The sequence below is a fragment of the Vipera berus genome (assembly GCF_964194415.1).
Source record: "Vipera berus genome assembly, chromosome: 4".
NCBI classification, from domain to species: Eukaryota; Metazoa; Chordata; class Lepidosauria; order Squamata; family Viperidae; genus Vipera; species Vipera berus.
In genome coordinates, this window is record NC_138206.1 from 80,503,033 (window position 1) to 80,575,121 (window position 72,089).

A 72,089-nucleotide genomic window follows, 5' to 3' on the forward strand; every position below is an offset into this window, starting at 1 on the left:
TTAAAAGGAAAATCTTAACAGATTCCACTGATTTAAAACTTATCAAAATTAAGTCTTATATTCATTTCATTCCAGTATATTTCTGTCCCCCCTGAAAAGTTTAATTTGCTGCTTCCATCTGTAGGAAGGTGGGACAAAGATCCCCCCTTCTCACTGTCAAAGACTTTTGCTTCTTGGGGTTTTTCTTTTTTTCTTTTTTTTCCAGGAAATCAATTTTCAAGTAGAAGAGAGAAAATCATTGTTCTTACCCAGTTCCAAACATGTTGTTTACAGTCAGCTTAAAGTAGTGCTTTTGGACTTCAGCTGCTTGTAGGTTGGCCTATACTCTGAAGTTAAGCTAGCCTTTCTCCTGCTGGTTTCTGGAGGGCTTTTGCCAAACATATTGGATCGACTGCCATGTCTCCACAATCAGCAGGACTTCCTTCTTTATTGCCTCTATGGGGCAACTTCAGGCCCATTTAGGGTCCCCTAGCAGGCAGAAATCAGCCGTAGGGTGTGGAGCCCCACAATCCCTCAGCTGCTGCGCTACTGTGCAAAACCGGAAGCCCTCATTGAACAAGTCTTGAATATAACATTGGAAACAGAATTAGTCACTCCTGAATATATTGACACTCAGAAAGTTAAGATAAGAGACCGAGGACAGCATATTTTAATTCTATCATAACATTTAGGGACCAGGCTACTTTGATAGCATGAGACTTATTTACAAGTAGATTATAGATTAGCCCTGTAACCATTTGTAATTTAGAACTTCTATTGTCTATATTCAATTTTACATAGTCATTATTCTATTATGCTGAAATGTAGGTTTCAAACACTATGACACTTGGCATAATGATCCAAAGATGTTTCTGCAAATACATAGCTGTGTGATTCCTACATCCTCTCTCTTCAGAAGTCTGGTTCACTCCATTTTTGAGATTAAAATGACTGCTGTTTTGCCAATTGCAGATGTTACACTGAAGTGGTAGAAAAGAGGTCATGTAATATAGATAGAATAGATTACAAGGGTAAAGAGGTTTTTCAGCAGAATCTTATTAAAAAGGCTTTTGTTGATTTTTATTCTAAGCTGTATGTTAGGGACAAGATTCAAGATGTAGATATAGATAGATATTTATGAGAAGTTAATATCCCTGTTCTTACACAAGAGCAAAGGGAAGGGATGAATCAATTGATAAATGTTGAAGAAATTATTTTAGCAATTAAGCAATTAAAGGTGGAGAAAGCACCAGGAACAGAAGGTTTGACTGCCATTTATTATAAAGATTTACACTTAGAAATGGTGGAACCTTTAAGAGAACTATTTAGAACAAATCAATTGGGAGGAGAAGTGCCTCCATCGTGGAAAAGAGCCTTTATATCGTTGATTCCGAAGGAAGATCAAGATATTACCCAAGCTAAAAACTATAGGCCAATATCGCTTTTAAACACTGATTATAAGATATTTGCAAAAATTTTAGCAAATAGATTAATGAAGGTAATGCAGCAAATGATTAATAATGACCAAACTGGATTTATAAGTGGTAGACAAATGAAGAATAATGTGAGACATATTGTAAATTTACTGGAATTTTTGGAAAGAAATAATCAGGTTTCTGCAGCGCTGATCTTTTTGGATGCTGAAAAAGCTTTTGATCAATTGGACTGGCAATTTTTATTTAAGGCATTGGAGAAAATGGAGTTTGGGGATAATTTTTTACAACCTATTAAGGCAATATATCAGAAGCAAACAGCTCAAATAATAATTAATGGTAGTTTGACAGAAATATGTAATATTGCAAAGGGTACAAGACAGGGGTGTCCGTTGTCATCTTTGTTGTTTGTTTTAACATTGGAAATATTATTGATTAAAATACGAGATTCAAATAAAATTAAGAGAATTAAAATAAGAGATCAAGATTATAGATTGAGAGCGTTTGCGGATGACCTGGTTATTACAGTAAGTCAACCGACTTACTCAGTTGTAGAATTGATGGAGATAATAACGTCATATGGAAAAGTTTCTGGATTTAAGATAAACACGCAAAAAACTAAAATATTGTCTAAAAATATGACTACAGAACAAAAGGTTGTTTTAGAAGAGTTAATGGGATTTATGGTCAAAAATACAAAAAGAGTTGGATAGTTGGAAAAAAATTACAATTATCTTTATTGGGAAGAATTGCAGCAGTAAAAATGAATGTTTTGTCAAAATTTTTATTTTTGTTTCAAATGATACCTATAGTTTAAAAAGATTCAAATTTGGAGGAATGGCAGAAAGGTATTAATAAATTTTGTTTGGGCAGGAAAAAGACCAAGAGTTAAATTTAAGATAATGCAAGACATACGTGAAAGAGGGGATCTTAAAATGCCCAATTTTAAATTATATTATGAGGCTGCTGCTTTATCATCAATTAGTGATTGGTTTAATTTAACACAAGGGAGATTATTGAATATTGAGGATTATGATTTTTTATTTGGTTGGCATGTATATTTATTGTATGATAAGAAGGTGGATAATGTGTTTAAGATACATATATTAAGGTATGCTCTGTTGCGAGTATGGAAAAAATATCGACATAAGTGAAATTATAAAATACCAATTTGGGCAATACCTAAACATGAAATAGAAAATATAAATGTGGGATTTAAACATGATGTGATTACATACAAAGAAATTTTAAGGATAGAAAGGAATGTATGGCAATTTAAGCCATATAATATTTTAAAAGAAGAAAAGATTGTACAAACTTGGTTCCTGTATGGGCAGTTACAAGCAAGATGGAAAGAAGATCAGAAAATTGGCATTTCGACAATAGATGAAAATTTGGTAAAGCAAATTAGAGATCAAGGTCAAGCACATATAAGAAGGATATATAATGCAATGATAGAAATTGATTCAGAAACGGAACTTGTTAAAGATTGTATGATAAAGTGGGCCCAGAACTTTCAGGAGGTTATAACAATGGATACTTGGGAAAAGATTTGGGTCAGAAATGTAAAATTTACACAGGCTCAAAATTTAAGAGAGAATTTTTATAAAATGTTTTATAGATGGCATTTAAACCCTAAAAAATTAGCAAGTGTGTATCCGAACTGCCAGCACAAATGTTGGAGGTGTGGTTGTGAGGATGCAACGTATTATCATATATGGTGGACTTGTAAAAAAGTCAAAGCTTTTTGGATTAAAATATGGTGGAACATGCAGAAGATATTTAAGAAAAAGATAAGGTTTTCTCCACAGTTATTTCTGTTGGGTATCATTACAGATTGTACTGTCATAGATACTAAACTGATGTTGAATTTAATTATGGCAGCAAGACTTTTAGTAGCACAATATTGGAAGAAGGAGGAACTGCCTACTATAGAAGAGTGGACTTTGAAAGTTTCAAACCTGGCGGAAATGGCAAAGATTTCAACATATTTGAAAGAACAATTGCAACAGAGATATATTGTGGAATGGAAAAGATGGATTGAATATATTCAGAATAAGTATGGGACTAAAAACTTTCATTTAGCATTTGAATAAGTATTAGTTTTACTGTCAGGACCCACCTCAATCCACATCTTAGGAAATAAGAACTCTTGGATGCAAGTTTAGTCCAAAAGGGAAAATGTTTACTAGGATGGAATCGATTGTGGGAATACAAGATGGAATCTAACAAAGTTACATTTCAATCCTATATAAAACATTCCCATTTCAGCCCCTCCCCTCATCCATTTGGTCAGGCTCTCATCAGTTGCTAGGTGTCAGGTCCTTCCATGGGAAAGGGAACTCTCCTTGGTTTTATGGTTATTGCTTTCCTTTTCAGTTGTAAATGAAGATACAATCCAGACCTGTCTGTCCCCCTCCCTCCCCCAGTTAAAACATCCCCTGTTGTTTGAAAATCGCTTTAGTAACCATCCTCTCCCCCCCCCTCGGAGAGATGGCAGAATCCCCAGAAATAGCACGTTGTTCTACCTATACAATTATGAAATGTGATATAAATGGATTCTGACATTCGGCTCTCCTTTCAGAAAAAAGATGAGTCCATCTGTGGGGAAAGAAAACATATAAATGTTAGCCTGGTTTGTTTGGATATTCTGTATGAAACCTCTTAAGCAACTTAGGTGCTTTAACATGGAGTTTGTTAACCCACTCATTTTCTGAGGAGGGGAGGTGTTTCCATGCCACTAAATATTGTATCGTTCCATGGTGTTTTCTGGAATCTAAGATTTCTTTCACTTCAAAATGTTGTTCTCCTTCCACCATGATGGGGTGGTGGTGGTGGGATTTTTGCTCGTAGTGGTGATTGTTGTTCTCTCTTTAATAGACTGCAGTGGAAGGTTGGGTGTATTCGTCTAAGATTTTTGGGTAGTTCTAATTCAACTGTTACTGGGTTTATGATTCTTTTAATTGGAAAGGGTCCAATATATTTTGGTCCTAGTTTTTTACAGGCTTGGAGTGATTTCAGGTATTTTGTGGATAGATATACCATCTCTCCTACCCTAAATGGTGTGGGATCGGTTCTTTTTTTGTCTGCCTGTGTCTTGTATGCTTTTCTGGCATCTTCCAACGCTTTCCTAACGATTGGCCATGTATTTTGTAATTGAGCAATCCATTCCTTCAGATCAGGGATAACCGGTTCTTTTGGGGTTAGTTCTGGTATTGGGTTGAAACTCTGGCCTGTAGCTACTTGAAAAGGAGTGTAACCTGTGCTTGAGTGGACTGCATTATTATATGCTACTTCTGCAAAAGGCAGTAGGTCCGTCCAGTCGGACTGCTGAAAATTAATATAGCATCTCAGATATTGTTCAAGTATATTATTAAGTCTTTCAGAAGCTCCGTCTGTCTGAGGATGGTGACTAGATGACAGTCCTTGGGTGGTTCCTAAGAGGGATAAAAATTCTTTCCAAAATGCCAACGTAAATTGCACCCCTCTGTCAGATATGATGCGTTGTGGTACCCCCGTGCAATCTGTAAATATGCTGTACAAAAAGTTTTGCTAATGCTTTTGCAGTCGGGATTTTTTGGCAAGGTATGAAATGTACTTGCTTAGAGAACAGATCTGTGACAGTCCAGACTACGGTGTTTCCATTACTTTCTGGCAGTTCTACGATAAAATCCATGGCTATTTCTTTCCATGGGGCTGAGGGGTTTGCCACCGGTTGTAACAGACCTGGCGGTTTCCCTTGCAGTCTTTTGGCCATCACGCAAATTTGACAGCTACCCACATAGCTTTCGATGTCCTTTTTCATAGATGGCCACCAAAATTGCCTTTTAGTTAAGTGTAAGGTTTTTACAAAGCCAAAGTGTCCTGCTGATTTTGTATCATGGCACAGTTGCATGAAATTGATTCTCTGTGTGGCAGGTATATATAGCTTCTCCCCCACCCACGGCAGTCCATCTTTAATTGTGCACACATGTTTATTTTTCTGGAACCATTCATCACTTTCCAAAGACTTCCTGAATTCTATTCCAGTTTGGCTATCTACCTTTGGCTTCATTTTTTCTTGTGCCCTGGTGGTGACTGGTGCTGCCAGTTGTTGTTCTAGTACAAGTGGTTTAAAGTCAGTAACTCTTGTGCTGTTATATTGGGGCATGTGGGATAATGCATCTGCCAGGAAGTTCTTTCCCCCCGGTAAGTGTTTGAGAGTGAAATTGAATCGGTGAAAATGTTGGGACCAGCGGGCTTGCTTAGGAGTGAGCTTCCTGGGCGTTTTTAGTGCTTCCAAATTTTTGTGGTCTGTCCAGACCTGGAAAGGTATTTTATTTCCTTCTAAAAATTGGCGCCATGTTAGTAATGCCCACCTCAACGAGAATGCCTCTTTTTCCCATATTGGCCAGCGTTGTTCTGTTTCTGTGAGTTTTCTGGATGTGTATGCGCATGGTTGCAATGTCCCCCCATCATTTTCTTGTAATAGTACGGCTCCTACCGCTACATCACTCGCATCTGCCTGTATTACAAAAGGTTTGTCGGGATCTGGGTGTTTTAGGACAGGTTCAGCAGAAAAAAGTCTCTTTAGCCTCTCAAATGCTGCTTGACATTCCATTGACCATTTCAGAGGCTGGCTGGGTTTCACGGGTGACCCCCCCTTCATTTTCAACAAATTTGTGAGGGGCATGGCTATTTGGCCAAAGGCGGGGATGAATTGGCGGTAGAAGTTTGCAAACCCCAGGAAACTTTGCAATTGCTTCCGTGTGCGGTGGGGGTGCCCACTCTAGTACTGCCCTGACCTTCTCAGGGTCCATTTCGATGCCCTCTGGAGATATGCGATATCACAGGTAGTCGATTTTTTCCTGATGGAATTCACACTTCGATAATTTAGCATATAAGTGGGCAGCTCGCAACTTCTTAAGGACTGCTCTGACTAGTTTGATATGTTCCTCTTTGGTTTCTGTGAAGATAAGGATGTCATCGAGGTAAACCAGGACCCCCTTATATAGGTGCTCTCTCAGCACGTCATTGATTAATTGCATAAAGACTGCGGGGGCCCCTTGCAGTCCGAATGGCAATACTTTGAATTGATAGCACCCCATTGGGCAGTTGAATGCAGTCTTCCATTCGTCTCCTTCCTTAATCCTAATACGGTAGTATGCTTCCCTCAGGTCTAGTTTGGTAAAAATCTTTCCTTTTGATAGGTGGGATAACATATCCTTCATTAGGGGAAGGGGGTACAAATTACATTCACTAATTGTGTTCAAATTTCTATAATCCACAACCAAGCGAAAATACCCATCCTTCTTCTCCCTGAACAGAACCGGGGCGGCCACTTTGGGTTTGGCAGGCTCAATAAATCCTCTTTCTAAGTTTTTCTTTATGAATCTCTCCATTTCTGCCATTTCCCTTGGGCTCATGGCATACATCCTGGGTTTGGGGAATTTTGCCCCAGGTTTGAATTCTATGGTGCAGTCTGTGGGGCGGTGGGGGGGAAGCTCATCTGCTCTTTCCTCACTGAAAACCTCAGCCAGGTCCCTGTATTCCTCCGGTATCTCTGGTAATCCCTTCTCTTTCCCCACTGCTGCTGTCTCCTCCCTCTGGGTTGGGGGGGTGCTTTTGGGGTCTAAGTTCTTCTGCCCCCCCTTTGGGAAATTGAGTTCTGCTGTCCTCCAGTTTATCCCGGGGTTCCATTTCTTCAGCCATTCCAGTCCTAGGATCATTGGGCATTCCATGCCTGGGGCCACTATAAACGTTATGTCCTCCTCATGGGGCCCCAGTGATAGGTGGATTGGTAAAGTGGCTAGGGTGGCTGGTCCTCCCCCTGCTATTGTCCCATCTAATTGACTAAAAGAGATTGGTGGTTTTAGCCTCCTCACTGGGATGCTCAATCTCTCCACCAGCGTTGGGCTGATAAGGCAGCGGATGCACCCAGAGTCTATCAGAGCTTTTATTTTGGCTGCTTCAGGCATAGGGGAAGCTAATATAGTCACTGTCTTAAGTATGGGTGGAAGGGGTCCACTTACCAATGGTTCTCCCTCTGAGCTGTCTTCCGAGTTGTCCACCATCCCTGCGGTGCAGGCCGGAGTCCAGTCCCAGTTCCTGGCAGGAATTGTGGACTCTACAGCCTCTGTCCCCTACATGGAAGATTCTTTTGTGTTGCCTTGGGGCTTCCCCGGCTTCTTGGAGGATGATGCCTCTGGTTTTCGTGGGGGGGCTTTTGAACGACATTCTGCAGCACGGTGGCCCTCTCTCCCGCAGTTGAAGCAACCTGTTGATTTTTTGGCTGTGGCTGGTGGTTTTTCCCCCTCGCGTGTTTGCTCGGGTGGCAGGCGGCCCCATGGTTTTCCTCTGCGGTGTCTCTTCAGTAGGTCTATTTCCACTTCCTCCGCCAGGATGTACCAGTCGTCGAGGTGGGGTGGGTCTCCTCGAGGCAGGCAAGCGTCATACAGGTCGTAGTTCAGACCGTCTTTGAAGTGGCTAAGGAGGATGTCTTCTGGCCAGTTCAGCTTGCTGGCAATGGCTCGGAATTCTTGGGTATAATCAGCCACTGCTCGCCTGCCCTGCCTCACCGTTTTGATTCTCTCCCGGGCCTTACGGTCAGCCAAAGGATCCTCGAACCGCCGCCTCAAAGATGACATGAATCAGTTGAAGTCGTTGAGTTCTGGGGCATTGGAGTCATGCAAGTTCACCACCCAGTCTGCAGCCGTCCCGTCCAAGGCAGATTGCACAATTCGGATGCGTGTTTTGTCACTGGGGATGTCCCGTCCGTACTCTTCCATGTAGCTGAGGACTTGGCTTAGGAAAAATCCCAGTCGTGATGGCTCCCCCTTGAATTTGACTTCCAGGGGCGGGAGTCTTTGGCTGGAGCGTTGTCTGCGCCGTGGCCGGTATCGCTCCTCATCCTGGTCCCCATCTGTGGTTCTGGGGGGGTGGGTACTGCTGAGGCAGCAATTCCTGTTCCATTGGACGGCCCCGGGGTTTCAGGTGTTGGATCCCTTCCGTTACCTTTCCAGTTGCATCCCCAGGCGCTGCCTCGGTTGCGATTCTCAGCTCTCTCCTCCCTCAGTGAACTCAGGGTTGCTTTCATCAGATCAATGGCCTTTTCCAGGATCCGCTCCTCCTCGCTGGCGTGCAGGGAACTCTCCATCTCTTGCCTCCATTCCGGTTGGTGGTTACTATGCCTCAGGGTTGTTTCTCCCGAAGCCTTTTCCCACTCACTTTTCCTTCCAACGCCCATCGACCACCGGGGTTTTCGGTCGTACTGCTCCACCGCTTCTTCCCCGGGGGAATATGCTGCTTCAGCTTCCCATCGTCTCTGGGATTCCATTTGGGGGGAAGACTCCCCCTCCATGGGGCTTCCCTCCTCTCTTGCTTCGTCGCCAGACATTGTATTTGTTGCAAAGTCCCCCGGTAAGGTTTTCCCTTCCAGGTTGACTCTTAAAGCAGATTCCGTCTACTGTCAGGACCCACCTCAATCCACATCTTAGGAAATAAGAACTCTTGGATGCAAGTTTAGTCCAAAAGGGAAAATGTTTACTAGGATGGAATCGATTGTGGGAATACAAGATGGAATCTAACAAAGTTACATTTCAATCCTATATAAAACATTCCCATTTCAGCCCCTCCCCTCATCCATTTGGTCAGGCTCTCATCAGTTGCTAGGTGTCAGGTCCTTCCATGGGAAAGGGAACTCTCCTTGGTTTTATGGTTATTGCTTTCCTTTTCAGTTGTAAATGAAGATACAATCCAGACCTGTCTGTCCCCCTCCCTCCCCCAGTTAAAACATCCCCTGTTGTTTGAAAATCGCTTTAGTAACCATCCTCTCCCCCCCCTCGGAGAGATGGCAGAATCCCCAGAAATAGCACGTTGTTCTACCTATACAATTATGAAATGTGATATAAATGGATTCTGACAGTTTTATATGATGTATTATTAGTTATTCATTATTTGTTAGCAACTTAGTTATGTTTAAGGGGAGTTAAACTGCGATAGATGTGTGTGTGTGTGTGTGTGTGTTTTAGTTAGTTAGCATATTTTAGGTTAAGTTTGGAAAGTTTATACCCTGTATTCAGCTCTGGGAAGTCGGGGGGAAGGGTAAGGGAGGGTAAGGGGGACAGGAGGGGGAGGGAGGGAGTTTATGTTTTTAAAAATGTATTGTAAAACTTTTCAATAAAAAAATGAAGTGGTAGAAAAGAGCTATTCATTGTTCACACACTCCTCCCCCACCTTCCTATATTTCATCAGAATGAGAAACAATTTTTCAAGCAGAGAGATACATGAGTTTCAGATTTCTGTAACTCACTATGGGGATTTCCTGCTTCTGGCATTATACAGGAAGCAGGAAAATAGGAAGTGCTGCAACCATCTTCTTTATTATCCTCCATTTTTTAAAAATAATGTTTTATTATTTTCTAATTTTACATTTAAGTATTTTGAAAGCAACATGGTGGCTTGGTTAATCAATAGTTCAATAATATACATAAATATTTAGTACAAATCTCAAGTTACAACATCAAATATTTCTTCTCTTTTTCCCTTAATATCTACTATCTCATATTAGGCTAATACAGTTCTTATTACAGTATATCCACTAAGTAAATCGTTATAGACAATCAATGTCCTGTTATTGGTTTTCCCCCAATCTTTAATTTCTCATCAATATTCAAATTAATATTTGATATTTATAATTTCCAAGCTTTAGGTAACCAAAGTTTCCTTATCTCAATTCATAACAAAATCTAACATTCAAAATACACATCTTATCCATTTGAATATAGTCTTGTTCTATTTTCTAAAAGTTATCTATTTTCTACAATATTAAATTATCTAATTAATAATACAGTATCCCCTTCAATAAATCAAAACCATTATATATATTGTCTGGGTTAACCAATAAGTCAAACATAATATATTTTTTTTATTTGAGTCTAATTTTTAAATATTAAACAAATAGAATCCTTATTTTCAGCTGATTTCCAAATATTTTAAATTAAATGACCAAAATTCCCCTTATCTCAACTTCCCCCTTTTTCCCTTTTGATACCAAAGTCTAATAGATTTGTTATACATCTTACCTATTCAATTATAATGATACTTTATTTTCTAAACTTTTCCTATTTTACACCATATTCAACCCTCTGATTAGTAATATGAAATCCCCTCTAATAAATCAAAACTCTAATTTTCTTCAGCCTTACTCTCGCTTTCTTTCTTTGCCAACTGGCCTTCCATGTCAATGCTTTTAAATCATCAAATAGATCTCTCTCTATTATTATATATTATTTGAAATAAGAGAGACCATTTAGCTGCCATTTTTTTGGAAGGACTAGCCCATTTGTGTTCATTAGATCGCCTCCCTATTACTCCAATTTTCCATGATTGTTCTGATATGTTTATCTTCCATTCAATCTGTTCTTCTTCCTTCTCAATTTTCTTCTGATTTATATAGAAAGTCTTTTCCATTTTCAGTGTTGTCACTCCTTTTTCTGGATTTTCAATTGGCTGGATTTGCAGGTCAATTGAGTCCTCAGCCTTAGTATCTGATTGTTCCACTTCTCCTATTATTTTCTGCGTTGTTAGTTCTTTGGTTGAAGTCAAGATCTGGGTTTAAATATCCAAGCTGGCATCTTGTTCCTTTATGTTGCATCTTATTTTGTCACAAGCTGAAAGAATGGTTTTGCATACTGTATTAATTTCAACATGGAAAGGATCTTTTCCTGATCTTCATTCGTATTCTCTTAAAAGTATGTTAACTTGAAGTCTTTAAAATCTGACATTAAAAATATTTTTTATAACTTGTTAAGGGACCTCTATTTCACTTATTACAGGTGGGCTTTATAGTGGAAGATATTTGTCAAATAAAAATTTATAGTCCAAGGTATTCCACCATCTTGTGTAATAACAAATGTTTCTCATATAAAGAAATAGGAAAGCAATTCCCCACATATAGCTCTAAAAGTCAGTAAAGGTTTACATTCATAGTTCAAGCAGGCCAATTATGCCACCCAGAAATTCTCTTTAAAGCTGAGTTTCTCACAGGTGCTATCAAGGTCAAAAGAGTTTTGGGGCTTCAAGCCAAGTATCTTTTAGGCAATAACAAGTGGTAATACCATACTTTGCCACAAGATGTCACCGATGCCATTTAAAAAATTTTAAGTCCAAATTTTTTATAATCCTTTCTCCAGTTTAGTTTCTATTTTTTAGATAAAAAAAAGTTTCCAGTAAGAATAAGAAAACTTTTGGTCCTCAAATTTCAGAAATATATAGATCCAATTAGATTAAAATTGTTCTTATAGTGCTTTAACTCCCCTGGGTAGTCAGTCGCCACTGTTAGAGGGTGGGGTAGAAATTCCTTTCCCTCTCTCCTCACAGGGGAAAAAAATACTTAAGGTCTTAAAGAGAAGATCAGATCTTGCCCAGTTTCATCCGCATTGCTTTAAAGGTGCTTAATGGTAAGTCTGACTTCGGCTGTCAACAATTTAGTGATGAGCCATATTCTATGGCTGGTCTTTCGTCCGCTGGTTTGGAGGGCTGCCCTGGATCAAGCAGAAGGGCTGCCACCTTCCCATGATCAAGCGGGGATCCCCTCCTTGCTCGTCGCCCCTACAGGATAACTTTTGACCCTTTCCAGGGTCCCCTAATGGAGCGAAATCAAATGTGGAAGATGGAGCTCGTCTTCCAGCATTTGCAGGGGCTGCGATGGCAAACTGGAAGTCTATTATCCTCCTTTTTTTTTAGAATGTAGAATGCAGAATGCAATCCTTGGCACCTGTGGGCCCTTGGAAATAATGACTGCTATTAAGTTATTGTCCTATGAAAAACTGTCCCCTAATGCATAAAATATTTTCACCTGTTTTTCAAGATTATATTGGTCTTTGAGTGTGTGTATGCATGTACACCCACATTTAGGACATGGAAATAAGGTCTGTGGATTTCCTACAAGAATTTTTAAGTATTTGCTGTGATCCAAAAGAAGCAAAAGTAAAATACCAGTGATATGAACATCATAATTCTAAGGGTTTATTGTTAGATTTAGAATATATTATATATTACATAAAATATGTGCTCTGATTTTTAGCTGATCATGTTGTAACACAGGTGAGGAAATGTAATTAAAATAAAAATGACACACTAACTGGTATTTCTGAAGTCAGTTTTTATGGAATTTAAATGGCGACCTCAGTGGAAGCCATAAATATAAAATTCATATATGTTTTGCTTTCTGAATATGATTACCTATCACGAGGTTTGTAGTCTAAATGAAATTCTTTATGAAGCAAAAAATGATAAAATAGCATAAAGTGGCTTACTGCCTTACAGGATACATCAAAGAAAGATATTTTTTCTAATTTTAAATTAGTGTCATGTAGAGCATATTTGATGTGGTAATCATATCAGGACATTTGTTTTTATTAAATTTTCTTCATTGAATGCTTCCTACTACTGCTGCATGGAAAAAGTCACAGAGTTCCATATGAACTCAATAGATATGTGAATAATCACTACAATCTTCCATAATTTTCCTTTTCATTTCATTCTTTGGCAATGAAATCCCTAAGTTGGCAAGAAGCCTGTGTAAACAAGGCCTGTGAGGTCAGGTATGAGAGGCTGCCACAAAGATGAGGGTGGTCAACTTATTTTCTAAAGCCCCAGAAGGCAAGACAAGAAACAATGAATGGAAACTAATCAAGGAGAGAAGCAACCTGGAATTAAGGAGAAACTTTCTAACAATAAGAACAATTAACCAGTGGAAAGCTTATCTTCAAAAGTTGTGGGTGCTTCATCACTGAAGGTCTTTAAGAAGAGCCTGGACAGCCACTTGTCTGAAATGGTGTAGGACACAGGTGTCAAACTCAATCATGTCACATGATGTATTGTGATGTATTGCAACATGTTTTGCCTTTGCAGAGCTGGGGCGGGCATGGCCTGCTTGTGACACATCTGGCCCGCAGGCAACCAGTTTGACACCCCTGGTGTAGGCTCTCCTGCTTGAGCAGGGGGTTGAACTAGAAAACCTCCAAGATCCCTTCTATCTCTATTCTGATTGAAATGGAATTGATGTAATAATTCTAAGAAATCTACTTCTCTCAGAAGTTTCGTACTGCTACTGCTCTGTACACCTCAGCTAGTTTCAATACAGCTTGCCAAGATTTCTTGTAAAAGGAATTTGATAGAAGTCTCCTCTTCCTGTTGATACTCGTCTTCCCTCATAAGGCTACAAGTTCAAAAGAGTTCTCTAACTTTCTTGAGGTTGGCCTATTTTGTTCCTTAAGGCAGACAAATAAATTGGACCTTCATTCAGCCAAACTGAAGATGGTTACCAAGTTAGGGTAATGAAACGTCTGCAAGAAAGCAAGCAAGCTCAGAGAGCACCAAGGACCCCTCAAATATATTTACTATAAATAAGATGAGCAAACTGGAGCATTGTCAGGTAAATCAACACAGCAGAAACATCTTGAGGTAAATCATAGAGAGCACACAGAGAAAAAAGGTAGGAAACAAGGAAACTCCCCCTTTACTCTCACAGCAACCAATTACAGCTCAGATTCCATCATGTAGTGGCCATCTCTCTTTAACTATGTGTTCTTACTCATTGTCCAATCCTTCACTGTTCTAGCTATTTTAAATATCTTAACAACATAGTTTCTCTCTCTCTCTCCCTCCCTCTCTTATTATTGCTATTTTATATTAATATTATATTACTGAAATGACCAAGGAAAAAGTTATCTCCTAAGTTGTAAGGCTATAAGTTTGCAATTTCGCTTTCCCCTTTTTTGCCAAGCAAATTACTTTCTAATATACATAAAATATGTATGTATTTTATTAAGATACAGTAAATGAGAATAAGTAAAGGTTCCGCTGTTGTTTCAGATCTTGGTTTCTTTTTATCCCATTCTTTAAATGAATCTCAGTTCTCTGAGTAGGAATTCTAGTTTGTTTAAAATTCTTTGCCCCATAATTGCTTTTCCCTTAATGCATAATTTAAAATTCCTGTAAGAAAAGATATTCTACATTTTTCTTGAATGAAGTGTTTTTGAGTATCTAAATATTGTTGTCCTATTTTTACGTAATTTCATTTCCCTCTTCAAACAGGATATAAGTTGGCAGGGCATTTTTTCTCATAGAACAGTGAGAATGGCATTCCGGCACCTTTTTTTGCAAAAAAAAAAACAACTCCCTCTGAAAGCCTATTGCAGGGCTAGACAATCTTGGTCCTTTTTTATGATTCGTGGACTTCAACTCCAAGAAATCCTGAGCCAGCCATGCTGAGGGGAAAGGGAGAGGTTTCCAAGCTGAGCCATGCTGGCTCAGGAATTCTGGGAGTTGAAGTCCTTGAGTCATAAAAGAGCCTGCACTAGAGGAGGACATTAAAATTATTTACAAGGTTACTTCTTTAGGAACTAAACTTTTAGAATCTAAAACAGCTAATTCAAAAAAGCCAACAGGAAAAAACCTCACATTTTTCATCTGCTTCTGTCTTTTGGAAGGTAAAATTAGATAACAAAATAATCTATTTCCTATGTTAATATCTCTGCAATGAAATCAATAAAGGTAACAAGAAAGAAATGAGAAACATTTTTCTCAATGTAATATGTCTAATTTAGCTGTTGCTAGAAAAAAATAGTATCTTTTGTACATACTCGTGAAAATTATTTTGAATCTATAACCATCTATTACAACTAAACCACTTTAAATTAAACAATTCTTAAGAATGAAATATTCTTAATTTGGACTTTACTTTTATTGTTTGGACTGTTCTGTGTTTTGAAAAATAGATTATTTAGAATCTAGTTATGTTGCACTTCAGTCTTTAAACAATTAACCTAGTATATACATAACAATATACAATGTTTTCCATGGTGAGCTTAACATCAATAACAACATTTATTAAAAAGGCTAAAATAATTTCTGGTGGTATTATCTGTACATTAAAATTTTGTTTAGTCACAATCTTTCACTTTTCACATTCTGGGCAAGCAGTGGTCATGTATCCTAGCAAAAGATGTTACATATGTGCATAAGCGTAGTCAGTAGCATATGCCTTTTTAAAAATATCAAACATGCAAAGAAACAAAAATAAGTCCAAAATATCTGTATTACATCCAGAAATGCCAACTTTGTAACCAATATTTCTCATCCATAACTATGGCACCCTAAGGATACCTGCATACATGCAAATGCTTCTCTGGGATCAGTAATGCAGCAGGGATTGCTTTTTCCTTCCAGTAACAGATTGCTGGGAAATACCAAACATGGCCTTAAGAATTCCAATGTTTGCTACAAATTTTTCTGGATGTGGTTGGAAAGAGGCCTAGAAATGCCAGCACAAGTACATCACACTTGCTGAACGTGCACATGCAAATAATTATAATCTTCAATTATATGTGATATATCCAGGGTTTTTTTTCCCCATAGAATGCTCAGAACGGTGTTCCAGCACCTTTTTTTGCACAAAAAAAAAGCTGAAGGAAACTGTTCTGGACAGCCAAATTCTCCTCAGGCAGCCAGGTTGCAGAGCAGCAGAATGCATCGCAGTGACAGGTCTTCAAATGGCTCAAATCAAAGGAAATGCGATCCGTACAGGCTAATTTAAAAGTGGGAGGGTAAGAAGGGCCGAGTGTGAACAGGTTGCTTAGCAACCTGCTTAAACAGTCTCTGTAACTTTCAGCTCCTGCTGCCTTGCCTTTTTTAAGCTGAGAAGTTGAAAAAAAGGCTAAAAAGAAGGCAATAGAATGTTATCAAGGAAAATGTATAGATATAGCCAGCAGACATTTAGGGAACCTTTATTTTTCATACACTGTTCGAATTTTGTTTTAATGCCATGGTGATACACAATCAAATGTAGTCAGTCTTTTTTTTTTTAATCCCAAAGCATCTATTCGTTAAATAAAGTATAACAAAGTTTTGGATGATGGAATTATTTTTTAACTAAGGATAACTAATGATAACAGCTCTTAAATCTATTATTTTGTTTTATTTTTGCACAAGAAATTGTATAAATCGCATTTGCATTCATTTACAAATAGAATATGTTGTTAAAATGTATTGGTGTTGAAATAATTAGTGCACACATATACCTAAAACCAGTTTATTGCATTTGGCAATTGTACCAAAAAAAAATCTCATTGTCAACCAATGTAATTCATTTAATTTGAAATCAAGTGAAATTATTTTATTTACTCATTTCTTTATTTTAAATTATTTATTTATTTATATTATTAAAACAAATTAATGGCAATTCTTTTATAAGAAGTTCCCTCAAAAAAAATGAGTTTGATATGCCTGCTCTAGATAGTTGAATGCTCCAAAATAAATTCTAGACCAGGCCTGTACACACATCCTACCAAGCACCCTTGGAGAGAGCACAGACTTTTTTTTAAACGTAATAAAATCACCACCACTGCCCTGAAAGTGATGTTGCCTAGTGCCTCCATGGCTTACCATGACCATGAGCTCCAACACTGTAGATGCTCCTCTAGTCACCAAATCATTGATTAGCCCACCAGCATTCCTTTGCAGACCACAAAGATTTTTAATTTATCAGTGTGGGCCTTTCCCTTCTACAAGTTGCACAGACCTCTTCAAGGTTTTCCTCTTGCCTTTCCGAGTTAACTCCTTGGTCTGTCATTGAGCAAGAATTGACTTTGTAGGAATGCATATTATCATTTGATGTATATTTAACATATGTTCTACCCTTATTTACCGATTATATAATATTTGTATGCAATCCACATGGTGAAGTTTGGGGCAACTTACAATATTTTTAAAATCATAAGATTAAAACATAAAAGCAGGGCTTTTTTTCTCATAGAACGCTCAGAATGGCGTTCCGGCACCCTTTTTTGCACACACACACACACACAAAAGCTTTTGCACAAACTATGCTACTCCCTCTATTGGCTTTCAAAAGCCTACGGGCTTTCAAATGCCAATAGGAATTCCTGCTGAGCGTGCCAAAAGACCTGGCCAACAAACATTGCACCGGCAAGTTGTCTGCAGCAAAGGCGAGTTGGCAGGAACTTTGCATCCCTCCCTGATGGCCAACTACACCATCTCAATAAGGTAAGTAAGAGAGGACAAGGAGTGGGAAGTGGGTTCCAGGCTGTCAGCCAGGCTGGTGGCCTATCTGGTGCTGGACCTGTGCCACCATTGCCTCGCCCTGCGTCCTGTCAAGTTTCCAATGTATGGGCTTTTCAAGTGACTCTGAGGCATTGTTTACCTTAAAAGTCCTTTAATAGCCTAATACACCGGCAAATGCTTGCTTGAAGGAAGCTGGAATCTGAAATTTCCACCCCTTGCACAATATATTAAAACACAATTCTCCACCTTAATAATTTTGTCATTAATCATATTCTCCAATTAATTTAAAGAATCAGTTTCCCTTCTGTTAGAAGACCCGCCAAAGTCTTATCTTCTTAGAAGGGCTTTTTTTCTCATAGAATGCTCAGAACAGAGTTCCGGCACCTTTTTTGGATGGAACATTGTAGGGTAGGCAAGGCAGGTTGTATGACATGTGTGAGTTCCGGCACCTTTTTCTTTTACAAAAAAGCACTGCTTCTTAGTGAGAGAAATGGCCTTGAAGGTGCATTCCTACTGATCCCCTATCCTAACCTTAAACTAAAGCAATACACTAGTCTTAAAGCAATACACAAGTTTAACATATGAAACAGCTACTTCTTCATCTCTTGTCAAGCAATAACATTCGATGTTAGCAGCATTGACATCTGGTCCCCCTTAGAAAAAGGACAGATCCTGTAACGTAAACAAAATATAAGTTAGAAACTGGCTTTTGGTTTGTTGGGGTGTTTCTCATAAAACCTCTTGATAGGTCTGTCAGCTTTCACATCAGTAGATTTCACCCAAATGGCTTAAAACAATGGGTATCCCTTCCATTGTACTAGGTATTGCAATTTTCCGTTAAAGATTCTAGAGTCAAGAATACATTTCACTTCATAATGGGTCTGACCTGCTACCACGAGGGGTCCAGGTGCTTTCTTAGGGGGAGGTCTTAAGGTGGAGGTTCAAAAAGGTTTCAGCAAGCTACAATGGAACACTGGGTGAATTTTCCCCAAAACTCTGGGTAGTTTCAATTTTACTGTGAACGGGTTGATGATTTTCACAATGGGGAAAGGCCCCAAGAATTTCGGTCCCAATTTCTTATTGGGTAGTTTAAGGCATAAGAATTTGGCCGACAAAGTAAGTATTTGGCTTGCTTTTTGTAGGTCTCAAAAGTCTTTTTCAAGGCCACCTTTGTATTTTTTCAATCTTCTTCCCAACCCCTCACCCAATGATCAAGAGTCTGGGAAGTGGAGGGTAACTGAGGGTATTCCGGTATGGGATTGAATTCTTTCCCTGTGGCTACACGGAAAGGACTGTAGCCGGTGCTGCTATGTACTGAATTATTGTAAGCCACCTCTGCAAAAGGGAGGAGGTCGGTCCAGTTTGTTTGTTGGTAAGAGACGTAGCATCTAAGGTATTGTTCCACCATTTGGTTGGCGGATTCTGCAGCTCCGTTAGTAGCTGGGTGAAAAACAGTTGATAGGCCTTGAGATGATCCAATTAATTTAAGAAAGTTTCTCCAAAATTTCACTGTGAACTGCACCCCTCTGTCCGAAATTATTCACTTAGGGGCGCCATGTAGTCGATAGATATGTTTTATGAACAACTTAGTCAGGCATTGAGCCGATGGAAGTCCTTTGCAGGCTATAAAGTGAGCCTGTTTTAAAAATAGGTCTATAACAGTCCAAATGACAGTATTTCCTCTACTGTCGGGTAGGTCTACTATAAAGTTCATAGCTATTTCTTCCCATGGTTGAGAAAAGTCAGCCACCATTTGCAGTAACCCAGGGGTCTTTCCTGGGATTGTTTTCATGGTGGCACATACAGTACAGCTCTTGACATAGTTTGCTACGTCTCATTTTAGTCCCGGCCATCAAAATTGCCGGCGAGTGAGATGTAGAGTTTTTAGATATCTGAAATGTCCAGCCTGTTTGACATCATGGCTGTGTTTGAGGGCATTAAGACGAAGAGCTTCAGGCAAGTACAATTTTCCTCTCTTGTAAGCCAGACCATCCCTGCATGTTAGGGATGTCTGATTGTCTTTAAACCATTGATCAGTGAGGAGTTCTCGCTTTATTTTCTTTACCCCGGGGTCATCAGGATTAGGGGTCCTGCAAGGTGTGAGTTGGGCAGCAGTTTGTAGACCGGGGATAATTGCCTCGTGAACTTCTTCACGTTCACTTTTGTACTGTGGCAATCAGGAGAGTGCATCATCTAGGACGTTTTTTGTTCCTGGTATGTACTTTAGAGTAAAGTTAAAATGGTTGAAGTACTGTGCCCATCGTACTTGTTTTGGGGACAAATTGCAGAGAGTTTTTAGTTCTTCTAAATTTTTGTAATCTGTCCATACTTCAAAAGGCACCTTGCTCCCTTCTAAGTAGTGCCGCCAGTTTAATAGCCCCCACCTATAGCAAAAGGCTCCTTCTCCCAGACTGTCCATATCCTCTTGCTTTCAGTAAATTTCTTAGAGGTCTAAGCACAAGGTTGAGGACCCCACTTTTATTCTTTTGCAATAACATCACTCCAACTGCCACGTCGCTGGCATCTGCCTGAATTACAAAGGGCCCCCCGGGGCATGGGTGCTTTAATTTAATTTAATTTAATTTAATAATATTTATATACCGCCCTTCTCCCTGAGGACTCAGGGCGGTTCACAGGGCAAAAGTCAAATACAAAGTACAAACATTAAAAAGAGATTAAATAATTGCCCAAGTTAAAACAATTAATACAATAATAAAACCCCCAAAATAAAATTAAGAGTACAAAAAAAATAAAAACCCCACCAATCCCCATCAGGCTAGGCCGGCTTGTACAAACAAAAACGTCTTGAGATCGCGACGAAAGGAGTGAAGATCGGGCGCCATCCGGAGCTCTACCGGCAACTGATTCCACAGCTCCGGAGCGCCCACAGAGAAGGATCTCCCCCTGGGCGCCACCAATCGACATTCTCTGATCGGTGGCACCCTGAGGAGGCCCTCTCTGTGGGAACGCACAGGGCGCAGGGAGCTTGATGCCGGCAGCAGATGTTCCCTAAGGTTCCCTTAGGACTGGTTCAGCTGCAAATAGTCTTTTTAAATTCTCAAAAGCTTTCTGACAACTCATAGTCCATGCTAACGGCTGGCCAGATTGTGGTTTTCCCCCTCCCTTGCCCATTTTGAATAGTTCTGTAAGAGGCAGAGCAATCTCAGCAAAAGAGGGAATAAATTGATGGTAGAAGTTGGCAAACCCTAGGAAGCTCTGCAAATATTTGTGGGTTTTGGGGGGCTGCCATTCAATTATAGTTTTTACTTTGGCTGGGTCCATTTCAATACCCTCATTGGAGATTCTATAGCCAAGATAATCTAATTGGGTTTGGTGGAATTCACATTTTGATAATTTGACATAAAGTTTGGCATTCAATAGTTTCTTTAACACTTCTCTGACCAGTTTTATGTGGTCTGTCATATTCGTGCTGTATATCAGGATATAATGAAGGATCCCTTTGTATAGGTGTTCATGAAGGACCTCGTTTCCGACGTATGGGCTTTTCAAGTGACTCTGAAGCATTGTTTACCTTAAAAGTCCTTTAATAGCCTAATACACTGGCAAATGCTTGCTCGAAGGAAGCTGGAATCTGAAATCTCTGCCCCTTGCACAATATATTAAAACACAATTCTCCACCTTACTAATTTTGTCATTAATCATATTCTCCAATTAATTTAAAGAATCAGTTTCCCTTCCATTAGAAGACCGCCAAAGCCTTATCTTCTTAGTGAGAGAAATGGCCTTGAAGGTGCATTCCTACTCATCCCCCCTCCTAACCTTAAACTAAAGCAATACACTAGTCTTAAAGCAATACAGAAGTTTAACATATGAAACAGCTACTTCTTCATCTCTTGTCAAGCAATAACATTCAATGTTAGCAGCGTTGACACGTCCCTAAGTGGCCGCCCTGCAGCACCTGGCCCGGACCGCCTCTGCTGCCCGCCCCGCACAGCCCCGCCATATAGCACCAGCTGTGCTGGCTCCGGTCCCGAGGGGCAGCCCACCACCAACACCCCTCACACCTGTGATTGCAGCAGTGCTGCCCCCCTGCCCCCCGCCTCCTGCGTCCGCCAAGATGAGAGTTCCGGCACCTTTTTTTTTTAAAAAAAAAGCACTGTAAGTTGGTGTCCAAGTGCTCCCTGTACAAATTTTCTTCATGCTTCTATTTAAGACAGTGAGGCCCTTCTTGCATCTATAGATAAAGGCACGCCAAGCATGAACTTATCTAACCATTACAACTCAAATATTGAATGCTGTGAAGTTTATATTTTTTTTTACTTTTAATTGAAAACATTTGAAGCTACAGCTGCTTTGCCTCAATTTTTTACTTTCCTAGGCAGCTTTCAAATGAGTTTATTATTATTAGATTGGCTCTTGTCATCACTTCTTTGCCATCTCTTGTAGGTGCCTCCCATGGTCATTGCTGATTCTAGGGCCCCTTGTTGTCAGTTTTTTAATTAATGACATTTTAATTAATGACATTCCCATTCTACTTAAAATCTAAAATATTTATGTTTGCCATTGACAACATGTCTCTGTAAGCTACTGATCTCTTTTCTTTTTCTTAAAAATGCATACGTGATAAAGTAACTTCATAATATAGCTTCCTTTCCCTTTCCCTTTAGACAGACACCATTGTACATTTTCACCCTAGGCAATCAAATTAGTCAACATGTCCAATTTCATTATTTAGCCTTGGATGCTGAATATTTTTTAAATGGCAAAAATACATATAAAATGCAAACTAAAAAAGTTCTATAAAGGGATATTTCTGGTGCAAAAATATTATGTCACCAGTGGCACCTCAAGAATATGTTTAGAAGAAGGCAATACAGAGCACTGAAAATTGGAAGACATTTAAGAATATATGTCAATATAATAAATATATAAATAAGTGAAAAAGCTAGAAGGGCAGATTAAAAATAAAGACAATTGATTTGAATTGCCATTGAAATGGTTAAATCAAGAATTATTGCTTATATAATGTTTTTAGGAAATATTCCATAGGCCAGCTAATAAAGTAGTTTTTTACTGGAGCCTAAAATGCATCTTCATTATTAAGTGGTATCTAGATAAATAGGAAACTAGCAATCTATTAGAGCTGCATTGTTGGTATATTTTCTAATTTCTTTTTCTACCATTCTGTGGTGGGTCTTATTACAGGTGGGCATGAGACAGCATATAGGGCGGAGGTACAAAAACTATCCATATGGTGTAGTAACAACAACTTGCACCTAAACATTGGCAAGATGAAAGAGATGGTGTTAGACTTCTGGAGAAAAAAGGAGGAACCTGCCCCACTTTACATTGGGGAGGGGACTGTGTAGAGAGAGTTTCCTCCTTTAAATTTCTACCTCTGTGAAGATCTGACCTAGAAAGTTAACACAACCCAGGTGGCTAGAAAGGCCCAACAGAGGCTTCACTTTCTTAGGGTCTTGCAGAAGAACAGGGTAGAACAACGGCTAATGACCCTCTTTTACCGGTCTACTATAGAGAGCGTCCTCTCGAATGGTATTGTGGTTTGGTATGCTGGTCTGACAGCCGCGGACAGGAAAGTATTACAGAGGGTAGTGAACACAGCACAAGACATTGTGGGCTGTTCCCTGACACCACTGGATGACATCGCTAGGGCTCGTTGCCTTGGAAGAGTGAGGAAGATTCTCAGGGATGACTCACACCCTGGACGGTATCTCTTTACTCTCCTACCATCCGGTAGGAGATATAGGAATATAGCCTGCCATACCAACAGGCTGAAAAATAGCTTTTATCCATGGGCTGTTAGGCTTTTAAATGGGACATAATCTCTGTGAACATATGCAGAATTGACTTGGGAGGCCGGTGTGTGGTGTAGTTGGTTCACATGGTGTGGTAGGATGGAGGGTTTGTTGTCACTGTGTGTTGGGGGGAGAGAGCACGGGGGGAGGCTCAGCTAATCTCAATGTACACATGTTGTACTTTGACAATAAAGGTTTATTTTTATTTATTTATTTATTAGTCTCCAAGCATGTATAGCACATGGTGATTTATTATGATGGAATATTTAGCCAGATATCTCGATCTTTCCTTTACAGTACCTAGACAATGTGTCACAATTTGTGGGATGTGGAAAATAGAGAACTGTTTACATCACATTGTTCTCCTTGGAAGAAAAGCAAGAAGAAAATGCTGAAAAATTATGGTTTTCTAGTATATAACTTTGCTATGTCATCAATTTTTACAATACTTTTATAAAGCAAGACAGCATTATTTTCTCAGAATTATAGACCTTAGTGGAAGATGGCTATATTTCTTTTCTTTTTAGATGGCTATTGAAAAGAATCCATTGTTCATTTGTTTCTTTCAGGTTATATATCTCAGCCTCATGGATTACTGCCTTGTCGTGGCGAAGGGCCTTGCATAATTCAATGAAGCTATGAGCTATGCCGTGCAGGGCCACCCAAGACGGACAGGTCATAGCAGAGAGTTCTGACAAAACATGATCCATTGGAGGAGTAATACCTTCCTAAAAAACCTTGGTCTAGCTGGCCCGGCTGGTAGCACCTCGTAAGGGCCCCTTTCCAGGGTTACAGGAGAAGATGGTCAATGGTTTTGAAGGCGGAACAGGGCTTTATGCCCCAATGGTGAATAAAATGGTAGAACCATCTTCTAGGAGAAGGGAAACTAATTTCAAACCTCCACTGCCTTGTTGCTATATCTACTACTGGAAAAGGCTTCAGGAGTCAACCTCGAGGTAAAATCCAGAACCGGAGTCCCGGAACCAGTTCGTGACTGTGTACAATCACATTCTGGTAACTCCTGCGATGCAGCTGGAACTAATCATATCAGCCTCGCCATTCCATTGGACTATTTCAGCAACAAGGAGAGGGGGGATCTGCTGCTTGGGTAACAATCTATCCTCCCTATTAATCTACCAAGGCCTCATGCTCTGGAGAGGACACTCCAGCTTTGCATACAGCATTGAAACAACACAGGAAGTGGCAGTTACCGGTTATACTGTAAGTCTTTGCTTGACTGGCATAGAGCGTGATGCCAGGGGCCACTTTTGATGGTGGGAGAGGTCATTGTACCTCACTGGGCAGCTACTGCCCGCCTTAAGCTGGGCAGCCCCCAGCCAGTAAAGTGCTGCCCTGCTATGGTCTGTTAATCTTACAGGGTGCATGGGGTTTAGTGTCAAAGCTGACAAGCAGATAACTCTGCACCATGCAACAAACATAAGAAAATTTTAGCCCTAAAGTTGGGCACTTGGAATGTTCGGACAATGACCCCCGGCCTTTCTGACGATTTGCAAGAAATAGATGATGTATGTAAGACAGCTGTCATTGACATGGAGCTGAGCAGACTGCAGATGGACATCATTGCCATTCAAGAGACAAGGCTGTCAGACGTGGGATCTGTTAAGGAGAGAAACTTCTTGTTTTTTTGGCAGGGAAAACCATCGAATGAGACTAGGGAATATGGGGTTGGCTTTGTGGTCAGAAACACCCTACTAGGTGTTGTGATTCAGGGTCAGCCTGTGGGTTCGGCAGTTGGGTCGGACGACTCAGAGGAGGAGGGGGGTGTTGAAGACCTTGCTGAGGGGGTTGAAGATCTTGCTCATGATAGCCCTCAGGCAGGCCCCTCCCACTTGGTCACCATGGAGACCCAGCTGTGTGAGCCTGACAGTGTGGATGAAGATGACCCACAGCTGGCCCTGTTCAAGGACGCCCGACGCAGGAGGCAGTCAAGTAGGAGTAAACAGAGGAAGGCTGTGGGGCTTCTCCGAAGGAGGCAGAGAGAGGCCACGCCCTGAACTCTTTATAAAGGGAATGTGTGGGAAGGGCTGGTTTGCTGAAAGCAACTGCTCAGATAGTGTTTCAAAGCTCCTGTATCTTGGTTCGTGTCTTGTTTGTTTTTTGTAGTAATAAATTTGGCAGACGTCATTCCAGCCTCTTGCCGTTTATAAAGAGGTTGCCTTTTCTGCAGGGCTGGTAGCAGGCTGGTACAGAACAGTTTGCTTTCAGCCTCCCACCCCTTACTAATATTATGGAGCAGCTACGTGCTGAGAATGCCCAGCTCACCCAGCAACTCACTTTGCTGGCAGCTCAGGTGGCTCAACTGCAAGCTCAGGTTCATGCTGCACCCCCACCATCACCCCCACTCAGGAGAAAATGCCAAGTTGCAATGCCGGATAAATTTACAGGCACTCCAGAACTGTTTCCTGCTTTCCTGGCACAATGCCAGCTCTTCATCAGCGTGAGAGCAGCTGATTTCCCCACTGACCGGGATAAGGTGGGGTTTGTGTTAAGCCTTCTTTCGGGTGATGCAGCTCGTTGGGGCACGCCTCTGCTGGCTCAACCTAGCCCATTGTTGGACAACTTTGTGGGGTTTTGTGATCATATGCGTCTGATGTATGAGGACCCTATTAAGACGCAGACTGCTACTCGACGCCTGAAAGCTCTGAGGCAGGGTCAATGCCCCCTACAGGGCTATATCAGCGATTTTTGGCTGCTTAGCCAGGATTCCGCCTGGAATGAGGCTGCGCTTGTGGATGCCTTCCAGGATTGATTGTCGGAGGAGATGTTGGATGAGCTGGCCCGTGTGGATATTCCTTCAGACCTGAATGGGCTGATCCATCTCTGCCTGCCGATTGATGCTTGGTTGCAGCAGCGAAGGAGTCGCCGTGCCACCCCACAGGCCCCTGCAGCCCCTGTTGTGCGTGAGCCCCCAGTTCAAAGGGAGGAGCCAATGGAGCTGGGTGCCGCCAGGTCTCGTCTATCGGTGACTGAAATGAACAGACGACGATTGGGGGGGTTGTGTTTTTACTGTGGGGACCCTGGGCATTTGGCTGCTTTTTGCCCAAAGAAGCGACAGCGGGAATCAGTGACCGAGCCTGCCCCGAGAAAGTCCCCTACTTTTCTGTCGGGAAACGGCCCGAGCCCGATCTAGACGGTGTGATAGATCGGGCGTCCCACAACAACACTGAGCGACGTCTTTCCGATGCTGCCTGTGGACCTCCACGGCATTTGATTTTGGAGGCACGTCTGATCCTTCCTGGCAAGCCAGAGGGGATTCCAGTCCATGCCTTAATTGACTCTGGGGCCACCACAAATTTTATGGACTCAGCATTTGTGGCCAAATGGGCTGTTCCCCAGTGCCCGGTGGATCCGCCCATGTTAGTGGAGACTATCGATGGTCGAGTGCTCCTGTCTGGGCCTATTACTGCCGCCACGCAACCATTATGTATGGCCATCAGTTCCCATGTGGAGGCCATCCAGTTCTATATCACCTCAGATCTGCACTTCCCCGTGGTCTTGGGACTGGCGTGGCTCCGGGCGCATGACCCACAGATCTATTGGTCACAGAACTTGGTCACCTTCCCAAGCTTGCAGTGCGTGGACCACTCCCACCATATCTGTGCCGGCCAGGTGGAGGGTTTCCCAGGGGTTTCCTTGCCTCCCGAACTGTCCGACTTTGCTGATGTGTTCAGCGAGACAGAGGTGGATCAATTACCCCCGCACAGGCCCTATGACTGCCCCATTGATTTAGTCCCTGATGCGCCTCTCCCAGTGGGGCGTTTGTACTCCATGTCGGACCCCGAGTTGGCTGCATTGCGGGACTTTCTGGAGAAGAATTTGGCTCGCGGTTTCATCCGGCCCTCGTCCTCGCCAGTGTCTGCACCCGTGCTCTTTGTCCAAAAGAAGTCGGGCGAATTGCGGCTTTGCTGCGATTATAGGAAACTCAACGCCATCACGGTGCGCAACCGTTACCCGCTGCCCCTCATCCCCGAACTCTTGGACCGACTCCGGGAGGCTAAGATCTTCACGAAACTGGACCTGCGTGGAGCTTACAACCTCGTCAGGGTTCAGCCGGGTGATGAGTGGAAGACGGCGTTTGGTACTCGCTATGGACATTTTGAGTACACGGTGATGCCGTTTGGCCTGACCAACGCCCCCGCTGTGTTTCAGCATTTCATGAATGACATTTTCCGGGATTTGTTGGATCAGTTTGTCGTGATCTACTTGGACGACATCCTGATCTACTCCCTGTTGCGTGAGGTGCACCATCAGCATCTCCATCAGGTCCTTCAGCGACTCCGAGAACATCGGCTGTTTGCCAAGTTGGAGAAGTGCCAGTTCTACCGGGTGACCATCGATTTCCTGGGTCACTGCATTTCTCCTGAGGGCATCGCCATGGAGCCGAGTAAGGTTGAGTCTGTGCAGAGTTGGCAACCCCCGCGTCGCGTGAAGGATGTTCAGCGACTTCTTGGGTTCGCCAACTATTACCGAACTTTCATCCCTGGGTTTGCTGCCTTGACAGCCCTGAACTCTTTATAAAGGGAATGTGTGGGGAGGGCTGGTTTGCTGAAAGCAACCGCTCAGATAGTGTTTCAAGGCTCCTGTATCTTGGTTCGTGTCTTGTTTGTTTTTTGTAGTAATAAATTTGGCAGATGTAATTCCAGCCTCTTGCCGTTTATAAAGGGGTTGCCTTTTCTGCAGGGCCGGTAGCAGGCTGGTACAGAACACTAGGATTCATTACTCCACCTGCTGCAGGCAGTGAAAGAATTCTGTCCCTGCAGCTCCACTTATCAACAGGGCTGGTTACTCTTATTAGTGCATATGCACCGACATTATCCTTGGTGGAGCAGTGGGCTAATGCCTCCTTAAGTAACACCAGCTGCCTGCAATTAGTGCAGGTTCGAGTCCCACCAGGCTCAAGGTTGACTCAGCCTTCCATCCTTACGAGGTAGGTAAAATGAGGACCCAGATTGTTGGGGGCAATAAGCTGACTTTGTAATAATGCCGCTTGGGGGTGTGTGTGTGTGAAAGCCCTAATAAGCAGGCATATACATAGAATGAAGGCTACTGCTAAGCTTGTAAGCCGCCCTGAGTCTTCGGAGAAGGGCGGGATATAAATGGAATTAAAATAAAAAATAAAAAAAAATTATCATCTTCAATAGAATCCAAAGACAAATTCTACGATGATATGGCTGCTACTATCAAGAAAATCCCTGAAAAAGAACCAGTTTATCCTTGGTGATTTTAATGCCAGATTTGGAGTTGATTATAGTTCTTGGCCCACTTGTTTAGGCCAGTTTGGCATTGGGAAGATGAACGAAAATGGCCAACGCCTGCTGGAGTTTTGCTGCTACTATGGTTTTTGTGTTAGCAATACATTCTTTAAAACAAAGCCTCAACACAGAGTCTCTTGGAGACATCCAAGATTGAAGCATTGGCACCAGCTTGACTTGATTCTTACCAGGCACTCCATCCTTCCCAGTATTATAATCACATGCAGCTACCAGGGTGCTGATTGCGATACAGACCACTCCTTGGTGTGCAGCAAAATAAAACTGAAAACAAAGAGATTGCATCACTCGAAGAAGGAAGGAAGACCACGAATTGACATCAGCAAGACCTGCAATCAGGGCAAAGTGGAGGAATTTGCACAAGCACTCAAGGAAACTCTCCCAGACCTGGCTGAAGCAAACGCATCTGAATGATGGGAATATTTCAAGAATGCTGTTTATAACACTGCTGTCAGAATCCAGTTAGATTTCATTTCTACCTATCTTATCTGATTAAAAATCCACCCCTTGCATTCTCCTGGATTCTGTCATATGAAAAAAGCGGAGGGGGAATGCATGGGTATTTTTGTTGCTTTCACTACCTGTCTTCACTACAAAGTAACCTTTTTTGTTGATTCACTCTGGGTATACTAAACATAACAATATAGCCATCTGCCTTTCTTCCTATGCCTCTCTGAAGATCTTCCCTGTGCCGACAGTGAGGGAAAAGATCATGCCAACTGAGCCGGACTGATATTATCTTCCGTGAAATAAACACCTAGAATCTGCCAGTTTGGATCGCCCAGAAGAACTGCAGGTTGGGCAGGGGGGCTGCTTGGTAACACTTTAAAAAGTTGAATGATGGGGAGGACTCCCAAGATCCAGTCTAGCATGCCTTCAGTTAATTTCTCTTAATAAAGATTCCTGTTGGAAAAAAATATTTCCAAGAGTTCTATCTTCTTAAGATGTAAATTTAAGTGGGTCCTTAGATTAGACTGGATCTGCAATAATAGTTAACCTGGAAGGGAGAACCTTACCGTGGGACTTTGCAAAAATTAAAATGTCAGATGACGAGGCAGGGAAGGGAGACATTTTCCCGGAGAGAGAGACGGTTCCCCAACCAGAACCTTGCCAGCTGTCGGGATCTGAAGTGTTATACTCCTCAGGAGAAGAGATGGGGGAGATGCATAACCACAAACCTCAGTGGTCAATGGGTGTTGGAAAGAGAAGCGAGTGGGAAAAGAAATCAAGAAAAGTAACCCTGATACGGGGGCCCAACCAACCAGAATGGAAGCAGGAGATGGAGATATCCCTGCACGTAAGCGAAGAGGAAGGAAATTGGGCACAACACTTGAACTGGATCCTCGATAAAGGTATCAACCTAATGAAAAGAACCCTCAGCACCCTAGGAGAGGAGAGTTCTGAGCCCCACAGCCATACCAGCACCCAGAGTGGCAGTTGGAGAGACGTTGAGGGGGGAGTGGAACCTGCAGTCCTGGGGCCATCCACTGATCCAGTAGCAACCATTCCAGCAGGCCTCACTCCCTGCTGAACCGCAGATGGCAATCCGGATGGAAGACAATGCCACCGATGACTAAGGCACTGATCCATTCAAAGACTTCCACTGCTGGACGCAAAATTCAAGGGGGAGCCGCCCGTATCAGGATCAATTGCATGCTCTGGACAGACTGGCAGCAGATTGGGTGGTGAATTTGCATTACTCCGATGCCCCAGAGCTCAACGGCTTCAACCGTTTCATGTCCTCTCTGAGAAGGCGATTTCAGGAGCCCCTGGCTGATCGCAAAGCCTGCAAAAGAATCAAAATGATGAGGCAAGGCAGATGGCGGTAGCCAAATATACATAAGAATTCCAGGCCATTGCCACCATGCTGAACTGGCCAGAAGATATCCTCCTTAGCCATTTCAAAGATGGCCTAAATTACAACCTATATGATGCCTGCCTGCCCCAGGGGGACCCACAACAACTTGATGAATGGTACGTCCTTGCAGAGGAAGCAGAGATTGACCTACTGAAGAGACACTGCCGAGGAAAACAATGGAGCCACTCCCCAACTGAGCTGACGCAAGAGCCAGCGAAGCCACCAGCTATGGCCAAGAAACCAACAGGTTGTTTCAAATGTGGGAGAGAGGGGCATCAGGCTGTAGAATGCCGCTTGAAAGCCCCCCAGAACAACCCAGACAGATAACCGGCCAGCAAATCTGGGAAGTCCCCAGCGAAGCCAAAAGAATCAGCCATGAGAGTGATAGAGGCTGTGGAATCCCCCACATCTGCTCAACATGGGGAAGGAACTCCCGCCTACACCGCAGGTCCACTTGGCACCTCAAACTACAGCTCAGAAGATGAACCCCTGGTAAGTGGACCCATCACACCCATCCTCAAGACAGTGACTATATTAATTCCCTCCATGCCTGAAGCTGTCAAAGTGAAAGCCTTAATAGACTCTGGCTGTACTCGCTGCCTCGTTAGTCTGACACTAATGGGAAATCTGGGCAATAAACACCTAGAATCTGCCAGTTTGGATCACCTGGAAGAACTGCGGGTTGGGGGTGGGCTGCTTGGGAACACTTTAAAATTTATTTATTTATTATTAATTTAATTTGTATACCGCCCTTCTCCCGAAGGACTCAGGGTGGTGAACAGGGCAATACATAATAAAAATAAGATACAAAAATTAAAAATTATTAAAAGTGATTAAACAACGATGCCCGTAATAAATTAATACAGATTAAAAGTTAAGTTAATTTATAAAACCCAACCCCATCCCATCAGGTCAGGCCGGCTTGTTCAAAAAGGTGGGTTTTAAGATCGTGCCGGAAGGAGCGGAGATCAGGCGCCATCCGGAGCTCAACCGGAAGATGGTTCCATAAATCCGGTGCACCCACAGAGAACGCCCTCCCCCTGGGGGCCACCAGTCGGCATTCTTTGACCGGTGGCACCCTGAGGAGGCCCTCTCTGTGGGAGCATACTGGGCGGAGGGAAGTTGACGCCGGCCGCAGGTGCTCTCCAAGGTATTCCGGACCCATGCCATATAGGGCTTTGTAGGTCATTACTAACACCTTGAACCTCACCTGGAAGACAACTGGAAGCCAATGCAGCTCGCGGAGCAAAGGTGTGACATGGGAGTGTCGGGAAACTCCCAACACAACTCTCGTGGCTGCATTCTGTACCAGTTGGAGCCTCCGGGTGGACTTCAAGGGTAGCCCCATGTAGAGAGCATTGCAGTAGTCAAGACAAGAGGTCACGAGCGCATGAGTGACCATACGTAAGGCATCCTGGTCTAGATAGGGCCGCAACTGGCACACCAGGCGGACCTGGGCGAAGGCCCCCCTAGTCACAGCTACTATATGGTCTTCTAGGGAAAGCTGTGAGTCTAGGAGGACTCCCAAGTTGCGAGCCCTATCTACAGGAGGTAATAACTCACCCCCCATAGAGAGGGGTGGGATATCCTGAATGTCCCGAGATGCCGGTACGCACAGCCACTCAGTCTTGTCAGGGTTGAGTCAAAGCCTGTTCCTCCTCATCCAGACCTGGACCGCCTCCAGGCAACGGGACATCATGTCGAGGGCATCACTGGGGTGGTTTGGGGTTGAAATAAAAAGCTGGGTATCATCAGCATACTGATGATACCCAATTCCAAAGCCACGAATGATCTCACCCAGCGGTTTCATGTAGATGTTAAACAGGAGAGGCGAGAGGACCGACCCTGAGGAACTCCACAAACGAGAGGCCTCACGGTCGACCTCTGCCCCCCTGCCAACACCGACTGCGAGCATCCCAGGAGATAGGAGGAGAACCACTGAAGGACTGTGCCTCCCACTCCCAATCACCTGAGGCGCCGCAGCAGGATACCATGGTCGATGGTATCGAAAGCCGCTGAGAGGTCTAATAGGACTAGGACAGAGGAATATCCCCTGTCCCGAGCCCTCCAGAGATCAATCACCAGCGCGATCAATGCCGTCTCCGTGCTGTACCCGGGCCTGAAGCCCGATTGGTACGGGTCTAGATAATCCGCTTCAGCCAGGACCAGAATGATGGGGAGGACTCCCCAGATCCAGTCTAGCATGCCTTCAGATAATTTCTCTTAATAAAGATTCCTGTTGGAAGAAAATATTTCCAAGAGTTCTGTCTTCTTAAGATGTAAATTTAAGTGGGTCCTTACAACTGCCTTGTCAGTATTTGATAAAGAGATCAAAAAGATAGCATATGTCAGGACCCACCGCAATCCACATCGTAGGTAAGAAGAACTCTTGGAGACAGGATTGTCCAAAGCAGAACTTTTACTAAAACATGGTTGACAGTGTATAATCTAGACAGGATCTGGAAACTGTGTCGCAGATTGATACTTTTAAAGTGTCCCAGAGTAAAAACCCCTCCCCTCAGTCCATTTGGTCAATCCCGGATCAGTTAAGTTTCATGTGTCAAAAGTCTTCATAGGAAAAGAGATCTTCCATGCATTTACAACATTGTTGCTTCCTCCCCTTCAAATTCCAATTGGAGATACAAACCAGAATCCCTTCCCCCTCTTTCTTTGTTCTTCTCAGTTCAAAGGTTCCCTGGTCTTTGATGATGGCCCCCAGGCAGGCTGAATAAACAACCTTGCATCTAATGAATAAGGTAAAGGTAAAGGTTCCCCCACACATGCGTGCTAGTCGTTTCCAATTCTAGGGGCCGGTGCTCATCTCCGTTTCAAAGCCAAAGAGCCAGTGCTTGTCCGAGGACGTCTCCATGGTCATGTGGCCGGCATGACTAGATGCCAAAGGCACACAGAATGCTGTTACCTTCCCACCGTGGTTGTCCCTATTTTTCTACTTGCATTTTTACGTGCTTTCAAATTGCTAGGTTGGCAGAAGCTGGGACAAGTAACAGGCACTCACTCTGTTACGCAGCACTCGGGATTCGACCCACCAAACTGCCAACCATCTGATTGACAAGCTCAGCGTCCTAACCCACTGAGCCACCACGTCCCTACTATCTAATGGATAGGGATGGCCTAAGCCTAACCCTCCTTGGGAATGGCAGAATCCAGTAAGGGGGTAAGATTTAGGTTTGCACAGATAGGGAGTTAGAAATGGAATATAAATGGATTCTGACAGCAGATTGGTTTGAAGCCCATTCGGAGGAGCTGACGCCAGCCATCGAGGAAAAAAAAGAGAGCTCTAATTGCATATAAAGCCTGTTCCAGTGAGCACAACCTACAGGTTGTGCAAGTTGCTCATAGCAAACTCAAACAGACCACCAGGAGATGTGCTAATGACTATTGGCTGCAGCTTTGCTCTCGGATCCAGATAGCAGCTGACACAGGCAACATCAAGGGGATGTATGATGGCATCAAGTAGGCATTAGGTCCAACACAGAAGAAATCTGCCCCTCTGAAGTCTGCTACAGGTGAGGTTATCCAGGACCGAGCACAGCAGATGGCACACTGGGTACAGCATTACACTGAGTTATATCCCAGAGAAAATGGGGTAACTGAAGAAGCGTTAAATAATATTGAGTGCCTGCCTGTCTTGGAGGAGCTTGACGGTGAACCAACTTTAGAAGAACTAAACATGGCCCTGGATTCCCTTGCCTCCGGCAAAGCACCCAGGAAAGATAACATCCCTGCTGAAATTCTGAAGTGCTGCAAAGAGAACATCTCCACAGAACTGCATGAAATCTTCTGTCTTTGTTGGAGGGAAGGTGGAGTAGGAGAGGACATGAAGGATGCAAATATCGTCACACTGTATAAGAACAAAGGCGACCGGGGTGACTGTAACAACTACTGTGGCATCTTTCTTCTCAGTGTTGTAGGGAAGCTGCTTGCCCATGTCATACTGAAGAGGCTTCAGGTGCTTGCAGAGAGAGTCTACCCAGAATCACAGTGTGGATTCCAAGCCAACAGGTCCACTACTGACATGGTATTTTCCCTTAGATAGTTGCAGGAGAATTGCAGGGAACAAAGACATCCACTTTTCGTAGCCTTCATAGATCTTACGAAAGCTTTTGACTTGGGTAGTAGGGACAGCCTTTATAAAATTCTCTCCAAGATTGGATGTCCACCTCAGCTCCTCAATATCATCAGGTCCTTTCATGAGGAAATGAAGGGCACTGTAGTTTTTGATGGCTTAACATCAGATTCCTTTGACATTCGAAGTGGAGTGAACCAGGGCTGCGTCCTTGTGCCAACTTTATTTGGGATCTTTTTTGCTGTCATGCTGAAACACGCTTTTGGCACTGCAACAGAGGCTATTTATCTCTGGACTAGATCAGATGGAAAACTCTTTAATCTCTCTAGATTGAGAGCAAAGTCTAAAGTCCAGCTGAAATGCCTACAGGATTTCTTCTTCACTTACAATGCTGCCATTGCTGCTCACTCTGCTGAAGACCTTCAACAACTTATGGACTGTTTTAGCAAGGCCTGCCAAGACTTTGGACTAACAATCAGCCTGAAAAAAACACAAGTCATGGGTCAGGACATGGATTCACCTCCCTGTATTACAATCTCTGCACAAGAACTGGAGGTCGTCCATGACTTTGTGTACCTCAGCTCAACCATCTCCAACACTCTCTGAATAAATGTATTGGTAAAGTGGCCACCACATTTTCAAGACTTACAAAGAGAGTATGGCTTAATAAAAAGCTGACAGAACATACAAAGATCCAGGTCTATAAAGCCTGCGTCCTGAGCACACTCTTGTACTGCAGTGAGTCTTGGACCCTTTACGCATGGCAGGAGAGAAAGTGAAACACCTTTCATATGCGCTGTCTCTGACGTATTCTTGGCATCACCTGGCATGACAAAGTTCCAAATAGCGCAGTCCTGGAATGTGCTGGAATTTCTAGCATGTATACACTATTGAAACACCGATGTCTACGCTGGCTTGGACATGTCATGAGAATGGCTGATGATCAGATTCTGAAAGATCTCCTATATGAAGAACTAGTGCAGGGAAAGTGCCCCAGAGGGAGACCAGAGTTGTGATATAAGGATGTCTGCAAGAGGGATCTAAAGGCCTTGGGAATGGACATTAACAGTTGGGAAACCTTGACCTCTGATTGCTCAGCTTAGAGGCTAAAGACGCAGCATGGCCTTGTGCAATTCAAAGAGACACTTGTGCGGCAGGCTGAGGCAAAGAGGCAGTCCCAGAACCAGCAAAATCTGGGGGCTGGACAGGAGACAGATTGTATCTGCTCTCAGTGCAGAAAGGACTGCCACTCTCGAATTGGCCTTTTTAGCCACACCAGATGCTGCTTTAGGACCTCTTTCCAGAGCACGATACCATAGTCTCTCAAGACTGAAGGATGCCAATGAGATCTCAGCCTCATGTCGCTGGGTGGCAAACAGCAGTTAAAAACATAAAATAACAATAATATCACCAATATAATTATTCTGCAAAGATAAAAATCATCCCAGCATCCATACAACCATCCCCCAGGTTTTGTCACATTTTTGACTCCCATGCCTGATAGCATAACTAGGTCATCAGAGCTATCTCAAAGGCTATTACAGTTGGGACTAATCTAATCTCTAGAGGGATGTTGCTCTGTCAGGTGCCATGACAGAAAAGTCTCTCTTCCTAGGCACTAAATGGCACTCTTTAATGTATAGGATCTGTGGCATGCCTTTTCTATGGGATCTGATGGGTAGGTAGACATAATTGAGGAAAGACACTTTCTCAAATAATCCAGAATGTTGGCACAAAGAGCTTTATAGGTTATTATCACCATTGATATGAGCGCAGAAGCACACTGTCCACTAATGCAGCTCACAGAGGAGAGGTATAACGTGCTGATTAAAGAGCACACATAAAATAACTGCCCATACTTCTCCATTTTGCACCTGCTTCACTTTCCAAATATTATTCAAAGGCAGCCCCATGTAAAACTCATTGCAATAGTGTCAACTCTACAATAAACCTGGCTGCACCCATTTTTTTCATTCTAGATTGCCACAAAAAGGGGAGGGGAAAGATTGTATTTAGAATAGAATACAGTTGGAAAGGACCTTGGAGATCTTCTAGTCCAGCCCTCCACTTAAGCAGGAGAACCTACACCATATCAGACAGGTGATTGTCTAGTCCAGGGGTCAGCAACCTGAAACAGTGAAAGAGCCACTCGGAACCAGTTCCCTCACAAAAGGAAAAACTGGGAGCCGCAAAAAAAGTGTGTGCATGCGCGTACATGCACGCATGCGCAGAACAGGGTTTGACTGAAGAGTGGAGCCAAGGCAAGATATGCACCTACCCTGCCATCTCCACTCTCATTCACTCACGTTTTGTTTGGAAAAGCTTCTCTCTCGCTCTCATTCACTCGAAAGGCCAGCCGCGGCACCTCCATTGACTTCTATGGGGACGCTTGGCAATGAAGGGGCCAATTGAAACTGCTCCCAGTAGTGCTGCTACTGCTAAATTTTCCACTTGCTCCTTGGTTCTGATGAAACCGGAAAACCTCCGGATGCCACTGCTGGGGGTGGAGGAGGCTGCCCAGGTTAGGCTGTAGCGGAAGCCGACAGTAGCGGTGGAGATGGCGGCGAGAGAGACGCTGGAGGTCTGCCGCATCTCCATCAGAGTCTGCCTCCCCCGCAGAAACAAATTCCTGGGCCACCCCCCAGGGCAGCAGCAGGCCCCAAGGGCTGAGCAATCGTTCCGGCGATGGCTGCTGCTGTTGGGGCGGCCTAGTGCACTCGCTGAAAGATGCTGGAGGTGCTCCAGGCTGGCATGGTAGCCGCTGTGCTCTCCGTCTTTGGCCCAAAGGAAGAGGATACACACACACACGCACACACACACAGAACTCCCCCTCCCCGGCACGCCCCATCTGACCGACCCACTCACCTTTCCAGCAGTCCTCCTGTCTCTTCCTCTGCTGCCACCATGTGCAGTCCGAGGAAGAAAAGAGGTTTTTGGGCAGTCCCACAAACCAAAGAACTTCAACCAATCAATTCAAGCTTCGCAAGGTGCTTTTTTTCCATGAGAAGTTGGAATTGATTGGTTGAACTTTTTTAGTCCCACTTTTTTTTTTGGACTGCGCATTGCAGAGGACTGGGAGCCGTAGGAGATGGCTGAAAGAGCCACATGTGGCTCCGGAGCCGCGGGTTGCAGACCTGTGGTCTAGTCTCTTCTTAAAAAATCTCCAGTGATGGGGTGCCCACGGTTTTTGGGGATAAGCTGTTCCACTGGTTGATTGTCCTCACTGTCAGGAAGTTTCTCCTTAAATCCAGGTTGCTTCTCTCCTTGATCAATTTCCAACCATTGTTTCTTGTCCTTCCCTCTGGTGCTGTGGTGAACAACCTGACCCCTTCTGCCTTGTGGCAGCCCCTCAGATACTAAAACACTGCTATCATGTAACCCCTATTTCTTCTTTTCTTTAGACTGGCCAAACCCAAGTCCCACAGCTGTTCTTCATATGTTTTAGCCCCCAGGCCTTTGATCATCTTAGTTGCTCTTCTCTGAATTTTTTCTAAACTCTTAACATCTTTTTTGTGATATGGTGTCCAAAATTGGCTGCAGTATTCCAGGTGTGGTCTTACTAGGGCTTTGTAAAGTATTTCATGTGATCTTGATTCTATGTGTCTGTTTATACAACCCAGGATTGTATTAGCTTTTTGGGTTGCTGCTGCACACTGCTGGCTCATAGTCAAGTGATCTTCCACTAGGACTCCAAGGTCCCTCTCACAGTTACTGTTTTTAAGCCAGGTCATACCCAATCTGTATTTGTGCCTTTGGTTTTTCCTGCCTAAGTGTTGTTGTTGTTGTTGTTAGTTGCGAAGTCGTGTCCGACCCATCGCAACCCTATGGACAATGTTCCTCCAGGCCTTCCTGTCCTCTACCATCTTCTGGAGTCCATCTAAGCTCACGCCTACTGCTTCAGTGACTCCATCCAGCCACCTCATTCTCTGTCGTCCCCTTCTTCTCTTGCCCTCAATCTTTCCCAGCATTAGGCTCTTCTCCAGTGAGTCCTTCCTTCTCATTAGGTGGCCAAAGTATTTGAGTTTTAGCTTCAGGATCTGGCCTTCTAAAGAGCAGTCAGGGTTGATCTCCTCTAGGACTGACCGGTTTGATCGCCTTGCAGTCCAAGGAACTCGCAGGAGTCTTCTCCAGCACCATAGTTCAAAGGCTTCAATTCTTTGGCGCTCAGCCTTTCTTATGGTCCAGCTTTCACTGCCATACATTGCAACTGGGAAGACCATAGCCTTGACTATACGCACTTTTGTTGACAGGGTGATGTCTCTGCTTTTTAGTGTGCTGTCTAGATTTGCCATGGCTTTCCTCCCGAGGAGCAAGCGTCTCTTAATTTCTTGGCTACAGTCCCCATCTGCAGTGATCTTGGAGCCCAGGAAAATAAAATCTGTCACTACCTCCATTTCTTCCCCATCTATTTGCCAGGAATTGAGAGGGCCGGATGCCATGATCTTGGTTTTCTTAATGTTTAGTTTCAACCCAACTCTTGCACTCTCCTTCTTCACCCGCAACAAGAGGCTCTTTAGTTCTTCTTCACTTTCTGCCATTAGAGTGGTATCATCTGCATATCTTAGGTTGTTGATGTTTCTTCCGGCAATCTTAATTCCAACTTTTGATTCATCTAGCCCTGCCTTTTTCATGATGTGCTCTGCATATAAGTTAAATAGGCAAGGCGACAGTATACAGCCTTGCCGGACTCCTTTCCCAATTTTGAACCAATCAGTGGTTCCGTGTCCAGTTCTCACTGTTGCTTCTTGGCCCGCATATAGATTTCTCAAGAGACAAATAAGATGGTCTGGTATGCCCATCTCTTTAAGGACTTGCCAGAGTTTGTTATGATCCACACAATCAAAGGCTTTAGCATAGTCAATGAAGCAGAAGTAGATGTTTTTCTGGAACTCTCTAGCTTTCTCCATGATCCAGCGTATGTTAGCAATTTGATCTCTAGTTCCTCTGCCTCTTCGAAATCCTGCCTGTACTTCTGGTAGTTCTCGATCCACATACTGCTGGAGTCTAGCTTGTAGAATTTTAAGCATAACTTTACTAGCATGAGAAATGAGTGCAATGGTGCAATAGTTTGAACATTCTTTGGCACTGCCTTTCTTTGGAATTGGAATGTAAACTGATCTTTTCCAATCCTGTGGCCACTGTTGAGTTTTCCAAATTTGCTGGCAAATTGAGTGTAGCACTTTTACTGCATCGTCTTTTAAGATTTTGAATAGCTCAGCTGGAATACTGTCACCTCCACTAGCTTTGTTGTTGCTCAGCTTTTCTAAGGCCCACTTCACTTCACATTCTAGGATGTCTGGCTCGAGGTCAGTGACCACCTCATTGTGATTATCAGGGACGTTAAGCTCATTCTTGTATAGTTCTTCTGTGTAATTTTGCCACCTCTTCTTAATCTCTTCTGCCTCTGTTAGGTCCCTGCCATTTTGGTCCTTTATCATGCCCATTTTTGCATTAAACGTTCCTTTCATCTCTCCAATTTTCTTGAAAAGATCTCTGGTCCTCCCTAGTCTATTGTTTTCTTCTATTTCTTTGCATTGTTCATTTAAGAAAGCATTTTTATCTCTTCTAGCTATTCTTTGGAATTCTGCATTTAATTGGGCATATCTTTCTTTTTCTCCCTTGCCTTTTGCTTCCCTCCTTTCCTCAGCTATTTGCAAAGCTTCCTCAGACAGCCATTTTGCTTTCTTGCATTTCTTTTTCTTTGGGATGGTTTTGGTTGCTACCTGTTGTACAATGTTGCGAACCTCTGTCCATAGTTCTTCAGGCACTCTGTCTATCAGATCTAATTCCTTAAATCTGTTTGTCACCTCTACTGTATATTCAACAGGGATATGATTTAATTCATACCTGACTGGCCTAGCGCTTTTCCCTACTTTCTTTAATTTAAGCCTAAACTTTGCAACAAGAAGCTCATGGTCTGAGCCACAGTCAGCTCCTGGTCTTGTTTTTACTGACTGTATAGAGCTTCTCCATCTTTGGCTGCAGAGCATATAGTCAATCTGATTTCTGTGTTGACCGTCTGGTGATGTCCATGTGTAAAGCCGTCTCTTGGGTTGTTGGAAAAGAGTGTTTGCTATGACCATCGTATTCTCTTGACAAAATTCTATCAGCCTGTGCCTGTTCTGAACCAGCCCTCTTCTAGCAAACCCCTATTCAAAAAGAAGAGACTGGAGAGCGTCCAAGGCTAAAAGGCTTCTGCCAAGATTTAATTACGCAGTTAACAAAAACACTAGAGCTTGTCTTCTCAAGCGGAAAAGTTGCTTTCAGCAACCAGCCCCTCCCCAAACACTCCTTTTATAGAGAGCTCAGGGCGTGGTCTCCCTGTGCCTCCTCTCGAGGAGTCCCATAGCCTTTCTTTGTTTGTTCCTGCTCGACTGCCTCCTGCGTCGGGCGTCCTTGAACAGGGCCAGCTGTGGGTCATCATCCTCCGCACTCTCGGGCTCACGCAGCTGAGAAGAGGTCCCCGGCTGAGGACTCTGCAAAGCCTCCAAACCATCATCAGCCGGTTCGTCTCCCTCCTCCCCCTCATCTGAGTCCTCCGATACATCGGACCCGGCTGTCGGACCCACCGGCTGGCCCTGAGTCACAACACTATCCCGCACCGCAGGGCCCTTCCCCCGGGTCTGCCGATCCGGATGCGGTCGGGATGGGAACTGTTCGTGAAACGCGGTCACCAACGCAGGGGCATGAACGGCGGTCGCGTCTTCCCATGTGAAGTCCTCCGGCCCGTACCCTTTCCACTCGATCAGGTACTGGAAGCGACCTTTCAGCCAGCGGGAATCCCTGATGCTGGTGACCTCGTACTCGGGGGTGCTGCCTCCATCACGAGTTCCTGATGGGGGAGGTTCCGCTTGGCGAAGTGGACAGGCCGGTTGTTCGGGGACCAACAAGGACCGATGGAAGACGGGGTGCACGCGCAGGGAACGTGGCAGAGTTAAACGATAGGCGACCGGATTGATGACGGCCTCGACTGGGAACGGTCCAAGGTAACGGTGGTCCAGCTTCCTCGCCGGCCGAGTGGATGGTAGGTTCCTGGTGGACAGCCAGACCCGATCCCCCACCGATAGTGGAGGCGTATCCCTTCTCGACCGATCGGCGAACCTCTTGTAGTCGGCCTTGGCCTTCTCCAGCTGCCTTCGCACCAACCGATGGATCGCCTGTAACTCCGCCATGAATTCGTTCGCTGCCGGCTCCGGTGAGTCCACGGGAGAAAGGGGGAAAAACCTGGGGTGATAACCCACGTTGGCCAAGAACGGTGTCATCTGCGTGGAGGTGTGCTGCGAGTTATTAAAGGCAAACTCGGCTATGGCCAAATAGTCCACCCAATTGTCCTGCTGCAGGTTAACATAGCAGCGCAGATACTGCTCTAAGATGCCGATGACCTTCTCGGTACCCCCGTCGGTCTGAGGATGATGCGCGGACGAGAGGCAAACCTTAATGTCCAACGCCCGCATCAACTCCTGCCAGAAGCGGGCTGTAAACTGGGCCCCCCTATCGGAGACGACTCTATCGGGAAGGCCGTGCAGCCGGAACACCTGTTGGATGAACATGCGACTAGTGGCGCGAGCTGATGGTAAGCCGCGAAAGGGGATGAAGTGCGCCATCTTGGTCAACATGTCCACCACCACAAACACTGTCGTGAAGCCGGAGGATGGGGGTAGATCCGTCAGAAAGTCCATGGACACAGCCCCCCAGGGTCTCTTGGGCGTTGGCAAAGGCTGCAGTAAACCAGGCGGGGCCCCTGTCGCTGACTTGGCCTGCCTGCATGGGACGCAGGAGGTGACATAAGACTGGACATCGTGTCGGACTCGGGGCCACCAGAAAGTACGGGAGACCAGGTTCAGAGTCTTGAACAGGCCAAAATGCCCCGCAGCTGGGTTATCATGACATTGGCTGAGGACGAGTCCCCTGAGTGGCCCTCCTGGAACATAGAGCCGGTCACGATAATACAGGAGTCCATCCGCGACTGACCAAGGCGAATCTGGCCCCACCTCTTCCTTCCGCTGAGCCACCCACGCCTCCTGCTGCTGCGCCTCCCGGATCCGAGCCCGTATATCCACCGGCTCCCGCACCGCAGCAAAAGACTCGATGGGGATCACGGTCCTGGGCGGAAGCTTGTCTTCCACTCGGGTGTACTCGGGCTTCCTGGACAGAGCATCCGCTCTCTGGTTGTGCCCGCTTGGTATGTACCGCACCCGGAAGTCAAACCTCGCAAAGAAGAGGGACCACCGGATCTGGCGTTGATTCAAATTCCGAGCGGTCTGCAGGCTTTCCAGATTCTTGTGGTCCGTCCGGACCTCGATCTGATGCCGCGCCCCCTCCAGATGATGCCTCCAAGCCTCGAACGCCGCCTTGATGGCCAGCAGCTCCTTCTCCCAGATGGTATAGTTGCGCTCCGAGGGGTTCAATTTCCGAGAGTGATACGCGCAAGGGAAAAGGGTACCGCTGGGCGTCGTTGCCTGGAGTAACACGGCCCCAATGGCAATGTCGGAGGCGTCCGCCTCCACGACAAATGGCCGTTGCGGGTCGGGATGTTTCAAGATGGGCTCCTTCATGAAGGCGTCCTTCAAAGCCTGGAACGCCTGTTGTTCGAGGGCGTTCCACTGGAACCGAGTCTTCTTCTGCAGGAGCCGGGTGTTCTGAACCAGCCCTCTTCTCGCACCCCTAATCAAAAGAAGAGACTGGAAAGCGTCCAAGGCTAAAAGGCTTCTGCCAAGATTTAATAGTAAACACACAAGAGCTTATCTTCTCAAGCAAAAGAGTTGCTTTCAGCAACCAGCCCCTCCCCAAACACTCCTTTTATAGAGAGCTCAGGGCGTGGTCTCCCTGTGCCTCCTCCCGAGGAGTCCCATAGCCTTCCTTTGTTTGTCCCTGCTCGACTGCCTCCTGCGTCGGGCGTCCTTGAACAGGGCCAGCTGTGGGTCATCATCCTCCGCACTCTCGGGCTCACACAGCTGAGCAGAGGTTCCCGGCTGAGGACTCTGCAAAGTCTCCAAATCATCATCAGCCGGTTCGTTTCCCTCCTCCCCCACATCTGAGTCCTCCGATACATCGGAGCCGGCTGTCGGACCCACAGGCTGACCCTGAGTCACAACACTATCCCGCACCGCAGGGCCCTTCCCCCGGGTCTGCCGATCCGGATGCGGTCGGGATGGGAACTGTTCGTGAAACGCAGTCACCAACGCAGGGGCATGAACGGCGGTCGCGTCTTCCCATGTGAAGTCCTCCGGCCCGTACCCTTTCCACTCGATCAGGTACTGGAAGCGACCTTTCAGCCAGCGGGAATCCCTGATGCTGGCGACCTCGTACTCGGGGGTGCTGTCGCCATCACGAGGTCCTGATGGGGGAGGTTCCGCTTGGCGAAGTGGACAAGCCGGTTGTTCGGGGACCAACAAGGACCGATGGAAGACGGGGTGCACGCGCAGGGAACGTGGCAGAGTTAAACGATAGGCGACCGGGTTGATGACGGCCTCGACTGGGAACGGTCCAAGGTAACGGTGGTCCAGCTTCCTCGCCGGCCGAGTGGATGGTAGGTTCCTGGTGGACAGCCAGACCCGATCCCCCACCGATAGTGGAGGCGTATCCCTTCTCGACCGATCGGCGAACCTCTTGTAGTCGGCCTTGGCCTTCTCCAGCTGCCGTCGCACCAACCGATGGATCGCCTGTAACTCCGCCATGAATTCGTTCGCTGCCGGCTCCGGTGAGTCCACGGGAGAAAGGGGGAAAAACCGGGGGTGATAACCCACATTGGCCAAGAACGGTGTCATCTGCGTGGAGGTGTGCTGCGAGTTGTTAAAGGCAAACTCGGCTATGGCCAAATAGTCCACCCAATTGTCCTGCTGCAGGTTAACGTAGCAGCGCAGATACTGCTCTAAGATGCCGATGACCTTCTCGGTACCCCCGTCGGTCTGAGGATGATGCGCGGACGAGAGGCAAACCTTAATGTCCAACGCCCGCATCAACTCCTGCCAGAAGCGGGCTGTAAACTGGGCCCCCCTATCGGAGACGACTCTATCGGGAAGGCCGTGCAGCCGGAACACCTGTTGGATGAACATGCGACTAGTGGCGCGAGCTGACGGTAAGCCGCGACAGGGGATGAAGTGCGCCATCTTGGTCAACATGTCCACCACCACAAACACTGTCGTGAAGCCGGAGGATGGGGGTAGATCCGTCAGAAAGTCCATGGACACAGCCCCCCAGGGTCTCTTGGGCGTTGGCAAAGGCTGCAGTAAACCAGGCGGGGCCCCTGTCGCTGACTTGGCCTGCCTGCATGGGACACAGGAGGTGACATAAGACTGGACATCGTGTCGGACTCGGGGCCACCAGAACGTACGGGAGACCAGGTTCAGAGTCTTGAACAGGCCAAAATGCCCCGCAGCCGGGTTATCATGACATTGGCTGAGGACGAGTCCCCTGAGTGGCCCTCCTGGAACATAGAGCCGGTCACGATAATACAGGAGTCCATCCGTGACCGACCAAGGCGAATCTGGCCCCACCTCTTCCTTCCGCTGAGCCACCCACGCCTCCTGCTGCTGCGCCTCCCGGATCCGAGCCCGTATATCCACCGGCTCCCGCACCGCAGCAAAAGACTCGACGGGGATCACGGTCCTGGGCGGAAGCTTGTCTTCCACTCAGGTGTACTCGGGCTTCCTGGACAGAGCATCCGCTCTCTGGTTGTGCCCGCTTGGTATGTACCGCACCCGGAAGTCAAACCTCGCAAAGAAGAGGGACCACCGGATCTGGCGTTGGTTCAAATTCCGAGCGGTCTGCAGGCTTTCCAGATTCTTGTGGTCCGTCCGGACCTCGATTTGATGCCGCGCCCCCTCCAGATGATGCCTCCAAGCCTCGAACGCCGCCTTGATGGCCAGCAGCTCCTTCTCCCAGATGGTATAGTTGCGCTCCGAGGGATTCAATTTCCGAGAGTGATACGCGCAAGGGAAAAGGGTACCGTTGGGCGTCGCTGCCTGGAGCAACACGGCCCCAATGGCAATGTCGGAGGCGTCCGCCTCCACGACAAACGGCCGTTGCGGGTCAGGATGCTTCAAGATGGGCTCCTTCATGAAGGCGTCCTTCAAAGCTTGGAACGCCTGTTGTTCGGGGGCGTTCCACTGGAACCGAGTCTTCTTCTGCAGGAGCCGGGTGAGGGGGGCTGTCAAGGCAGCAAAGCCAGGGATGAATGTCCGATAGTAGTTGGCAAATCCAAGAAGTCGCTGAATATCCTTCACGCGACGCGGGGGTTGCCAACTCTGCAACGACTCAACTTTACTCGGTTCCATGGCGATGCCCTCAGGAGAAATGCGGTGACCCAAGAAATCAATGGTCACCTGGTAGAACTGGCACTTCTCCAACTTGGCAAACAGCCGATGTTTCCGGAGGCGCTGCAGGACCTGACGGAGATGCTGATGATGCGCTTCACGCGACGGGGAGTAAATCAGGATGTCGTCCAGGTAAATCACAACAAACTGGTCCAACAGATCCCGAAAGATGTCGTTCATAAAATGCTGAAACACAGCGGGGGCGTTGGTCAGGCCAAACGGCATCACCGTGTACTCGAAATGTCCATAGCGAGTACCAAACGCCGTCTTCCACTCATCACCCGGCCGAACCCTGACGAGGTTGTAAGCTCCACGCAGGTCCAGTTTCGTGAAGATCTTAGCCTCCCGGAGTCGGTCCAAGAGCTCGGGGATGAGGGGCAGCGGGTAGCGGTTACGCACCGTGATAGCGTTGAGTTTCCGGTAGTCACAGCAAAGCCGTAACTCGCCCGACTTCTTTTTGACGAAGAGCACGGGCGCAGACACTGGCGAGGACGAGGGCCGGATGAAACCACGAGCCAAGTTCTTTGTCAGGAAGTCCCGCAATGCAGCCAACTCGGGCTCCGACATGGAGTACAAACGCCCCACTGGGAGAGGCGCATCAGGGACTAGGTCAATGGAGCAGTCGTAGGGCCTGTGCGGGGGTAATTGGTCCGCCTCTGACTCGCTGAACACGTCAGCAAAGTCGGACAGTTCGGGAGGCAAGGAAACCCCTGGGGAACCCTCCACCTGGCCGGCACAGATATGGCGGGTGTGGTCCACGCACTGCAAACTTGGGAAGGTGACCAAGTTCTGAGACCAATAGATCTGTGGATCATGCGCCCGGAGCCACGCCAGTCCCAAGACCACGGGGAAGTGCAGATCCGAAGTGACGTAGAACTGAATGGCCTCCACATGGGTACTGATGGCCATACACACGGGTTGCGTGGCGGCCGTGATAGGCCCGGACAGGAGCACTCGACCATCGATGGTCTCCACAAGCATGGGCGGATCCACTGGACACTGGGGAACAGCCCATTTGGCCACAAAGGCCGAATCCATAAAGTTAGTGGTAGCCCCAGAGTCAATTAAGGCATGGACCGGAATCCCCTCTGGCTTGCCAGGGAGGATCAGTCGTGCCTCCAGAATCAAATGCCGTGGAGGTTCACAGGTACCGTCGGAACGGCGTCGCTCGGCGTGATCGTTGTGGGTCGCCCGATCTTTCACACCGTCTAGATCGGGCTCGGGCCGTTTCCCGATAGCAAAGCAGGGGACTTTCTCGGGGCAGGCTTGGTCACTGACGCCCGCTGACGCTTCTTCGGGCAAGAAGCAGCCAAATGTCCAGGGTCCCCACAGTAAAAACACAACCCCTCCGATCGTCGTCTGTCCATTTCCGTCACCGATAGACGGGACCTGGCGGCACCCAGCTCCATTGGCTCCTCCCTCTGGACTGGGGGCTCACGCACAACAGGGGCGGCAGGGGTCTGTGGGGTGGCACGGCGACTCTTACGCTGCTGCAGCCGGGCATCGATCCGCAGACAAAGATGGCTCAGCCCATTCAGGTCTGAGGGAATGTCCACGCGGGCCAGCTCATCCAACATCTCCTCTGACAAGCCATCCTGAAAGGCATCCACGAGCGCAGCCTCATTCCAGGCGGAATCCTGGCTAAGCAGCCGGAAATCGCTGATATAGGCCTGTAGAGGGCGCTGACCCTGCCTCAAAGCTTTCAGGCGTCGGGTGGCGGTCTGCGCCTTAATCGGGTCCTCGTACATGAGGCGCATATGGTCACAAAACCCCCCAAAGTTATCCAACAAAGGGCTAGGCTGTGCCAACAGAGGCGTGCCCCAACGAGCTGCATCTCCCGACAGAAGGCTCAACACGAATCCCACCTTATCTCGGTCAGTGGGGAAATCAGCTGCTCTCACGCTGATATAAAGCTGGCATTGTCCCAGGAAGGCAGGAAACAGTTCTGGTTTACCAGCAAATTTATCCGGCATAGCTATCTGACATTTCCTCCTGGGTGGGGGGGCAGCATGTACCTGAGCCTGCAGTTGTGCCACCTGAGTGGCCAGCAAGGTGAGTTGCTGGTTGAGCTGGGCATTCTCGGCAAGAAGCTGCTCCATCGTAGTATTAAGGGGTGGGGGCTGAAAGCAAACTGTTCTGAACCAGCCCTCTTCTCGCACCCCTAATCAAAAGAAGAGACTGGAAAGCGTCCAAGGCTAAAAGGCTTCTGCCAAGATTTAATAGTAAACACACAAGAGCTTATCTTCTCAAGCAAAAGAGTTGCTTTCAGCAACCAGCCCCTCCCCAAACACTCCTTTTATAGAGAGCTCAGGGCGTGGTCTCCCTGTGCCTCCTCCCGAGGAGTCCCATAGCCTTCCTTTGTTTGTCCCTGCTCGACTGCCTCCTGCGTCGGGCGTCCTTGAACAGGGCCAGCTGTGGGTCATCATCCTCCGCACTCTCGGGCTCACACAGCTGAGCAGAGGTTCCCGGCTGAGGACTCTGCAAAGTCTCCAAATCATCATCAGCCGGTTCGTTTCCCTCCTCCCCCACATCTGAGTCCTCCGATACATCGGAGCCGGCTGTCGGACCCACAGGCTGACCCTGAGTCACAACACCGGGTGAGGGGGGCTGTCAAGGCAGCAAAGCCAGGGATGAATGTCCGATAGTAGTTGGCAAATCCAAGGAGTCGCTGAACGTCCTTCACGCGACGCGGGGGTTGCCAACTCTGCAACGACTCGACTTTACTCGGCTCCATGGCGATGCCCTCAGGAGAAATGCGGTGACCCAGGAAATCGATGGTCACCTGGTAGAACTGGCACTTCTCCAACTTGGCAAACAGCCGATGTTCCCGGAGGCGCTGCAGGACCTGACGGAGGTGCTGATGATGCGCTTCACGCGACGGGGAGTAAATCAGGATGTCGTCCAGGTAAATCACGACAAACTGGTCCAACAGATCCCGAAAGATATCGTTCATAAAATGCTGAAACACAGCGGGGGCGTTGGTCAGGCCAAACGGCATCACCGTGTACTCGAAATGTCCATAGCGAGTACCAAACGCCGTCTTCCACTCATCACCCGGCCGAACCCTGACGAGGTTGTAAGCTCCACGCAGGTCCAGTTTCGTGAAGATCTTAGCCTCCCGGAGTCGGTCCAAGAGCTCGGGGATGAGGGGCAGCGGGTAGCGGTTACGCACCGTGATGGCGTTGAGTTTCCGGTAGTCACAGCAAAGCCGTAACTCGCCCGACTTCTTTTTGACGAAAAGCACGGGCGCAGACACTGGCGAAGACGAGGGCCGGATGAAACCGCGAGCCAAATTCTTTGTCAGGAAGTCCCGCAATGCAGCCAACTCGGGCTCCGACATGGAGTACAAACGCCCCACTGGGAGAGGCGCATCAGGGACTAGGTCAATGGAGCAGTCGTAGGGCCTGTGCGGGGGTAATTGGTCCGCCTCTGACTCGCTGAACACGTCAGCAAAGTCGGACAGTTCGGGAGGCAAGGAAACCCCTGGGGAACCCTCCACCTGGCCGGCACAGATATGGCGGGTGTGGTCCACGCACTGCAAGCTTGGGAAGGTGACCAAGTTCTGAGACCAATAGATCTGTGGATCATGCGCCCGGAGCCACGCCAGTCCCAAGACCACGGGGAAGTGCAGATCCGAAGTGACGTAAAACTGGATGGCCTCCACATGGGTACTGATGGCCATACACACGGGTTGCGTGGCGGCCGTAATAGGCCCGGACAGGAGCACTCGACCATCGATGGTCTCCACAAGCATGGGCGGATCCACTGGACACTGGGGAACAGCCCATTTGGCCACGAAGGCCGAGTCCATAAAGTTAGTGGTAGCCCCAGAGTCAATTAAGGCATGGACCGGAATCCCCTCTGGCTTGCCAGGAAGGATCAGACGTGCCTCCAAAATCAAATGCCGTGGAGGTTCACAGGCACCGTCGGAACGGCGTCGCTCGGCGTGGTCGTTGTGGGTCGCCCAATCTTTCACACCGTCTAGATCGGGCTCGGGCCGTTTCCCGACAGCAAAGCAGGGGACTTTCTCGGGGCAGGCTTGGTCACTGACGCCCGCTGACGCTTCTTCGGGCAAGAAGCAGCCAAATGTCCAGGGTCCCCACAGTAAAAACACAACCCCCCCGATCGTCGTCTGTCCATTTCCGTCACCGATAGATGGGACCTGGCGGCACCCAGCTCCATTGGCTCCTCCCTCTGGACTGGGGGCTCACGCTCAACAGGAGCGGCAGGGGTCTGTGGGGTAGCACGGCGACTCTTTCGCTGCTGCAGCCGGGCATCGATCCGCAGACAAAGATGGATCAGCCCATTCAGGTCTGAGGGAATGTCCACGCGGGCCAGCTCATCCAACATCTCCTCCGACAAGCCATCCTGGAAGGCATCCACGAGCGCAGCCTCATTCCAGGCGGAATCCTGGCTAAGCAGCCGGAAATCGCTGATGTAGGCCTGTAGGGGGCGCTGACCCTGCCTCAAAGCTTTCAGGCGTCGGGTGGCAGTCTGCGCCTTAATTGGGTCCTCATACATGAGGCGCATATGGTCACAAAACCCCCCAAAGTTATCCAACAAAGGGCTAGGCTGTGCCAACAGAGGCGTGCCCCAACGAGCTGCATCTCCCGACAGAAGGCTCAACACGAATCCCACCTTATCTCGGTCAGTGGGGAAATCAGCCGCCCTCACGCTGATAAAAAGCTGGCATTGTCCCAGGAAGGCAGTAAACAGTTCTGGATTACCAGCAAATTTATCCGGCATAGCTATCTGACATTTCCTCCTGGGTGGGGGTGCAGCATGTACCTGAGCTTGCAGTTGTGCCACCTGAGCTGCCAGCAAAGTGAGTTGCTGGGTGAGCTGGGCATTCTCGGCAAGAAGCTGCTCCATCGTAGTAATAAGGGGTGGGAGGCTGAAAGCAAACTGTTCTGAACCAGCCCTCTTCTAGCAAACCCCTATTCAAAAAGAAGAGACTGGAGAGCGTCCAAGGCTAAAAGGCTTCTGCCAAGATTTAATTACGCAGTTAACAAAAACACTAGAGCTTGTCTTCTCAAGCGGAAAAGTTGCTTTCAGCAACCAGCCCCTCCCCAAACACTCCTTTTATAGAGAGCTCAGGGCGTGGTCTCCCTGTGCCTCCTCCCGAGGAGTCCCATAGCCTTTCTTTGTTTGTTCCTGCTCGACTGCCTCCTGCGTCGGGCGTCCTTGAACAGGGCCAGCTGTGGGTCATCATCCTCCGCACTCTCGGGCTCACGCAGCTGAGAAGAGGTCCCCGGCTGAGGACTCTGCAAAGCCTCCAAACCATCATCAGCCGGTTCGTCTCCCTCCTCCCCCTCATCTGAGTCCTCCGATACATCGGACCCGGCTGTCGGACCCACCGGCTGGCCCTGAGTCACAACAGTGCCCTGCTTCATTTTGTACTCCAAGGCCAAACTTGCCTGTTATTCCAGTTATCTTTTGGCTTCCTACTTTAGCATTCCAATCCCCCATGATGATAAGAACATCATTTCTGGGTGTTAGTTCTATAAGGTGCTGTAGGGCTTCATAGAACCGGTCAATTTCATCCTCTTCAGCACCGGTGGTTGGGGCATAGACTTGGACTACTGTGATATTGAATGGTTTGCCTTGGATTCGAACTGAGATCATTCTGTCATTTTGAGGATTGTATCCCAGTATTGCTTTTCCTATTTTTTTATTGACTATGAAGGCTACTCCATTTCTTCTGAGGGATTCTTGCCCGCAGTAGTATACCTGATGGTCATCTGAATTAAATTCACCCATTCCTGTCCATTTTAGTTCGCTGATACCTAAGATGTCAATGTTTAGTCTTGTCATCTCTTGTTTGACCACGTACAGCTTTCCTTGATTCATGGATCTTACATTCCAGGTTCCTATGGAGAAAAAATCTTTACAGCATCGGACTTTCCTTTCACCACCAGACATATCCACAGCTGAGCGTCCTTTCGGCTTTGGCCCAGTCGCTTCATTCTTTCTGGCGCTACTAGTACTAGCCCTCTGCTCTTCCCCAGTAGCATATTGGACGCCTTCCGACCTGAGGGGCTCATCTTCCAGCATCATATCGTTTTGCCTTTTGGTACTGTCCATAGGGTTTTCATGGCAAAGATACTGGAGTGGGTTGCCATTTCCTTCTCCAGTGGATCACGTTTTGTCAGAACTCTCTGCTATGACCTGTCCGTCTTGGGTGGCCCTGCACGGCATAGCTCATAGCTTCATTGAATTACGCAAGTCCCTTTGCCACGACAAGGCAGTAATCCATGAAGGGGTGCCTAAGTGTAGGACTTTGCTTTTCTCCACATTGAAATTCATTTTGTTGGATAGGGCCCATTATTCAAGTTTGTCAAGATCTTTTTGGATCCTGAGTTTGTCTTCTGGGATGTTGGCTACTCCTGACAGTTTGGTGTCATCTGCAAATTTGATGAGTTCCCTTTCAATTCCCTTATCTAAATCATTTGTGAAGATGTTGAAGAGTACTGGGTCTAAGACAGAACTTGTGGTACCCCACTGCATACTTCTCTCCATGTGGATATAGTGCCATTGAGGACTACTCATTGAGTGTGGTTTATCAGCCAGCTACAGATCCATCTGGTGGTGATGTTGTCTATTCTGCCTTTTCCTAGCTTGTCAATTAGTAGGTTGTGGTCTAGTTTTTCAAATGCCTTACTGAACGCTATGTATACTCTGTCCACTGCATTTCTCTGGTCTACTAGGTTAGTCACTTTATTGAAGAATGAGATAACATTGGTTTGGCATGATCTGTTTTTAATAAACCCTTGCTGGCTACCAGTTATGACTTGGTTTGCTTCTAGTTGTTCACAGATCTGTTTTTTAAAATTATTATTATTATTATTATCTTTTCTAGGATCTTCCCAGGAATTGATGTTAAACTGATTGGTCTGTAGTTTCCTGGGTCTGTTTCCCCCCCTTTTTTTTTGAAGATAGGGACCACATGAGTCCTTTTCCAATCCTCCGGTATTTCCCAGTGCTCCAGGATTTATGAAAGATGTGGTGCAGCAGTTCTGAAATAACATCTGCCAGCTCTTTCAGAACTCTGAGATGTAATCTGTCAGGTCCCGGTGATTTATAGTTGTCAAGGTCATGTAGGAGTTCTCTTACCATTTTCTTGTTTATTTTAATTTTTGTTTCTAGTGTGTCTTTTGCAGGTTTTTTTTTTTGGTATGTTGGGCTATAGTTCCTTTTTGGATGAAGACTGGCGCAAAGTATGAGTTAAGCAAGTCTGCTTACTCCCTGTTGCCTGTAATTTTCTTGCCATCTTCTCTCTTTAGTGGGCCTACAGTTTCCTTGAATTTTTTCTTGTTGTTAATATGTTGGAAGAATTTTTTTTTGTCCTTGATAATTCTTGTGGGAACCAAGATCATTCCCATACTGGGGGAAGGAGGGGGATCGTTGAGTCAGAAAGCCCACCAAGGTGTTCTATTGGGTAGTATGAATAGATGGGTGGGAATTGTTACATTGTAATACTTTGATTCTTGGAGGGAAAGTTTAGGTCTGGTTTCACTTTTGAACATGCCAATATTATGTATCCAATAAACATGTTTTGAGGAACTTTCCTGTCTTGTAATTCTGACTTATTTGGTCTTACTGATTTTAACCTTGACAAATAGTCTATTTAGGAAGTGACAAAGGCATGGGTGACTGTGAACAGAGCTTCTCGGTCATGGAATAGGCACAATTGGCAACTCAAAACTGTGCCTCAAAGTCCTCGTGACCATCACCACTATCCTATTTAGTATGTCCTCTTCCATCACTTTGGAAGTTTCCAACAGTGAAAAATCACTTTCCACATTTCCACAAAATAACAATAATAGAATCGAAAGAGCTTAATCAAAAGAGACACTGAATTCATCAGAGGAGAGAAAAAGTGTAACTGAGAAAGACTTGTCATGATTATAACTTCAAAGGAATTCAGCTCTAATCTTTTTGAAAAGTGAAATCATTTGAACATGGCATATAAATTAACGTTAACCCTATGAGTAGAAAAAAAAGGAGAAGAGAAGAAGAATAAGCTAATAAAATGGCAAATTTACCAATCATAAACAAAAAATGTTATTGTTTGAAATCCCTTATTTCATTTAGTAATGCTGAACAGATGAATAATATTGCAAAATTCCAGTGATGACTAGGACAAGTAGCCATGTTTCCACCTAAATCCAGGCTTAGTTAATCATAGTTCTTTCCAATTCTTTATCTTCTGTTCAACTACCCTCTTCACTGCCAAAGTCCATGTCATAACCAAAAAAGAAAAACCTTGCAATGATTGAAGCAAGCTTACAATATCATGTCTCCTGGCACATTGATATTTTGTTTATAATCAGAAGACCTGCAAGGGAACAAGAAATTAGTATTAATATAGGGCACCTGTCAGAACCCATCTTTTCCACTTCTTAAGAAAACAGCACTCTTGGAGACAGGGTTTTCCAAGCAGGATCTTTTACTAAGAAATAGGAGATAGCAGGCATAATAGACAGGATCTGAGGCATTCCCTTACAACTTGATAATTTTAAAGTGCCCCCAAGTAAACTCCCCCCACAGTTCATTTGGTCAGTTCCAGAGCAGCCAATCTCCAGGTGGTAAGTTCATCATGGGAAAAGAAAGATAACAATCTGTTTGCAGCATGATCATTTCCACAGCTCCTCACACTTCCTTTGGAGAAACAAACCAGATCCCGGATGGTCGTAGTTCTTCCCCCCACCCCCTTTTCTAGTTGCCTGGTAAGTTCAAAGAGAATGCCTAGTACAGGGGTCAGCAACCTGAAACAGTGAAAGAGCCACTCAGAACCAGTTCCCTCACAAAAGGAAAAACTGGGAGCCGCAAAAATGTGTGCACATGCACGTACATGCACGCATGTGCAGAACAGGGTTTGACTGAAGAGTGGAGCCAAGGCGAGATATGCACCTACCCTGCATATTTGAATTGATTGGTTGAACTTTTTTAGTCCCACTTTTTTTTGGATTGCACATGGCAAAAGACTGGGAGCTGCAGGAGATGGCTGAAAGAGCCGCATGCGGCTCCGGAGCCGCAGGTTGCAGACCTGTGGCCTAGTAAGAAAGCAATTGGTTACATTGTAAAGGATAGCAGACAGGCAGAATAAACAAAAGATTACATTTAATGAAAGCAATAAAGCCCCATGCTTGTTCCTTCTCCCCCTTGGGAATGGCAGAATCCAGGGGAAGATGAGATTGGTTTTTGCACAGGGGAGATAGTTAGGAATGAAATATAAATAGATTCTAACAGCACCCTTAGTGTTATCAGAAGTCCATTAATGTTCTCTGCTAATAGTTGCCTTTGACTCTAGGCTGGCATTTACATCTCATAAACAAAATAATTTCAATCAACTCAATTTCTGGAACCTATGCCCACATAAAAAAATCATATCTATCTATCTATCTATCTATCTATCTATCTATCTATCTATCTATCTATCTATCTATCTATCTATCTGTCTGTCTGTCTGTCTGTCTGTCTGTCTGTCTGTCTGTCTGTCTGTCTGTCTGTCTGTCTGTCTGTCTATCTATCTATCTTTCATCTATCTATCTCTTCAGAGCAGCACAGGAAACAGAAGTCAGTGTAAATATAAGGCAACATTTTGGAAGATTATGGAACTAGTTCTGTTTATTTTATAGATCTCTGCTGTAAGACATGCCAGCTCAGTTTATTTACTATTTATTATTAAATGTGCATGTTGCCTGTTCAGCTGGTATTGTCTCATGGTTGCTTAGAACATATTTACAGTACATGAAGCAAAATAATAAATAGCCTCCCCCAACTGGGTGCCTTCCAGATGTACAGGACTGCATTCCTCACACTCAAGCAAGTCTGACCATTAAATTCTTCAGTTCTTTCCCAATATCACTGCATCGGTGGTATCAAATTATCTCTTCTCTATGTGCAGTTACTTCAATTCTCTGAACTCTTCAGCTGAACTCGATCGTAATGAGCAAGACAGGGAAATGCAGAAAATTTGAAGGGGAAAAAAGATGAAGCATAATGCAGCAGATAAGTGTTGAAACTGTTGTAGACCTGGGGGAGCAGATGTCATTTCTCTTTAACATCTCACTCTTCTACTAGGTACTGTATATTACTTACTAGGAAAACTAAATTTCTTTGCCTTTTAATAAAAATTTTTACTGAAATATGGCTGAAACGGGTCTTTTTTAAAAAATTTGTGTCTGTTTTCAGTTCTGTTTTGAACCTTGGAACTTCCTTTTCTTCTTTTATCATCGTTTAAAGTGCTACAGTTCATTTCTTTGCCCTGATAGTGAAAACCAGCAGCCTTTATCCAGTACAGCTTTAGATCTGTCTAGAATAAAGAGGTGAGGTTTCTTTCTTTGCATCTTCTCCTTCTTTTTTAAATATTTGTTTGGAATGGAAATCCTAAATTTGGTGACCAAATCATAAGAGCAATTTTATGGCATATGCAATAATTTAGGACTAAATGAGCAACATATACTCATCCTTGTTTCGTGATAAATAAGTAGCTGCTAAACTTGATTCCTTGTTTTACCTAAAAGTGCTACAATATTATTAGGTCACTAATATCATATTTGTTCATGTGTATCAGAAAAAACATTTATAAATGTTTTAATGATGGGGGGTGAGGTGTTACCCCCGTTGATAGGGCTCGCAACTTGGGCGTCCTCCTTGACTCCCAGCTCAATTTTGAAGACCATATAGGAGCCGTGACCAGGGGGGCTTTTGCCCAGGTTCGCCTGGTGCGCCAGTTGCGACCCTACCTGGACCGAGATGCCCTACGCACAGTCACTCATGCACTCGTGACCTCCCGTTTAGACTACTGCAACGCTCTCTACATGGGGCTGCCCTTGAGGACCACTCGGAGGCTTCAGCTGGTGCAGAATGCAGCCGCACGAGTTGTGATGGGGGTTTCCCGATACTCCCATGTAACACCTCTACTCCGCGAGCTGCATTGGCTTCCGGTTGCCCTCCGGGTGAGATTCAAGGTGCTGGTAATGACCTATAAAGCCCTAAATGGCTTGGGTCCGGGATATCTGAGGGAACACCTGCTGCCAGCATCAAGTTCCCTTCGTCCAGTGCGCTCCCACAGGGAGGGTCTTCTCAGGGTGCCGCCAGTAAAAGATTGCCAGCGGGTAACGCCCAGGGGGAGGGCCTTCTCAGTGGGTGTGGAACCAGCTGCCCGTGGAGCTGAGGACTGCCCCTGACCTCCGTTCATTCCACCAGGACCTGAAGACCTGGCTCTTCGAGCTCTCTGGCCCAGGCTGAGAATTTTAATTTTAATTTTAATTTTAATTGGGGTTTTTACTCTTTCAGGGACTGTTATAATTTTTTTAATTGTTTTTTTTTAATTTTTGTATTTCTTGTTTTAATTCCCTGTAAACCGCCCTGAGTCCTTCGGGAAAGGGCGGTATACAAATCCAAATAAATAAATAAATAAATAAATAAATAAATAAATAAATAAATAAATAAATAAATAAATAAATAAATAAATAAATAAATAATAAATAAATTGATAAGTCTGATTCATATCATGAACAGAAGTTTTTGATTTTTGCAAGTTAAATTAGAGAATGAGGATTTCCTGTGACATATAGTTTGTGTCCACTATTCACAATAATATTTTAGAAATGATGTCCTAGGAAGATTACTTAATTGTTGGATGATACTGTATTCAAATTATATAAATAGGATTTTTTTTTAAAAAAAGTTCCTTTGATCTGCATTATTTGAAAAAATAAAACCTGGAACCTTTATAATGAGACCTAGGGCAGGAAGAGAGATATTTCTAGGAGGATATTTTAATACATCTGAATATGCCCAAATTCATAGTGCATTTCCAAGTATAACAGCTGGATATTTTTGTTTGTAAGGAAGGAAACAGTCCTAATGAAATAGGATCCTGGATAAGGTGCTCTAACCCACTAGAGCTATTATACTTGGAAATGCACTGTGAATTTGGACATATTCAGATGTATTAAAACAAAGTTGAAATGTGAGTTCACTGAATGTGCACAAATGTTATTTTATTCTAATCCCTTTAACAGAATAACAGAATTGCAAGTGACCTTGTGACCTTGGAGGTATTCTAGTCCAACCCCCTGCTCTAGGGTTTTAAAAAACCTTGTCCTCCAATTCACTAAAAATTGGCCTAGATATTAATTTGTAATGTTAGTAATGGCAGGTCTTAGGTATATAAGCTCCATTCAATAACTAAAAGTTTAATTTTTAAAAATAACAACAATAACAAATTTAAAATATGGTTCTTTTCTCCTCCTGAGTTCTTGCTCGAATTCATATTTTTGAAGAACAAGTTTCTAGAACAAAGCCATTGACATCTCTATTCAAATAATGAAGAGTTGTGGGTTTTCTGCCAAAATCTTGGTCTTTTTAAAAGCAGTTGCTTTGAATTATTTAATTTAAACATAATGTAAGGTCCCAGTCCCTTACCTGAACTTAAGATACCATATCAATCTAATCAGATAACCCAAGCAGAGTCTTCTTGATCAAGAAGCACTTTATTTCATCAAATTAAGCAGCTGGGTGGCTAACAATCTGGAACGTTGGCAGAGTTACGTCCAGAAATGCCACGCATTAGAAAGCTGGTAGCATTGCTTTATAAACTTTGTTAGCCAATGAAAATCAGACAACAGAGCCACTACACCATAAAGAAGACATCAATCATTCCTGTACACTCCCTTATTCCCTCCTTCAGTATATCCCATCCATGTACATGTTTCCCAAGCTTGCATGAAATTTCCCTGGTGCAAAAGTGATTATAAAAAGCAAGAAAACAACAGTTAGACTAAGCAATTTCCCTTTGTTCCAGAACCCTTCAATAATAAATTATTATTACTTACTGGGGCAAATCAAACATGAAATACAATTAATTATTACCCACTATCATCTAATATTATTGTGCTGTTTAAATGCTAATAATAAACCAGAATGCATTCTGAATATAATGTAACTTTGCTCTGATCATTCATTACCTTTCATGAATGTCATATTGCAGATACAATAGGGAGCATTCGAAGTGACAATCAGTGTTACCTTCAGGTATATTATAATCGTAAGAGGTCCCCAATATATATATATATATATATATATATATATATATGCAGAACAACATTTTAAAGATAAATTAGAGAATGAGCAATGCTTCACAATACAGATCATTGTTTAAAAATAGATACTAGAAATACAGGCATCTTATTTTTATCTTATTAAAAATGCAATTACTTTTATATGTCTAATACATTAAGGTTTTAATTTGCCTACCATTTTCCTCTATCTAAAGCAAGAATGATTTGTACCTTGCTGTTACATCAAAGACCTACTTTATGCCACTCAGGACTGTGGTTACTATGCTTAATAAATCATAGCCAGATGGTTTTCTCAGCAGCACCAGAAACTTGTAAAATAGAGAGGAAACAAATATGTTAAGATGGGAAAAAAGCAGTCAAAACCTTCCCTTCCAAAATTGTGACTGCTGTATTCATACTACCCTTCACCACTTTATAATATGATTGTACTTTTGAGAAAGAAAAAGAGAGAGGGGGGGAGGGAGGGAGGGAGGGAGGGAAGGAAGGAAGGAAGGAAGGAAAGAAAGAAAGAAAGAAAGAAAGAAAGAAAGAAAGAAAGAAAGAAAGAAAGAAAGAAAGAAAGAAAGAAAGAAAGAAAGAAAGAAAGGTACTTTGTTGCCTGAGGCAGAACAGCAAATGGTTCTTTCCCATACATTCATGCGCAAATGACATGCACAATAAATGACACAGAAAGTGTATATGGTCTTGTTTTACTTATTTTAGTTTTTTATCTGTATTTTGCTATAGAAAACAACCGCTATCTTCATATGCTTATTCCCTTACAACTTTCCCTAATGAAGACTTTTTTCTATACTTGCATTATTTATAATTTATTTGATAAAATGCAACTTTTCAAAATATAGATTGATTTGTAACTTTCTGAAAATGGAGGTTGATTTTTTCAGTTTATTTTCAATGAGCATTTCTAGGAAAAGAAAAGGTGAGGAATGGATTTCATCCACTGCTACCACTTGTGGGTAGCTGATCAGAATATTACATGTTATTTTGTGGAGGATTTGTCTTACACTGCTAGATGGGTCACAAATCATGAATAGTGGGCAAGGGTGCTTTGAAAGAGCAGGCAGGACAGCAAAGTTAAGCAACTTAACTTTATTAGGAACCAGGCAACAAACAGAAGAACATCGCTCTTATTTATACTAGCAGCTGTCAGACGTTTGACCAATCAGGGCTGTGCCGGTTTCCCGCTTCGTTCGTTTCCGCCAATCGGAGTCGGCTGGTTTTGACAGCTCGGAGCTGTCATCTGGTGGCGCGTGCGCTGTTGCCGGCGACTTTGACAGCCGAGAGCTGTCAGTCGGTTAGCACCTGCGTAGTTCTATCCGGCAGCTTTTGACAGCTGTCAAAAGCTGCCGCGGTTTACCTCAGCCCTGTTGGTTCTTATATATTGAGAATGTTTAACGTTACATTAACATGTAAATACATAACACCCCTTACCCCTCCCTCTGATTGAGTTGACGTTTCCCCAACTGTTTCTTTTTTGGGTTTCCCCATTCGAAGTCTTCCAAGTAGGCGGGGGGTCTTTTTATTCTTTCGGAGCGTCGGGGGGGTGTCTCCTCTGGTCGTTCATTTCCCCCAGGTGTATTGGAATCTGGCTCGGGGGGCAGGGGGTTTGGCTCCGTCATTTCAGAGTTCCTTTTGTGTTGTGGGAGGAAATCATTCTGTGTGGGGTTTTGCTGTGGTGCCATTTGTTCGGGGGGGTTTTGGTGTGACAGTGTTTGCGGGGGGGTTCTGATAGCATTTCGTAGTTCCCCCTTTCCCCCATATTTTGTGGGCTGCGTTGCCGTAACTGGTCAATGTGTCTACGGAGGTGGGTGTTGTTCCCGGTGTCGACGATGTATGATAGGGGACCTGTCTGTTCTATGATGACACCCTGTGTCCACTTATTGCCGCCTCCATAGTTCCTAGCCCAGACGGCTTGCCCGGTACTGAGAGTCCTGTGCCGGAGGGGAAGTTCTGGGTCTGCTGGGGTTCTGTCTGGATGTAAACGGTCCAATCTGGTCGTCAGTCGTTTGCCCCAGCGGAGTTCTGCCGGAGACTTCCCGGTAGTCATGCAGGGGGTGGTGTGTTGCGCTAATAGAAATTGAGCAAGTCTGCGGTGCCAATTGCCGGTGATGATTTTCCGCAGTGCCTCTTTGGTTGATTTCACCATCACCTCAGCCAAACCGTTCGTCGAGGGGTGAAATGGAGCCGTGGTGGTGTGCCTAATAGAGTTCGCCGTTGTGAAACTCTGGAATTCGTGGGAAGTAAATTGGGGGCCGTTATCGGAGACTAATACATCCGGAAGCCCATGTGTGGCAAACAACCCCCTTAAAACTTGTATTGTGGCTGCAGAGGTTGTGCTTGTGACTGGGGCCACCTCTAACCACTTAGAATAACTATCTACGACTATTAGGAACATTTGTCCTTGGAAGGGACCTGCAAAGTCTAAATGGACGCGTGACCAGGGTGTTTTTGTTGTTTCCCATCTGTGTATGGGAGCTTGGGGCTGAGCTGCTCTGACAAGTTGGCAGGGGTAACACCCAGCCACATGTGTTTCTATTTGCTTGTCGAGGCCGGGCCACCAGACGTAGCTTCTGGCTAAAGCTTTCATTTTGACAGTTCCCGGGTGACCTTCATGGAGGCTTTCTAGGACTTTTAATCTGTGTTTTTCAGGTATTATTACCCTGCTGCCCCATAATAAGCATCCCTGGTGGGAGGATAATTCTTTTTGTTTTAGAAAGTAAGGTTGGAATTCTGGGTCTGGGGGTGTGGTTTGCCACCCTGAAGTGATGTAGCCTAAAACTCTGCCCAGGATTTTGTCCGCAGCTGTGGCTGCCGAAATGTCTCTAACTGATAATGGGCATTCTGGCAGTTCGGATATAGCTAGGATTTTTCCAGCTGGTGTGAGGTCTGGGTCAATCTCTGGTAGGGGCAGTCTGCTAAGCCCATCTGCGTGACCCATGCTTTTCCCTGGTTTGTGTTCTAATGTGAAAGAATAGGCTGACAAGAAAGTGGACCATCTGAGGATGCGGGGAGATAAAATTTGGGGCGTTTGTTTATTTACTGTGAAAATCCCTAACAGGGGCTTATGATCCGTAAAAATGGTAAATTGGCGACCATAGAGGTAGTCGTGAAACTTTTTCACGCTGACCACTATTGCTAAAGCCTCTTTATCGATTTGAGCGTAATTGCGCTCAGGTTTTGACAACGTTCTGGAATAGAACGCTATAGGGGTTTGGGTTCCTTCCCTGGTTAAGTGGCTTAGGACCGCTCCTATGCCGTAGGGAGAGGCATCACATGCCAAACACAGGGGTAGCTGTTCGTTGAACAGTGCCACCGTGGCGTTGCTGGTCAATAAGTTTTTTAGAAGTCTGAAACTTTCATCGTGCTGTGGAGACCAAGACCAGGGTTTGCCTTTGTCTAAAAGCCTATGGAGGGGTTCTGCAATTGAGGCTTTGTGTGGCAGGAAGGTATGGTAGAAATTAACTAACCCCAGAAAGGCTTGCAGTTCCTGCTTATTCTTTGGGATAGGTGCTGTTTTGATGGCTTTTATCTTAGACTCAGTGGGGTGAATCCTTTTGCATCAATTTTGAACCCTAGGAATTCTGCTGAGGGTACCCCTATGGAGCATTTGTCTCGCCTTAATTTGAGCCCTGCTGTTCTGAACCTAAGGAGCACCTTTGCCAGCTTGGTTGCTAAGTCCCTTTCTGATTCCCCTGCAATTAGAATGTCGTCAAAATATGGGCAGACCCCAGGGATTCCTTTTAGTGCTTTTTCCATGATTTCTTGAAAGATCCCTGGGGCTGCAGAGATGCCGAATTGAAGGCGGTTAATTTTGAATGCTCCCTTGTGCGTGACAATTTTCTGTGCTAGGGCGGTGTCAGGGGTGACAGGCAGCTGTAAGTACGCCTGCACCAAGTCTAATTTAGCGAAAATGGTGCCTGACTTAATGGCCGCGAGGATGTCTTTGACAGCCGGGACCGGGTAAGCATGGGCATTTAATGCGCGGTTCAGGGTAGCTTTATAATCAGCGCATAGTCTGATTTGGCCATTGGGCTTGATTGGGGTCACTATGGGTGTTTCCCATTCGGCCCCTTCGACTGGTTCTAAAACTCCCAATTTGACTAGCCGGTCTAGTTCATTTTCTATTTTTTCTCTTAAAGCGAAGGGGACTCTCCTAGCCTTGATTCTTATGGGCATTACATTAGGGTTTAGTTTTAGTGACACCGGGGGTCCTGTATATTTCCCAAGCGAGCTGTCAAAAACGTCTGCAAATTGAAGGCAGATGGAGTCTAAGTTTGACAGCTGAGTGGCGTTGACACCTGTAAGTGCTATCCCTAGTGCCTCGAACCAGTCCAGCCCTAGCAGGCTGGTCCTGTTTTCTTGGGTGACTAGTATAGTAAGGGGTCCCTTAAATTGTCTAAACTCCGTTGGGACTGAGGCTTTTCCCCTGAGCTTAATGGGCGTTTTTTGAAAATCCGCTAGGCGGAGTTTAGTGGGACATAAGGCAGGTTGTTGCCGGCTGCGGCTACAAATGTCCTTGTAAGTTTGCCAAGAAATGAGAGAGACGGAGGACCCTGAGTCAACTTCCATCTCGCAAGGGACTCTGTGGATTAGGACGTCCACCTTGACTTTGGGCTTAAGGATGCTGTGGACCATATTTTCCCTTGCTTTTCCCTTTACATTTTGTACTAGGGGTTTAAATTTTTGTTTTTCCCTGGGTGTGGGTTGGTTCGTACCTGCAGACGTCACCTCCAATTCATGTAGGTTTTCTCGGCTCCGGCTCCGGCACACGGCTTTGAGGTGACCTGTTTTTCCGCATCCGTGGCATTTGGCACTGCGGAACCAGCACGATGCCCTCGGGTGGCTTCCACCGCAGCTGGCACATTTAGCTCTGTTAGGCTGGTAGCTAGCGCTCTTGTTGTTATTGGAAGGGCCCCCTCGGTTGTTGCGCTGTGACTTGAGCCTCTCGAACCACCTCTGAACGGCATCGATGTCCATAGAGATGTCGTCGTCCTCTGGCCCGCTGAAGGTGCCGTCCTCCTGGTGCACGGACCCACTGGGTCCGCTATCAGGGGGACGGGGGTTGTCGCCGTGGCTGTCTTCATAGGCAATGACTTCCATGGCCACTTCTGTCAGCGTTAGAGCGGGTTTGGCAATCAGTTTCCTCCGCAGGCGCTCGTCTTTAAGCCCGATGACGATTTGGTCCCGGATCCGGTCCTCCAAGTCGGGGAACCGACACCGCCGTGCTGCGTGTCTGACCCGGGTTATGAAGTCATTAGCGGGCTCGTCAGGAAGTTGTACGCGTCGGGCAAAATTCACTCTCCAGAACAGCTCTGACTTCGTGGGCATGAAGTGTTTGCTCAGTCCCTCGGTGAGTTCTGCGTAGGAAATTGTTGCGATGGGTTCTGGACTGAAAAGTCCCACAGCGGCATCATAAACAGCTGGCCCGCTGAGCCAGAGGAGGGCGGCTGCTTTGGCCCGATCATCGGTTATTTTCTTAACCACCAGGTACCCTTCTACCTGGCCTAGGTGCGATTCCCAGCATTCTGGGTGGCGAGTGTTGAACTCGCGAATATGGCTGTGGTTCGTCATGCTGTCCGGTCGTGGGTGCCGCTTGCATTGTTGTGGAAGCTATGCTTCTCATTAGTGACTTCAGCGAGTGACTAGCTCGGGCTAAGGGAAAAAATCTCTTCTCCCCCTTAGGCGGTGACTTCAGCTACGCAAGCAGGCATCCCATCCTCGTCGCCAGTGCTTTGAAAGAGCAGGCAGGACAGCAAAGTTAAGCAACTTAACTTTATTAGGAACCAGGCAACAAACAGAAGAACATCGCTCTTATTTATACTAGCAGCTGTCAGACGTTTGACCAATCAGGGCTGTGCCGGTTTCCCGCTTCGTTCGTTTCCGCCAATCGGAGTCGGCTGGTTTTGACAGCTCGGAGCTGTCATCTGGTGGCGCGTGTGCTGTTGCCGGCGACTTTGACAGCTGAGAGCTGTCAGTTGGTTAGCGCCTGCGTAGTTCTATCCGGCAGCTTTTGACAGCTGTCAAAAGCTGCCGCGGTTTACCTCAGCCCTGTTGGTTCTTATATATTGAGAATGTTTAATGTTACATTAACATGTAAATACATAACAAAGGGCTCGCATCATACTGAATTCAACAGTTAGGCAGGATGGAGCACATGGTAACAGAAGAATACAGCTTGTCAGACCTACCCTGAAGCCTTTTCATATCTTTAATTCTCCACTATTCCACTATTACAGTTCAAAGAATAGAATGTTGGCAGATATGAATTATATTCTTATTTCTTCCTCATTGTCCACATGTTCAATTTTTAAATGTGTTGTTTCAAATAGGAAGCTGCCAACAGTGCAAAGTGCACCATGCTTCTGAGAGATACATGTATATGCATGTTTGTGTGTATATACTGAAATGTTAATATAGAACTTTATTTACATTATTAGCATTGAGATATCCTTCCTCTGTGAAATAATAATTTTATCTCTATTTAGAAAAAGGAAATTAGCTTTTAAACAGAAAATCCAAAGGAAATTCAGTGATGGTGATGACTCTTAGTAGGAGCTGTAAATATGTTGTTAAACCAAAGGTTGGTATAGAAAGGAATTCTAGGTCTCAGCCTATTAACAGGCATCTCTAAGTTACACATAAAAAGTAGAGTTCTATTGGCAAATCTTACTGTTAATTATTCTCATTTTTTCCTTTTTATACCATCATCAAATCCTGCAAGAACAAATTAAAAAGACTTCCAGTTTTGTGCAGTAGCAACCAGTCACTGACTTGCAGATTCTCCACACCCAATGGCTAATTTTGCCCTGCCAGGGGATGCTAAATGGGTCTAAGCCACCCCGGAGAGGTGGCAAAGAAAGAAAGGTGCCCCAGTGATTCTGAAATGATGGCGGTCATTTCGTTTGACTTGGGGAAAGCCTTCTAACCCGACAGGAGAAAGGCTGGCCATTTTCATCGACCAGCCAAAGCTACTTGCAACCGAAGTCCAAAAGTACTAACCAGCACAACTGTGAACAGTGTGCTTGAAAGTGGGTGAGGAATTTGATCTTCTTTTTTCTATTCTATATTTATTTTCCTGGAAAAGATCCCCAAGAAGCAAAATACCTCTGAAAGGGAAGGAGGGGGGATTCCTGCCACACCCTTATACTAATGGAAGCAGCAAATTAATCTTTTTATGGAGGATCAAAATATATGGAAGTGAAATAAATATAAAACCTGAAATTTAAAACTTAAATCTGGATAAATCCAAAATTGTTGAATGGTTAAGACTCTCATTCTAAAGATAATTGTTCATTTTGGAAATTGAAAAATAAATAAATGCTGACACCTAGTGGTGGATGAAGAATATGACAGGTATGACTTTAATATAAGATTTGGCAAAACCTTGGAAAAGCTAATTTGTGTTTGTGACCTTCAAAGCTTTAACAACAAAGAACAGCTGTGACAAAAAAAGACAATCTGGGCTGTGGACAAAGAGAATTATACATTTCAGAATTTTTTTTTAACTATTTGGATTATAAATAACTATTTAAATGGGATTTAATCAGGACTCTAAAGCTATTTGCAGAGAAAAGAAAAGAAGAGAAAAAAATCAAATTCTTGGCCATCATGGATCAGAGACATGTAGAAAGAACATATCAAGAAAACATAAATACTCCACAGGAGATATGTAGTATACTGCAACTAATTCAAACAATGATTTTAAACCACAAAGAAATCCAAAATAACTTTGAAAATATAAACCAATCTATTTCCAAGTTAACTCTACAACAAAAAAATTCTCAGAAAGCAACAACAGAGAAGGAGCAGATAAAACAGAAAAAAAATGGATACAAAATTGAGAATAGAAACTTAATGAAACTTAACAAAACAAAGAAACATGACTTAATCCTAGTGGGGAAAAAATCACAAGAATTGGAACAAACAACTTATCTCTTAAGACTACAAAATAAATCTGAGGACAAGAAAACAGATTGGATAAATTGGACTGTAGAGATGTCAGGAACATTGGAGAGAAAGGAAATGAGAAGAGAAGTGGAGAGAAAGAAAAAGATTGTCAATAAACATGGAAAGGCAGAAGCCCTGTACATAGACACTTCATCGGATTTATTTTTTATATCTACAGTAATATTTACAAACATATCGAAAAATCTTTCAACTCAGCAAAATACATTGATTAAGAAAGATACTGGGCAAAGGAAAAAGTCCAAAGTGGAAATCCAGAAAATAGATGATGGGACTTACCAGAGAGAATACTTAAAAAAGAAATATTGTTTGAATATGGTTAAAGAAATAGAAAAGATTTGGAATATATATGTCATTTTAAGAGGGATGAATCCCCTAAATGATACAGTATGCTGTTTCCCCCTTTTTTATTTTATTTCTTGATATGAGTAATATAAAAAAGTTGAAATGGCTTAGATAAGGAAATGTTTTAGATATTTAAATGTGACTGAATTTAAGAAAATTATAATGGATAAAAATATTTTGAATAAGACTTAAAGGACTAGATGACTAGAGGTATTAAATGGCATATTTAAAGATTAAACATAATTTTAATTATGGTTAAAAAGAATAAGAAACCATGGAAACAAATATATATTAGCTTAGGAGGGATATATATTTTAAATAGTATGTTATTTTTATGTTTCTTTACTCTTGCTCTCCTTTCTTTTTCTTTACTGTTTTATCTATTCCTTATGAAATATAAAAGTGCTGAGATGGTTCATATGGAAAAAATAGAGTTAAATTTTTAAATGTAATTAATTTTTGAGAAAATCTTAACCAGTAAGAATACTTAGAATTTGCTGGGAGAAACAAATTTAAATAGGGACTGTAACAGGATCTATGATAAGGCAACCAGAATTATTATTGTTATTTTTAGGAATGTTGGGGGGGAAAATTACATATTTAATTGTTATCTATGAAAACAATAAGAATTGTATTAACAATGTTTGCAAAAGAGGATATTTTGGGAAAGAGGAAATCAACTAAAACCATTATGTGGATTATGGATTATAGAAATCAATTGTTAGTGACTGTTTTATAAATGTAAACCCAGACAACACATTGTTCACCAATTATTAAGTGATTTATGTTTAAAAAATCAATAAAATATATTACAAAAAAAGAACAAATTAAAAAAGAAAACTTCATAGCTTACAAATGTGTTTATTAGATTTATATACTGCCTTTTATTAAGGAAATCCTGGCAGTGTTCATAAACCTCTATTCTGTAATAGAGTGAGCTGTATCTTGTCCAAAATCATCCAGTCTGTGACTTGGGTGGATTCAAACCCGAATCTCCTGACTTCTAGTACAAGATATTAACCACTACACCACATATTGTTACTGTTTTAAATCTAACAATTCACATTTTTTACTGACCTCCAGTTTATTGCACTTTTATTTTTATAACAGCATATCTGGAGAGCAGCAGTTTATAGAAGATTAACCTCATCTAGATTAGTCTTTACATATTTCCCTTTTTTACATATTGAATAGAGGACTAATTATTGTGTAGTGGAAGAGACGCCAGCCAGTGTGTGAGTTCAGCTCTTTATTGGAAGGGGGTAGTGAACTGGGGACTGAGGGTTACCTGGCCTCCTTAAATACCCGGCCAGGTAAGTGGACAGCCAATGGGGTTGGCCCTAGGTTTCCCGCCGAAAACTGTTCAGACCAACGCCCAGTGGTGGATGTTGCTATGCAGGTGCCTGCATACATAACACTCCTCCCCCCTTAGAGAAGAACCACATAACAATAACAACTTGCACTACTACAACTATGTACACTGAGTCAACACTAATAATAAAAAAACAATGATGTCACTGCATGGGAGTCACTTGCACACATAGTCCACCAGGTAGGCAGGTGCTCTGTGCGGGCGGTTGGATCGTCTGGGTGTGGTTTGGCCCTGGGCTTGGACCGTGGGTTCTTGAGGCCTTTGTGCAGGGCTGCAAGGAGCCGGGATCAGGAAGCCCTCCTCCTCTGGTCCCTGCTCTGTGTCGTTCCCGGCTGGGTTGACCTCTCCTGGAGTGTGGTTCTCCTGTTGGGCGTGTGTGATGCGCTCAGGGACGTGTGTGATGTGCTCAGGGACCCTTCCTCTGAGCTGATCGATGTGTCGCCTTATGCGTCTGTCCCCCTCCACCTCCATAATGTACAAGAGGGGTCCTGTTTTCTCAACCACTGTCCCCAGAACCCATGGATGACCAGCCCCGTAGTTCCTTGCCCAGACCAGGTCCCCCACGTTGAGAACCCTGTGTGTGGGTGATGATGGCAATGGTGATGCTGGTGATGCTGGTGATGCTGGTGATGATGGTGATGATGGCCTTCTGGTCTCGGCTGCTACCCGGTCTGGGTGTAAACGGTCCAGATTGGTGATGAGGCGCCATCCCCATCGCAGTTCTGCTGGGCTCTTCCCGGTAGCCATGCATGGTGTTGTGTGTTGGGCGAGTAAGAATTTCACCAGTCTGTGATGCCAGTCCCTGCTGATGATGCGCTGGAGTGCGTCTTTGGTCGTCCTTACCATCCGTTCGGCCTGCCCGTTGGTTGATGGATGGAAGGGCGTGGAGGTGGCGTGCCTAATCCAGTTCACCTTCAAGAACGCCTGGAAATCAGTAGCGGTAAACTGAGGCCCGTTATCAGACACAATTACGTCGGGGAGGCCGTGTGTGGCAAAGAGAGCTCTGAGCACCTGGATTGTCCTCCCCAAGGTTATGTTGGGAACAGGGACTACCTCTAACCACTTGGAGTGACTGTCCACCACTACTAAAAATAGTTGGCCCTGGAATGGCCCCGCATAGTCAATGTGGATGTGGGACCAGGGTGTGTGTGTGGCCTCCCACCGGTGTACTGGTGCGTGTGGCATTTGTGGCCTGGATCTCTGGCATGTGTAACAGGCCTTGACCCGATCCTCAATTTCCTTGTCCAACCCTGGCCACCAGAGGTAGCTTCTGGCCAGAGCCTTCATCCTGACCACCCCCGGGTGTCTTTCGTGTAAGGAATCCAATACCCTGGCCCGTAGTACGGTGGGAATGATGACCCTGCTACCCCAGAGGAGGCACCCCTTGTGTGTGGAGATCTCGTCGCGTCTATTGAAATAGGCCTGGAACTCTGGCCCCAGGGATTTGCCCTGCCACCCCGTGCAAACCCATGTGTGCACCCTGCCCATGATGTTGTCTATGGCTGTGTGGCTGGCAATGTCCTTGGCAAGAACTTGACACTCTGGTAGTTCCTGCAGGGCTAGGATCTGTGTAGCTGGTGCTGGGTCTGGATCCGGGGTGTCTAAAGGGAGCCTACTAAGACCGTCTGCGTGGCCCATCTCCTTCCCTGGCTTGTGCACCAGCTTGCAATTGTAGGCTGCAAGGAAGATGGACCACCGGAGCATTCTGGGGGACAGAATTTGGGGGGTCTGCCTGTCCATTGTGAACAGGCCCAGGAGTGGTTTGTAGTCCGTGAAGACAGTGAACTCCCTGCCATATAAGTAATCGTGGAATTTCTTGATTCCTGCCACGATTGCCAGGGCTTCTTTGTCAATTTGGGTGTAGTTTCTTTCTGCTCCAGACAGCATCCTGGAATAGTAGGCTATGGGGATTTGTGCCCTGTTGGGCTCAAGGTGACTGAGAACTGCGCCCACACTGTAAGGGGATGCATCGCAAGCAATGCAAATGGGCTTGGACTCGATGAAATGGGTTACTGTGGACTTGTCCGACAGTAATGCTTTCAAGGCCCTGAAACTCTGGTCATGGGTGGCCGTCCAGGCCCATGTTGCCTGTTTGTCTAGCAACCTGTGGAGCGGTTCAGCGATGGCTGCCTTGTGTGGGAGGAATGTATGATAGAAATTCAGCAGATCCAGGAATTCCTGAAGCTCTGCTTTGTTCTTGGGTGTGGGTGCTAGTTTGATGGCCCTCACTTTGGATTCTGTGGGGTGGATTCCCCTGGCGTCTACTCTAAACCCCAAGAATTCTGTGGAAAGGACACCTATGCTGCATTTCTCCCTTTTGAGTTTGAGACGAGCTGTGCGCAGCCTGGACAGCACCTCCCTGAGCCTACCTGCCAGTTCCTCTGCTGATGCTCCTGCGATCAGGATGTCATCAAAATAGGGGCAGACTCCTGGAATGCCCTTGAGTGTCTTTTCCATAACCTCCTGGAAAATGCCAGGGGCAATGCTGACTCCAAACTGCAGCCTGTTCACCCGGAACGCCCCCCTGTGTGTTACTATGGTTTGAATGTCAGCTGTTTCCCTAGTGACCGTGAGTTGCTGGTACGCCTGCGCAAGATTGAGCCTTGCAAAGATGGTGCCGCCTTGGAGGGAAGCGAGAACGTGGCTGACCGTGGGGACCTGGTAAGCGTGCGGGTTTAGGGCGTGGTTCACCGAACACTTATAGTTGGTGCAGATCCTTATTTCCCCATTGGATTTGAGGGGGGTTATGATAGGGGTTTCCCACTCCCCCCCATCTACGGGCTCTAAGATTCCCTGGGCCACCAGCTTATCTAATTCATGCTCGATTCTGTGTTTGAGCGCGAAGGGGACTCGCCGCGGCTGGACCCTAACAGGGGGAATGTTCGAGTTAAGCTTGAACGATATGGGAGGCCCGGTGTACCTGCCCAACGACCCATCGAAGACGTCTGCGAACTCCTGGCAGACAGCCTCAACGGAGTCCCCCTGGATCCGATGGATCCCAGAGATTGTGATTCCCAGGGCCTCAAACCATTCCAGCCCGACCAGGCTGGCTCTGTGGCCCTCTACCACTACAACGTCCAGGTGCCCTTCACGACCATTAAACCCCACCAAAATGGTGGCCTCCCCCTTTACCTTGACCGGCGAATTCTGAAAATCGGTCAGGGTTAATTTTGTAGGCCGTAATTTAATCTGCTGCTTGCTCCGGCTAGTTATGTAATTAAGGGTCTCGTCTGAAATAATCGAGACCGCTGATCCGGAGTCAAGCTCCATGCTGCAAAGGACGCCTTGCAAATGGATTGTTAATCTAATTTTGGGTTTGAGCAGCCGCCGGCTACCCGTGTGCTTAATGGCCAGCCGGCTCTCGACACAGCCAATTTGCATTTTGGTAGGGGCCCTAGTACCTTCGAATGGCGGTTCCCCCGGCTACAGCTCGTGGATCTCCTCTCGGGGGCAGTGGCTACGGCAGACTGCAGCTATGTGGCCTGTTTTCTTGCAGGCCCGACAC